At 48.1% G+C, this 70,592-nt stretch overlaps 2 protein-coding genes across 8 annotated transcripts; one reads left to right on the top strand and one right to left on the bottom strand.

Moving 5' to 3' along the window:
* The first annotated feature begins 22,068 nt into the window (after positions 1–22,068).
* Positions 22,069–37,116, top strand: ETV4 (ETS variant transcription factor 4). 7 transcript variants are annotated; one of them, XM_060136072.1, is made up of 13 exons: positions 22,069–22,229; positions 22,746–22,888; positions 23,065–23,158; positions 23,380–23,427; positions 30,577–30,630; positions 31,804–31,930; positions 32,422–32,565; positions 32,789–33,066; positions 34,899–34,973; positions 35,134–35,202; positions 35,359–35,531; positions 35,803–35,904; positions 36,227–37,116. In XM_060136072.1, exons 1-13 carry the CDS (start codon positions 22,184–22,186, stop codon positions 36,449–36,451), a joined length of 1,578 nt encoding a protein of 525 aa, XP_059992055.1. In that variant the 5' UTR covers positions 22,069–22,183; the 3' UTR covers positions 36,452–37,116. The 7 variants fall into 7 exon arrangements, with proteins under 7 accessions (XP_059992055.1, XP_059992054.1, XP_059992056.1 ...); XM_060136071.1 differs by having other exon boundaries at positions 32,404–32,565; XM_060136073.1 differs by having other exon boundaries at positions 22,078–22,229; positions 22,778–22,888; positions 32,404–32,565.
* A 1,092-nt stretch (positions 37,117–38,208) lies between these two features.
* Positions 38,209–67,429, bottom strand: DHX8 (DEAH-box helicase 8). Its single transcript, XM_060136035.1, has 23 exons — positions 67,213–67,429; positions 62,753–62,838; positions 62,179–62,251; positions 61,678–61,763; positions 60,882–60,991; positions 60,153–60,494; positions 59,629–59,773; positions 59,332–59,535; positions 58,552–58,639; positions 56,658–56,755; positions 55,552–55,699; positions 54,339–54,520; positions 52,967–53,161; positions 52,476–52,661; positions 52,140–52,350; positions 51,405–51,586; positions 49,035–49,175; positions 46,057–46,212; positions 43,543–43,680; positions 42,932–43,060; positions 42,557–42,753; positions 41,903–42,082; positions 38,209–41,054 (listed from the first exon to the last, which is right to left on the bottom strand). The coding sequence occupies exons 1-23, from the start codon at positions 67,358–67,360 to the stop codon at positions 40,835–40,837; spliced, it is 3,645 nt and encodes a 1,214-aa protein (XP_059992018.1). The 5' UTR covers positions 67,361–67,429; the 3' UTR covers positions 38,209–40,834.
* Positions 67,430–70,592: the final 3,163 nt, after the last annotated feature.

Below are 70,592 nucleotides of genomic sequence, written 5' to 3'. Positions count from 1 at the left end.
CGCCGTGTGCACGCCAGGAGAACACTTGACCTTATCGCGGAACGGTTTCTCGGGGACAGCTTGCGTTTCCTGGTGAACTCCAGAGGAGAGAAGCTTTGTTAATTGGCAGGGTGGCGGCAGCACATCCGACCCAGGGTGAGGCATCTGGTTCCACACACCCAGGTCAGAACAGCCGTTATAACTGAAGGAGCAGAGACCCCCAGCTCCTTTCCCTGTGGGCCAGAGAGGGATCGTCTCTAGGGCAGCCCCCCAGACAGACCCTCGAACCAGCCCCACCTGCCGACCATCTAGGAGGGAACACTGAATGGCCAAGCAGCACACAGCACTCATCACATCATGGGCTCCTCCATACCATTTGGGGAGACGCAGGGCCGAGCAAAGCACCGGAAGCTGAGTTGGGGCAGAGACAACTCCGGCCTCGAGAGGGTTAAAAACCCACTCTCTGTCTGTGGCTCCGTTCCAAAGGGTCTCCGTTAACACCGGAGGTCTCCTGATATCTCACTCTCTTTAATAGATTTTTCCCATCGACGTCTCAGTTTATTGACTATCATTTCCTTTTCTGCAGGGGAGCTATTTTCTGGGTCACTGATCCAACCAACTTAAAAGGGGTTGCATTGATTAGGTTTTATTGGTGGTGACTTGCACGGAGACTGAGCCGGCTTGCTCCTACCTGCTAAGGGCTCCTTTGTTTCCCCATCCCCACTGGTTCTGTTGACTTATGGGGGGAACAAAGTTGCAACACTTAGTTGCTGGGCTTTAAGGAGGATGGAGAACTTCGGGCTGTGCTGCTTCAAGCTCCCGGCAGCATGGGGGTTAAGGCCCTTAACACACACACACACACACACACACACACACACACACACACACACACACACATAGCAGAGCTTGACTAAAGATAGAGGCAAATCCAGAAACTCCTTCATTTTGTGAGCGTTTACTGAGACCCCACCGTGTGGGATCATCATAAAGAACGCCACCTTAGTAACACGGACAGGTTGCAAAACCCTTTTGAATATATTATCTCGCTTCATGCTCACATCTCTGAGAGATCAGTAGACTATGTAGTATCCCTACTTCAAGGAGGAACCAGCAGCTTCTAAAAGAACCTGCCCTAAATCACACAACTAGCTAGTGGCCAACTCAAAAATTGAAACCTTCCCTTGTCTGCCTCCAGGGTCTACATCCTCCTGTGCTGAGAGCCCAAGAGGGTACTAAGAGGGAGAAGGCAACATTAATATTTAATGTCAGTATATGATTATTTATGTCTGTGCAGTGCATGGGCCACTAATCAACACAGAGGGGAGTGCGGCAAGAGCAGAGCTGGAGAGGCTCCCGTAGTTCCACACCCTCAATTTCCAGGTGAGAAAACATGGGTCCCAAGGAAGTAAAATCTCGTGCCCACTTCAGACAATGAATTCTTTCATTCATTCGTTTTCCGTGCCAGGTGCTCGTACGTGTTCTCACTAGAGCTTCCGTGGCGAGCAAGCACCTGAGTGCAGAGAAGCAGCCAGTGCCTGCGGGGACACTCATCCATGGAGAGATAGCATCTGTCCAGGCAGCCTTTGATCCTTCTCTATTCTGGGTCACTGATCTAACCCTTTCCCCCACAAACCTTCCCACCCCAGCCTGTGACTGCGAGCAGAGCGGCCCAGTTCCGGCCAGGCTCCCAGGGCACCAAGTCTCCCGACTTGGTCTTGCCCCACATCGGAATGCCCCTCCAGTCCCACCTTTCACCCTCATCTTGTGCTGTTTTAGACTCAGGTAGACCTTGTCTGAAAGGACAGCCCCTACTACCCAGAACCCTTCTGAAAGCCAAGTGCCGTGTGCAAAACAAAAATTGACTGACACGGGACTTCCCTGGCGGTCCAGTGGTTAAGACTCTGCACTTCCAATGCAGGGAGCGCGGGTTTGATCCCTGGTCGGAGAACTAAGATCCCACATGCCATGTGACGAGGCCAAAAAAATATATAGAACTGACTGATACAATTCAACTCAGCGAGTGAGGGGCGGGGAGTGTGCCTTTGCCCAGCCATGTACGTGTCTGTGTGTTTGCATTTGAGACCTGTGGACTTCGTTCAGTTCCCCACCCCCCACTTGTGTGCCTATTCATTCATTCAGGAAGCTTCTATTCACCCAGCATCTCCTCTGAGGCAAGCATTGCCCTGGCATCCGGTGATTCAGAGATGAACAAGACAGGGTCTCTACTCAGGAGTAACTTGTGGCCCGATGTGGGAGAAAAACACATGTGCAAAGAATTACAGCTATGTGTGGTAAGCACCAGAGTCGAGATATTTGCAAGGGAGAGGAGATGGAAAAGCATCTCATAAAACACCACCTCTGAGCTGAGTTAGGGACAAATTAGGGTTCACCAAGTGGGCTGAGGGTGAAGGAGGATGTTCCAGGCAGTAGAGAGAAACATGCAGGGGCATGGCGTGCCCTTGGAACTAGAAAAGTCAAGTTCAAGGGAGGGAAAGGGAGTTAAGCAGGGGTGGAGTTATGGTCTGCAGCTGAAGGCAGGGACTAGGGGACGTCGGTCCGGAGGAGTCCTAAAGGGTGGTATTGGCGGGAGGACAAGAATGTTCTTCCTCAAACCTGGTCAACGACATCAGCTCTTTTTCACAGAAAGGCCCCAAAGACCAATCCTTTTGGTACAAATGTGAAGCTCCTTCCAACGGAGAGAAGTTCTCTTCCAGCTCTAGCTGGAATCACCATGTTTCAATCTTCTCCATCCCTCCCTCTCTCCTTCTGGCTCCTGTAATGCAAAATCTGTGTTTTGCTCCCTGTGAATGAGAGAATTTAATCATCTGAATTAAATAAATTAAATCAATTTCTTCTCCTAGGCAGGAAGCTCAGCACATCTCAGAGAGAATTCCAGCAAACCCTCCAGAAACAAACAGAGGGCCTGAGATCCACCCACATGAACAATGGCTAAAAGGGTCAGCCAGTTACCAGAAGCCGTTTTCTCTGCATAAACCTGCAGCATTACAAAATCTGTGCATTATCAAAAACACAGAACGGCTATCCACAGGAGGAATAGCAGCGGTATGGGCCAAGCACTCACACCAGGGAGATGAGTCCCAGAACCTCCACGTGCGACACACGCTACGTATGCGTGTACACACCCCTGCCCAGGTCCCACATCCAAACTCCAAAGGGAGAGGAAAACTTCTGGGGCCCATTTTTAAGTGGTGCTCACACACACATGTCTCACATACTCACACTCACAAGCACACCCACCCACACTTGCACGCACACTACACACTCTCACATATATACTCACACATTTTCTGTGCTCCAGGGAACCAAGACCAGCACCTTATATGTTAAGGTGAAAGGTGCGTATGGGCTGGTGAACTTCCGGTCTCATCAGTAGTGTCCTTCTCTGCCCCAGCAGAGCAAGAAGGCTTGGGTGACATCAGCAATGCCCTCCCGTTCCCGCAACTAGACTTATCGAAATTTCGCTGTTTTTCCCAAGATGCTTTTGGAGCTATTTTCTGAACAGTTTATTGGAGTAGAACATCTGCCCAGAAACGTGCCCAGGTCATAAGTATAGGTTCGATGGCTTTTCACAAAGATCATCCTCAGATCAAGAGGCAGAACATTTCCTGAACCCCAGAGGCCCCCACGTGCCTGCTGCCCAGGGTAACCACTCTCCTGGCTTCTAACAGCACAGATTAGCTTTGCCTGCTTTTGAACTTTATGTAAATGGAATCAGAAGTTCCCTTTGATGCCCCCTAATGGCATATCCACATCAACAAATTCATCACACTGACGCCATAGGACAAAAGAAGCCTAGGAAACAGGAGCGCAGAGTAGTGTTTGTCACTTCGTTTAGACTAAGGATGACCCAGGGCTTTGAAGGGTAAAAATGCACTCCATGGATGCAAGGCGTTCTCTGATTCAGCAGAAAAACTAGCCACCCAGACTGAAGCCAGACTTCTTGCTGCAAGTAGCGGGCCCTGGAAAAGGGGACATAGATACCACCAGACTCTTCCCTCTTTGAGCATTTTTCTAAGTGGGTTGAAACCACCACCCTGAATGGGGACTCAGGAGATCTGGGTCAGAGTCCCAGCTCTGCCACTAACTCCGCAGTGACCCTGGGAAGCCACTTTGCCTCTCCACATCTCTACTTTCTCACCGTACAGTGGGGGTAAGAACGGTAATAGCTAAACTTTCTTGAGCATTTGCTATGTGCCAAGCCCTGCTCCAGCTCACTCACTGCTCTAGTCCAGGGCTCAGTAAACTACCGCCCGTGGGCCAAATCCGCCCTCGCTCCCCACACCTGTTTGTGTACAGCCTGCAAGCTAAGAATCATTCTCACATTTTTAAATGGTTTGGGAAAAAAAGCAAAAGAATGATATTTTGTGACACATGAAAATCATGTGATACTTCAATTTAAGTGTCCATAAATAAAGTTTTATTTGAACACAGCCATGCACATTCATTTATATCTATGACTGCTTCTGGAGTAGCTGTGGCCAAGACCTTATGGGCTACAAAGCGGAAAGTATTTACTATCCGCCTTTTTACATAAAAAGTTTGCTGAGGGAATTCCCTGGCGGTCTAGTGGTTAGGACTCGGTGCTTTCACTACTCGGGCCCAGGTTCAATCCCTGGTCCGGGAACTAAGATCCCACAAGCCACATGGCCCCGAAAAAAAATAAATAAATAAAAAATGTTTGCTGAGCCCTGCTCCACACCCTCACCTTGGACCTTCTTTTTATCATCCATGTAACAGATAAGGAAGATGAGATCCAGAGAGGTTAAGAAACCTGCTGGGGGCTCAGCTGGGAGTGGGAGGTCTGGGCTAAGTGCAGATGGGCTGGCCCCAGTCAACCCACCCCAGGGATCTGCCCACCATATGAGGTCCTCTCAGGCAGTGGGCATGATGGTGTCACTTGGCAAACAGCAGAGACGGATAGAAACATGAGACAGGTGCCTCCCTGAGCCCCTGGCAGGCGTCGGTGACTGATTCTACACTCACCCCTCAGATCACAATGCCCCGACACCCCACACATCCCACATCCAGCCCAAAGACCTCCTGATTAATTAACTAGTGATTTTCTACAAACTTCTACCTCAGAGGCAGAGGGTTAAGTTAACCATACTCTCCATTCATGACCTATTTTCGTAATTGGTCTTTTCAGGACCCTATTCTTGGTTTCATTCATTCATTCATTCATTCTCTTTTATCCCCATTGCCTATGTCCAAATGATAGTGGCTATCTTTCTGTTTGCTGAGTTCTTGCAGGATGGGCAGTGTTGTTTCACGTGCATGCAGGGTTTTATTTACATAAATGGTATTGTGTCATAACTCCATGTTTCCTACTTTTTTCCCTGGGCAACATTTTTTGCTCTGTACTCCCTGTTGAGGGATAACATGTATACAGCAAAGCATGTGTGCTTAAGTCTAAAACTCAATTTTTTATCTATGAATACAACCTGTGTAATCACCACCTAGATCAAAAGATAACACATTTCCAGTACCCTAGAAAGCTTCCCCTATGCCTCTTCCCCGTTAATAAACTCTTCCCTTCCCCCTTCTGCTGCCAGGGGTAACCACTACTCCAGCTTCTGTCACCACCCAGTTAGTTAGCTTGTTAGTTAGTTCTTTTTTTTTTTTTGCAGTACGCGGGCCTCTCACTGCTGTGGCCTCTCCCGTTGCGGAGCACAGGCTCCGGACGCACAGGCTCAGCGGCCATGGCTCACGGGCCCAGCCACTCCACGGCATGTGGGATCTTCCCGGACCGGGGCACGAACCCGTGTCCCCTGCATCGGCAGGCGGACTCTCAACCACTGCGCCACCAGGGAAGCCCCATAGTTAGCTTGTTCTTGAACTTCATCTAAATTGAATCATACAGCGGGGCCTCTTTCACGTCTTTCATGTCTTGCTTCTTTTGTTCAACTTGTCTGGGAGCTCCCTCCCCGTGATGCAGGTAGCAGTCATGTGTTCTTTTTTACTCCTAAGTTTTCAAGATCTAGCCACGTGGTTCTGGGTGCATGCGGTCTGTTACTTGCTGCTGCTCCGTGGCACATCCAGCCCTTTTTACCTTTCCACTGTTCCAACAAAGGGCACACAGGGTGCCTCAGGGATCATCCTCACGGATGTCCCCTTATGGAGCGGTGTGAACATTTCGCTGGGATGAATACCTAGGAGCAAAATTGCTGGCACAGGGTCTGGGCAGGCTGAATGTGGCAAGTTCTACCAAAGCAGAAGGAGCCGGGAGAAGCAAGAGCTGCTCTGGTGATCCTCCCCTGACCCCATTCTCCCCTCCCCCATTCCTCTCCAGGAAAAGCTTTCAGCCCCTCCTCTGTGTCTTCTTGCAGGACCCAGCTAAGCATCTCGCTTCCTGAGTATTGCTGCCTCCGTAGCAGCCTGCACCATCCTGCTACATTATAACAAGACGCTAATCAATGAACTGCTAACTCTATTGCAATAAAGGAGGGAGCCTAACCTTATATAATTCTTTTTAATTGTTTTCTCACATTACAAGGGTTTTTTTTTTTTTTTGCTAAACTTATTCTGCCATAAGTTATGTCGTTTAATTTCTCAAAGTGCTAATAATTTAATTGCTTCCTTCCTGCACACAAAGTGCCTATACTGTTCTCCCTCCCCGGCACGGAGATTATAAAACGGAGTTAGTTGGCAGGAATACCTAAGAGGGGAGTCTTTTTGGTGGTAGGATTTGATGAGAAGCAGCTTTCTCAGAAGTTAGTGTGTGGGGCTGGGAACCTGGCTGCAGACGGGGCCCAGCCAAGCCTGCTGGCTAGCTAGCTCTGGGGAGTTTATGATAATCCTAAGGGAGGGGAGAAAGGGAAGGAGCTGAGATTAGAGGGGCAGCGTGAGGTGAGGGAGCACTGAGCACAGAGTGCGTCCCTGTCCCGGAAGGCTGTCAAGGAAGCTGTCCATCTACAGCAGGAGGGATTTAGATCAGACTCAGGGACAGTCCTGACAATCAGGACCCTTGAGATACTGGCTGGACCAGGGCAGGGTGCCGAGGTGACATCTGGTAGCAAGAACGAGCATTTATTGAATCCTTAAGGACAGTTTGACACCGTGCTCCCCTATATTGACGCATTCTATCATCACACCAGCTCCCTGGAGTAGGTACTCTTATTGCCTCTGATTTACTGATGAGGAAACCAAGGGAAAGAGAGATTCACTTGCTCAAGTCCTATAACTTATTGGTAGCAGAGAAAATGAGTAAGGCTCCCTGGCCTGTGCTTTCATCTGCCCTGCAGTAATGCCTCTGCCATCTGTCTGGGTTGGATGGCATTGCATCTTATGTGGCAAGAAGTGGGGGGTATAGGCCTTGGGACAGGATCACAGATGAGCTACTCCTGAGGGTCCCTCCCTCCTTCTGTCCAAGGTCTGATCGGTCAGAACTGCTTTAGCGCCCCTCCCCCTCCACAAGCCCCTTCTAAGAAACTCTAAGGTTGTGCCCAAGTCAGCTGGCGCATGCCTTGGGAAATGTCTTTCTGGGGTCTGGGGAGCTGGATAAAATAGAGAAAACAATCCAATTTATTGGGTCCAATTTCCATCAGAAATCTTTTTCATCCTCTCCCCTAACCCCAACTTCAGTTCAATCTTAGCAAGCATTTACCAAAATAAACTTTGTGCCAAAAAAAAAACATGTTCTTGGGGTTCCAGAGGCTCAGAAATGAGTCAGGCCCCTGCCCCTGCCCTGAGGAGCCCACCGTCTAGTAATGGCATTACGGGGCGGGGCATGGAGAGCACCTATGTGTCCTCAGTGTTTTCATGCAGAAGTCAGAAGGCTCCCTTTCACCAGAGGGAGCCTAGGGGTGAAGGTCAGTCCTGGAGTTCTGATTTCTTCAAGTCTGTCCCTAATGCCATTTCCTCCATGAAATCTTTCCTGCCACATTTGTTCTCCCAGGGAGCCCATTACTCTCCTTCAACTTTCTCAACTCAAGTTGCAGAGAACTCTTTTTTTTATTACTGGAGTAGAGTTGACTTACAATGTTGTGTTAGTTTCAGGTGTACAGCAAAGTGATTCAGTTATACATATACGTATATCTGTTCTTTTTCAGATTCTTTTCGCATATACAGACTATTGAGTAGAGTTCCCTGTGCTATACAATAGGTCCTTATTGATTATTTTATATAAAATAGTGTGTACAATGTTCATTGCAGCACTATTTACAATAGCCAGGACATGGAAGCAACCTAAATGTCCATCAACAGATGAATGGATAAAGAAGATGTGGCACATATACACAATGGAATATTACTCAGCCATAAAAAGGAACGAAATTGAGTTATTTGTACTAAGGTGGATGGACCTAGAGTCTGTCATGCAGAGTGAAGTAAGTCAAAAAAAGAAAAACAAATACCATATGCTAACGCATATATATGGAATCTAAAAAAAATGGTACTGATGAACCTAGTGACAGGGCAGGGATAAAGACTCAGACGTAGAGAACAGACTTGAGGACACGGTGGGGAAGGGGAAGCTGGGACGAAGTGAAAGAGTAGTATTGACATATATACACTACCAAATGTAAAATAGATAGCTAGTGGGAAGCAGCTTCATAGCACAGGGAGATCAGCTCGGTGCTTTGTGACCCCCTAGAAGAGTGGGATAGGGAGGGTGGGAGGGAGATGCAAGAGGGAGGGGATATGGGGATATATGTATATGTATAGCAGATTCACTTTGTTATAAAGCAGAAACTAACACAACATTGTAAAGCAATTATACTCCAATAAAGATGTAAAAAAAAATTTAAATAAAATAAAACTGTGTATATGTTAATCCCAACTTCCCAATTTATCCCTCCCCCCCACCTTTCCCCTTTGGTAATCATAAATTTGTTTTCTAAGTCTGTGAGCCTGTTTCTGTTTTGTAAATAAGTTCATTTGTATAATTTTTTTAGATTCCACATATAAATGATATATAATATGTCTTTGTCTGACTTACTTCACTTAGTATGATAATCTCTAGGTCCATCCATGTTGCTGCAAATGGCATTATTTCATTCTTTTTTATGGCTGAGTAATATTCCTCCTCAGTGAGGAGGGGGAACTTGCCTGAGGTCACCCAGCTGGGAAGGGGCAGAGCCAGCAGCCTATGGATCCAGTCTTGTCTGATTTCAGAAGCCAAAGTCCTAACCACAGCTTGAACTTGGGTGTTCCAAGGACAGAGAGACACATGCTCACTGGGAGGATCAGGGGGGACTTCTCGGAGGAGGTGGCATTGGAGCCGGCATTGAAGGGGGTAGGATTCAGGCATGGGGCCGGGGAGAGGGTATTCCAGGCTTCGGGGATATCAGGACCAGCAGCAGGAGGCTGGTAAGCATGAGGCTAAATTAGAAGATTCTAGGGGTGGTGGTGAAAGGGATTGTGGAAAGTGGGAAAACTAAAAACTCCTGAGATATTTGCCTTGGAATTTTCTCTTTGGAATCTTGGCTCTGCGGTCCCAGGCCTGATGTCCACAGCCGGCCCTCCACAGAGCTGAGTGAGAAATTCTAAGCCAGTGTGAGAGAAAGAGAGGCTCCACTTGGCCCTGACCTTGCCCAGGCCTGCACACACCAGTGGCCTTGAACTTGTTTCCCAGGGCTCAGGCTTGGTCTGGCCAGCAGGGATTCCCCTGAAGGGAGCCTGGGCTTGCTCCCCCGCTGAGATTCCAGATCCTGCCTGTGAATTTTCCGTGGGACCATCACCCCGGTACTGTGGGGAGGAAGAAAGAGGGAATTGGCTTCCTTTGCAAGCATGCAGTTTCTGGCTTCTCCTTACCAGGCTGGACCCACTGTCCCCTTCTGGGATAGAGTAGGGGAAATTTTACCTTGGAGAGCCTGGGAGACCCAACTGGGAGATTTAGCAGCCGACACCCCAAAAGAATGAGCCTCAGGCATCCAAGCTGTGTCCCTGGCACCTACATCAGTGCTCAATAAATATCTGTGAAGGAAGGAAGAAGGTAAGTGGGTAATGATGGAAGGGGTTTGTCCAGGGAGGTGTAGAACAGGCCTCCACCTTCCAGAAGCTTCCCATCTAGTCAGGGAGGTGGGTGGGAGCGGCAGTGAAATGTTATAATGAGAACATGTTTCATAACTCAAGTTTGAGGCACCAAAGGCAATATGGGGGAGGTATATGTCAACAGGAGGGTGGGGAAGCCTTTCCCAGAGGGGTGCTTCCCCAACCCCAGTTATAGTCTGAAGAGGCTCTGAGCTCCCGCTCAGCTCAGCGGTGGCTTTCCCTTGAGGTCCTTCTGAGCCGGGCCCCTCTCACCCAGTTTGGCATGTCAGGCCCTCATGTGGTCTCGGCTGCTCTCTGCTGAGGATGGAGATTCCAGAACCACACTGATATGAGTGTGTCTTCCCTGGGGCGGAAGGAGGGGGCCTGGGTGACTTGGCACCCCGCCCCCCAGGAGCTGTGAAGCTTACTTTCTCTGCTCAAACAGTGGGGGAGGCGGTGTGCTTTTTGCCCAAACCCAACTGCAGCAACTGCATGTGAAGGGAGAAACATGGCAGTCCCAAGCCACAGTCGTGGTGCCTTGTCCCATGGGGCCCCCTGGTAGGAGGGTATCTGCCCATGCCCTCCAAGTCACCCACTTTTCCGTGGCAAGGGTAATGGTGGTGGCTCTGGTCCACCCCTCTTCCCTGGTCCCCTCAGGGTCTCAAACTCTAGAGACCCTAGGCTCTGACCCTGCCTTGTCAGTCTCCGAGGGCAGGCAGCCGTGGCAGGGAAGGGGAACCACCAGAATAATCTCCGTGCAGCTTTACATGACTGAGTCTCACCCATCTCTACATTTTCATACCACAACCCGGGGATTCAGAGAGGTTAAGTGACTTGCCCAAGGTCACACAGCCAGGAGTGGCAGTTGAAACCCTCTGATTCTCTGTCTAGTGCTACTTCGTTGTGTCAGTGACCTCAAGAGACTGAGGAAAGGAGATACGAGGCTTAGTCCAGACATCCCCATTCTGAGGAGCAGGGCAAGGAGGCAGAGAGTCCCAATTGAGGATTCCTGGTTCCAGATAATAGAGATTGTAGCTAGAGCCAAAGAAGGGAAAGTGAAAAGGTGAGGGATGCTGGTGGCGAAGCTCCGATTTCTCCACATCTGGAGGCAGGACATCCTGGATAAGTGTTCACACTTTCGTTTGGTGACTGCTGCTTCAGGATGCCCTCTGCTGCCCGCTCTCTGGGGTGGAGTGGGGGTGGGGACAGGTGTCAGTTTATGTGGAATGCTGGGAGCCCTGCCTTCCAGAGGAAGCACCAGACTAATGCTACATCTTGGGTCCCAAACTTGGAGAAACAGCAGCATCTCTGGAGCTGAGGTGGGGGGAGGTAGGAGAACGTAACTGATTAATTAATGAATCCATTTTATTCATTTATTGAGCAACTGCTGCATGCCAGGCACTGTGCTGGGAGATGGGAATACATAGTAAGTGACAGCCAAAAAACAACAGCAAATCTTTCTTTTAGCCCTCACCATGTGCCAAGCCAACAGTTTTACATGTGTTACTCACTTATTCCATATCACACACATGTGGGGCTCAGAGAAGTTAAGTAACTTTTCCAAAGTCACAGAGCTAGAAAGTAGCAAGGGCGGGGGGAGCGGGCGCGCAGGGGCAGAATTCCCTGGTGGTCCAGTGGTTAGGACTCCACGCTTCTACCACAAGGGGAGAGAGCTGAGTATGCTCATGCCAACAACGCAGGAGACCAGGTCTCCCTCCAAGAGAGGTGTGCTCTGAGTGTCCTGCAGGATTTGACGGAGGGCCCTCTGCCTGGGAAAGTGGAGAGGAAGCATTTCATCTGGGCCTTGTGAGGTTTCATCCGTAGGGGAGGAAAAAAAGGGTTTCAGGTTGAAGAAGTAGCATTTGCAAAGGCACAGAAGCCCAAAAGAAAATATGTGTCGCAATTCGCAGAGACGAGGATGGATCTAGAGACTGTCATACAGAGTGAAGTAAGTCAGAAAGGGAAAAACAAATATCCTATGTTAACGCATATATGTGGAACCTAGAAAATGGTACAGATGAACCGGTTTGCAGGGCAGAAATAGAGACACAGATGTAGAGCACAAAGGTATGGACACCAAGGGGGGAAAGCGGGGATGGTGGTGGGATGAACTGGGAGATTGGGATTGACATATATGTACTAATATGTATAAAATGGATAACTAATAAGGACCTGCTGTGTACAAAAATAAATAAAATAAAATTCCAAAAAAAAAAAACCTGTTAAAAAAAGAAAGAGCGGCTTCCCTGGTGGTGCAGTGGTTGAGAGTCCGCCTGCCAATGCAGGGGACACGGGTTCGTGCCCCGGTCCGGGAAGATCCCGCATGCCATGGAGCGGCTGGGCCCATGAGCCATGGCCGCTGAGCCTGCGCGTCCGGAGCCTGTGCTCCGCAACGGGAGAGGCCACAGCGGTGAGAGGCCCGCGTACCGCAAAAAAAAAAAGACAATATGTGTCCCCGGGTTGATGAACTTGGGTATTAAGCGTGGGACTGGGGAGTGTGAACATTGTGGAGACCAGGTTTAGGAGCTGGGATTGCATCCTACAGACAATTGGGAGTCACAGGGCGGGGTGGAGTTGGGAGGACTCATTCTGGAGAAATTACTGCAGCCTTCTGACTTCTTGGAAATAAGAAGTGAAGCAGTGACTATTATAACTTGTGTTTGTACACACACACACACACACACACACACACACAAACACCCACAATCCCCCTTCCTCTGATCTCCTGCCTCTTAACTGGATCCCCATTTCTCTGCCAAAGGAGGCGGAACCCCTTGTCCTTGGAAGCATAGCATCCCAACAGCCACTGCAGACTAGACCCTGGGGACCTCAAAGCCTCTTCCCCTAGAATCCAAATGAAACTGGTCACCAATAACCAGTAGATGAGAAAGGTCACTGCCTGTAAACTGACACACCCAGATCCCGGCCAAGCAGCTGTGGAGGCTTCCCAGGACAGCAGCGTGGAGGAGATGGAGGGGAAATAGGGGAACATCAGCCCATGCACTGGGAGCTAGAGAGGCCTAAATGGAGCAGGCCATGAAGTGAGGGTGCACCGGGGGAAGGGGGCAGCCAGAGAGACCTTGCACAAACATTTACAGAGAGAGATTGAAAAGGGGCTTGTTCTTGTTAACTCGGCATTTTCTACCCATTATCCCTAGACCTGAGCCAAGGTAGATCTTATTGTCCCCATTGTACATATAAGGAAACTGAGGCTCCGAGAGATTAATTGACTCACCCAGATCACAGAGCCAGTCAGAGGCACAACCAGGATATTTGTCTCAAAACCCTTGCCAAGTAATCAGACACAGATTGTGCTTAGGGCAAAACAGAGGCACCGATTTTTTCTTTTTTCCTTTGCAATACTTTGGTATTGGTAATCATGATGAAAATCCAATCTTGTCTGGATTTCCTCTAATTTATTCTATGGTTTATGTTGTTTTTAATTGTATGGGAGGTGGCGGAGATGGGCAAAACCATCTTAACAGTACATATAACAACCTCTAGAAGTTCTAGTTCAGTTTATTGAACTCTTTGTTCTCTGGTGGGGCCAGGCTGTGTCAGGATGAAGTTTCTTTGACTCTTGGTACTTTCATGCCCCCGTGTTCACAAGTCTACGCCATTTGTATAAACAAAGGAGAGGAGATTCAGGTATGTGTGTGAGGTCTGCCATTGTTGTGTATATGTGTATTGTTTGTCTCACCAAGAAGGCACGAGAAATTGAACATGTCATCTCGGCTGCCTCTAGTAAGGTAAAATGGGTTGCCAGGGGAAAGGCTGTAAAATTTCACCAGAGAGCATTATACGACTTTTGAATTTTGTACCAAATGCATGTCTTACCTATTCAAATAAATGATGGTTTGCAACATTTACAACCTTGTTTTAAACAAAAACAACAGAAAATGTGAATTCAACAGCTTCTGTTTTCAGCTCTGCAGACACAACCCTGGGGGTTGTGACACAACCGGGACAAGAAAAACAAAGGTCTGGTTACTACCTTGAGGAGGCAGAGAGAATATTACAGAGAATCAAACACAATTTAAAATCACACCAAACGATCCTGAGAATAAGAATCCAGCCTGGGAAGCCAGGAAAGCCAGAGGGACAGAACTGGGTAGAGAAGTGGTCGGTACCAACTGGCGAGGTGGGGGCAGGGGCTCCAGAGGCCAAGCCCCTCCCAGCAGGAGTTTGCACAGTGGATGCGGGGAGACATTTAAAGAGAGAGGAGCACAGCCAGAAGATTCCTGCCCTTGAGATACACCAGTAGATTAAGAAAGAAGGTGGGGCCATGAAGAACCAACCCCTCACACATCACTGGAACTTCAGGGATCCCTTCCCCAATCAAGATTCAGTCTCTTTGTCTATAAAATGAAAGGTTTGGCCCAGAAAGATCTCCAGGTGCCTCGCAGCTCTAATATTCTCTGATTTGATGGCCTGCAGCCTCCTGCAAACATTCATAAAGTAGATTAGTTTTAGCGGTAGTAAAAACAAAACTGAAAATCAGATTTATCATTTTAATTAAATATACTTTACATTCTCAATTTCTAGGGAGCAAAATGCTTCCCCCTGCATTAGTTTTCCCTTTGTGGGAGACTTTCGTGTCTGATATGCAATTTAAGAAAATGCCGAACTACCCGCTAAGAAGATACACAATTAACAAGACCCTAACAGGTATTAACAGGCAAGTGGGTCTTGTAGGGGGAAAAAAAGAGCATGAAAAGGAAATGTCAGGGAGGGAAGGGTCAGGTGGGTCAGGATATCAGAGGACTGGGGATCAGGCTGCTAAGAACAATATGTTTTTGTCCCTACGGGTCTCTCAGAAGCGGCTGCCCCTGGAGCTGGGTGGAGCTTGAAGAGGGCATCAGGAGGTGGGAGTTTGGTCCACTCTCCCATCCCCCCCCACTCCCCACCCTTCGGTGACAGAAGGCCAGTTGCTCTCTGAACTTTAGAGTACTCAGCTACAAAATGGAGCTAAAAATACCTGCTTGGAAGAATGCTGGGAAAAGGTAATTAGATAACATATCTGAAAGGCTTAGGAATACAATAAAATGCAAAGCACGTAAGCACACGTGAAAATGCCATATTTTGGAAACTCAGATTGGGATCCAGAGTGCCTGGGCCCCATCTGGTGAGGTTCTGTGTCCTCTCCACATGCCTCCCCCTAACATCCTTCCGTTCTGCCATCCTCTCTCCACCCAGGGGCTTGGTCCCCACGGAGTGAAAAGAAAGCAACGCCTTCACCCAGGGCGAGCATCGTTTCCTGGGCTCTGGGTTCCATGGGCCCCAGATCGTAAATTAACAACTGTGGCTGTAAATTACCAGATAAATCTGGACTGGGGTCGCCAACAGGGATAGCTGAGAATCAACAGGAGAAGTAAATCTACAACAGCGCTTCCCCAGTTGCAGGGAAGCCCTTAAGATGCCTCAGGGGGAGTCAGAAGAGTTTCTGATTTGAAAAAAAGACCACTCAGAAATAAAACCAGGAATCCCCACCACCACCACTATTTCCTCCAAAAAGAGTCCAGGAGAAGTCAAGCTCCCTGGCTTCTGCCAGCTCTGGGTTCCCTGCCTCTGCCTTAGCCAGCTGGGGCGTTACTCGTGATGACAAGAGCAAATATAGACGCTCTCAGAGAACTGGGGAATGAACGGCATTTAATCTTTAAGGAGAGAAATTGCCTCCCCTTGGCAGTGCCCTGCCCATCAGGAGCTACGGCCCCTCATAATTCAAATCCGCACTTAATTAAAAAGGGGATCATCCTGGATTCTGCCCAACTGGCACCGATTCCACTCTCATCCTTCAGGCTGCTGACATTTGTCCATTTGTCTCTCTTTGACAGAAAGGGAAAAAATTCGAAAGGGAAAAAAAGGTCCTGTTCCATCCTACAGCTTTCAGGGAGGGCCTGTTCTTGAGCTGGGCTGCTTCGTCTAAAGGCCGAGGGTTGAAATCTAAACTAATAGGGGAAGAGACAGAGCAAGACAAGGAAGACTTGGCATTTGGGAGAGTCCTGAGAGGAAAAGCTGAAGTCATCAGCACCTTCTAAAAATAAAAGTGACTTTCCTCAGGGGCACACTTTGACCTCCCAGACTCTTCCCAGCGTTAGGCGCAAACTTTCCTCCCATGACAATATCCCAGATGAAAGGAGGACACATTTATTTAGCCCGTTTAAAAATATTGAAATGTTCCTCAGTGGGTGTCTGACCAGTTCTTATACGGTTCCCCAAAAGGTGACTCCCAAAGGAGGAGTCCTAAAATCAGCCCCTCCCAGGACGCGCAGGCTCAGTGGCCCAAGGAGGTCACTGTGTCTGTCCCTCTACTCCTGAGAATCTCACACCCAGATGAGGGTCTCTCGGGGAAAGCAGAACCTCCTGTCTCAGATGCCTGACTGTGGCCTCTCTCTGCTGTACGAGATCCCACAAGAGTCAGGCTGTGGTGATCACCTCCTCTTGTTTCTCCCAGGTTTCCTGAGTACATCCCACCCCTACAACACCCAAGGGAAAGAGAGGCCCGGTTTCCACCCATGGCCTCATTTTTAGGCCTTTTCTCCTGAGACAGCTCTCCTCTACCAGGGTGCCCTCCGGAGCTGCACAAGACATCTGCTTTACCCCTACATTTCCTCCAGCCGGACGACGTGCTCCCAGCCAAATGGCTGGAGGGAGGGCCCGCCCCGCCCCCTTTTCTGTGGGGCTCTCGAGAGGTCTCCCACTAAGTAGAAGGTGGAGAGAACAAGGGGAGCAATTGCTCCACCCCCTCCCAAGCAGAGTCTCCAAAAGTGCTCTTTCCAACCACTTTTAAGATCATATATATTGACAAGATGTTTGTAAAGACGTCTGGGATAAAAGACATTAGGGCGGTGGTTCTTAACCTGGGGAGATGGGGGATCATAGACCCATCTGTGATGGTTCCGATAAAAGCTCTGGACCCTTTCCTCAGCCATATGCATACACGTCTGCACACACCGACGCAGACAGTTGGTTTCAAGATATAGCCTTATCTGGGCTTCCCTGGTGGCACAGTGGTTGAGAGTCCGCCTGCCGATGCAGGGGACATGGGTTCGTGCCCCGGTCCGGGAAGATCCCACATGCCGTGGAGCAGCTGGGCCCGTGAGCCATGGCCACTGAGCCTGCGCGTCCGGAGCCTGTGCTCCGCAACGGGAGAGGCCACAGCAGTGAGAGGCAGTGTTACCCATGGACCCTGGGCTGAGAAGCCCTGCCGTTTAGAGGAAGCAGTGTGAAAGAGTGGGACTCTGAGACAAGGACGAAACGAAATCCAAGAGTGGCACTCTTTTCTTGGTGACCCACCGGCCCATGGCAAAGACCCCGTGTTCTCCCACCCCCACCAGAAAATAGGCCCTGACCCTATATTCTCTGGTTCATTCCCCCCTGGTGACAGCTCCAGTTTGGGAGACACTAAAGCGTCACAGGTTACCTCTTGACCCTGTTTATCCATCCATCTGGCCTTACTATTAAGCTGGGTTACCTTCTAAATACTGCCCTTTAAGCCTCTGAGACTCAGCTCTTCCAGACACTGAGGAAGCCAAGCGTCTGAAGGCATTTCTGTCTTCCCCGCATAGTCGCGCTGGGCAGGTCACCCAGCATCCACCGCTCCATTCTGAAAGGCCACCTAGGAGAGCCTGCTTCTCTGATGGCTCCTGGGCCCTTCAGGTCTAATCCAGGTGTCTCCCTCCTCATCCCAGTGCTTGGAACTTCCAGCTCTCAGACGAGTCCCAAGCTGCCTTTGTTGGACATTTGCATATCTAAAATCCACATTTACATTTTATAACTTAGACTCCTAGGAAACAAAGTCAGAGTCCAGCCCCAATATTCCAGAGAGAAGGAAGCATTAACCTGCACAGCCCCCAACCAGAGGTGTCAGGGGGTGTCAGGGAGTATGTCGTATGTGTCCTCCGTGAAGCTGTGTGTCCAGGAGGGGACTGTGAGCTTCCTTAATCTGGATGTGTCCATGTATACTCTCTGGCTCAAGCGTGTTCTCCATCCCTCCTGCTGTGTATTCGCTCAAATGTAGTCTTTGGGCCCATGAGTAGGTCTGGGGAGTCCTCAGTCTGTTGAGCAGATCCTTGGGGTAGACGTGTGTTTCCAAGGTCTCAGTTTCCTCGTCTGTAAAACGAAGATGACTCCCCACAGGACTGCTGTGAAGGCTGCGTGAGTAAATACAGGCCAAGTCTTTGCAGCAGGGCATGTCACATGGAAGTTCTCAGTAAATATTGGTTATTGTGATGTGATTGCCAACAGAAAAAAGCTCTGGACCCTCTCCTCAGTAAAACGTGATTTCCAGCCCCTCTATTCCTTCCTCTCCCCAACTACCTCAAGACCTCGAAGAAGCTCAAATGTTCCCCCTGGAGATGTCACTGCTCTTAAAACCGTGAAACCCAGATTGGGACTTGAACCCATGATCTTTTTTTTTTTCTTTTAATAAATTTATTTCTTCATTCATTCTTTCGTTCATTCATTTATTTATGGCTGCATTGGGTCTTCACTGCTGCACTGGCTTTCTCTAGTTGCGGCGAGCGGGGGCTTCTCTTGTTGCAGGAGGCTCTAGGCGCGCGGGCTTCAGTAGTTGTGGCACACAGGCTCAGTAGTTGTGGCTCACGGGCTCTAGAGCACAGGCTCAGTAGTTGTGGCGCATGGGTTTCATTGCTCCACGGCATGTGGGATCTTCCCGGACCAGGGCTCGAACCCATGTCCCCTGCATTAGCAGACGGATTCTTAACCACTGCGCCACCAGCGAAGTCCCGAACCCATGGTTTTTTTTTTTTTTAACATCTTTATTGGTGTCTAATTGCTTTACAATGGTGTGTTAGTTTCTGCTGTATAACCAAGTGAATCAACTATATGTATACCTATATCCCCATATCCCCTCCCTCTCACGTCTCCCTCCCACCCTCCCTGTTCCACCCCTCTAAGTGGTCACAAAGCACCCAGCTGATCTCCCTGTGTGATGCAGCTGCTTCCCACTAGCTATCTATTTTACATCTGGTAGTGTATATATGTCAGTGCTACTCTCTCACTCCGTCCCAGCTTACCCTTACCCCCTCTGTGTCCTCAAGTCTATTCTCTGCCTCTGCGTCCCCGCCCCTAGGTTCATCAGAACCTTTTTTTTTTTTTTTTAGATTCCATATATATGTGTTAGCATATGGTATTTGTTTTTCTCTTTCTCACTTACTTCACTCTGTATGACAGACTCTAGGTCCATCCACCTCACTACAAATATCTCAATTTCGTTTCTTTTCATGGCTGAGTAATATTCCACTGTATATTTGTGCCACATCTTCTTTATCCATTCATCTGTCGATGGACACTTAGGTTGCTTCCATGTCCTGGCTATTGTAAGTAGTGCTGCAATGAACATTGTAGTACATGACTCTTTTTGAATTATGAACCCACAGTATTTTCACTGAGATCACACACCTGGTCTCAGGACTTAATGAAGCTCACGTTCTTGATGTCTCATCACAGAAAGAATTCAGTGAGAGACAAAGTGATAGGTAAGAAGTGGATTTATTTAGAGAGAAATGCACTCCACAGACAGAAGGCGAGAGCGGCCTTGGGAGAAACACACTCCACAGACAGAGTTGTGGGCCATCTCAGAAGGCAAGAGTGGCCTCAAAATATGGCGCGGTTAGTTTTCATGGGCTGAGTAATTTCATAGGCTAATGAGTGGGAGGATTATTCCAACTATTTTGGGGAAGGGGTGGAGATTTCCAGGAATTGGGCCACCACCCACTTTTTGGTCTTTATGGTCAGCCTTGGAACTGTCATGGCGCCTGTGGGTGTGTCATTTAGCTCGCTGATGTGTTACAATGAGCGTATACTGAGGCTCAAGGTCCACTGGAAGTCAAATATTCTGCCATCTTGGACCTAGTTGGTTCTAACCAGCTTTCATCATAGCCTATGGCTATGTTGTTTTTTAAAGGCTGTGCCCTGCCCCCTCCCCTCCTGTTTCACTCTGAGCCTGGATGTTGAATCAGAGGCCAGGTGACAGCAGTGGCGACTCAGCCAGCCTGCTGAGCTACAGCCGGAGGAGGAGGGCCCCTCAGCCACGACCCTGGATGAGGAATGAAAAGGAAGCACTTACTCTCCAGGGAGCCAGGGGGCCTCCAGAAAAATGGAAGAACTCAGAACCAGAGGGGCACCCCAAAGAGAGCCCCAGACTGGAGTGCCCTCTCCAGGACCCACCAGAATCTTCTTCATTGTCATGGAAACTACATCAGAGCTGCCTTCCTGGAAGCTGCCTTTCCTCCTCCCCCACTTCTCTTGGCTCAGAGACACAAGCTCCTCCCTAAACTGGTCCCATCCAGCTTAAAGCTGAGATTTGCTTGGGCTTGTCTCTCCTTGCTTGGGGAGGGTTCCTTGCTAAGCTCAATTAGTTTGGTCTTTATTGTATCTACTCACTAAACAACTATTTCCTGGGACCCTCATAAGCTTGAAGTAAGCTGGGGAAGACTTAAAGAGGCAAATGAGATCTTTTCCAGACCCTGGAAAGCTCTCCATACAATCGGATGACCACGAGGCAGAAAAAGACTTGACAACAGAGATATAGGCAAGAATGTTGTAGGGTCTTTACGGAACTGATTCAGGATCTCTGGAAGGCTTCCTGGAGAAGAGAGGCAATAAGCATGAGTCTTAAATATTTCGGCAGAGAAGAGAGGGAAGTTTATTTTCATTTGCCCAGGATTATCTCCGGAAAGGAGCCCTAAACAGGTGCTAGAGGTTTGGTGTTCTAGCTCTGATCCTGACAACTGAAAGAGCTTGCATGTATCATTTCCTTCTCTGAAGCTCGACAGCCTCATCTGTAAAGTGGGGGTGTTAGATTAGATGAATTTTGAAAACAGGCCTGAGGTTTGGTCACTCTCTTGTGTGTATCACAAACAGGCAGGAAACAAATCAGGCTGTCCTCAAAGGAGGGCATAGACTGTAGACCCAGATTATCTCAGGAAAAAAAAAAAGACCTGGGGAATGTCATGCCCTGCGTGCCTCCATGGCTCCAGCCTAAGCAGCACAGCACACCAAGTGTCTATCTTGGTCACAGCTGCCTACCTGGCACCCAGCACTGCGTCTGGCACAATAAATATTTATTGAATGAATTGGTAAATGAATGAGGTGACAGACTATGAGTAGCTTTTGGCTAGAACTGACAGCAGTCCTGCCCCCAGATCATCAGATCCCTTGCGGCTTTTGCTCCCTCATACCTTGTGTTTGCTCTCAGGATAAGAAGAAAGATGGCGGAGAGAGAACTGCATTTTCAGAGGTCCATGCCGGGCCTCTAGTTTCTGCTGCAATCAATAGAAAGTGGGTCACAGAACAGCTCTGTAGAGAACAGACCCTTGAGAAAAAGTCTGGATTCCTTGCCAGCTTACATTTATTGATGGCCTACTGTGTATCAGTTGTTGTCACATAGCTTTAATTCATTTAATTGTGGCCTCAAAGGGCTGTACAGGAGAACATAGGGGATTGCGGGCTGCAAACCCCAGCGGCGCTGACGGAGTGACCTCCGCAAAGCCACTGCCCCTCTCTGAGTTTTCATTTTCAGTCTCTGTAAAATGGAAAAAATAGAACCCCTTCGCCAGCTTATGGGAGTGAAATGAGCACGTGGAAGCAGAGCGCTTCATAAATGCTCTTTATTATTGTTCCTCTGGGCATGGAAGTCCGCTCGCTTCCCCCCAGGGCGCACACATAGATATATTCACACTCCCACGTACATGCAGATGCACAGAGATGTGTGCAGACGCCAGCCGGAGGTGCTAGCCGAGCCTCAGGGCCACAGACGAGTCCCGCAGAGGAGCCGTAGGGTCCTCGACTGCCCCCGTTTTCTCTCAGCTATTTATGAATGAACTCCGGCGGCAAGGAGTTTATTTTTTGATGAATGGGAGCCCAAGCGGTGAATGAAGCCGGGAGCCAGCCCCTGCGTTCTGATTGGCCCCCGCGGCTGGGAAACTCCGCCCCTCCGGCTCGGCCGGGCGAGTCTCGGGATTGGCGGGCGAGCCGGGCCCTGGGGTTTCATTCACGAAAGTCAATGAAACAAAGGGAACGGGGTGGGGGGAGAGAGAGCCGAGGCCGAGGCGAAGGAAATGCACCAATCAGCACCCCCGGGCTCACAACTGTCGGCGGCGCCCGGAAAACAAGCCGGTGCGCTGGGGACCCGGGGCCGGGGCCGCCTCGCTCCGGCCTAGCCCCACGGCCCTCAGTGGGGTCCCGGGGTATGCTCGGGACCCCCCGCTGCTCCAGCACAGACGCCCGGGCCTCAGGTGAGGCTGCGGGAGGGAGAGGGAGGGAGAATGTCTGCGATTCCCCGCCTCGCCTCCAACACGCACCACACTCTCACAGCCGCCTCCGCAGATTCCAGGGCAAGGGGTGGGAGACGCTGGGATTCAGGGTTGGAGGGGGCGCCAGAGTTGTGGGTGTGCGAATGGTGCGCTCCTCGCCCGCTCCTCCGCGCGCCAGCGCACACGCGCGAGAGCGAACACACACACACACACACACACACACACACACACACACACATACACACACACACACACGTCTTATGTAACTGAGCCTGGGCAAAGCAGGGCTGCAGAAAGCAGCCGAAACGGCGAGCCCGGCTCCCAGGAGCAGGTGGGACCTCCTTTGGCGGGAGGGGAGTGGTGGCTACGCTAGGCTCGGCAGGCGGAAACCTCCCCATCGCCTAAGTGAGTCGGAGAAGTTTTGCCGTCGGACCCAGAGCCTCGCGACTGCCCCTCCCGGTCGCCCTTCCCCACCCCCACCTCGCTGCCTTCCCCCAGACGGTGTGCAAACGCAGCTCCCCCGCCCCCAGGTCTCTGCCCCCGCGCGGGGCCCGGGCCGTGTGGCCGGAGGGAGCGGCCGGATGGAGCGGAGGATGAAAGGCGAATACTTGGACCAGCAAGTGCCCTACACCTTCTGCAGCGTGAGCGCCGCGCCGGCCTCCACGCCCGCCCCCTCCCTGCACCCCGCCCCTACCCACCCAGCGGCCCCAACGGGGTCCAGGGCTGCCCGCCCCGGAGTCACCCCGGGACCCCAGCCCCGCCCCCCAGACCAGGCGGCCTCAGGGTGACTCGGGGGCATTCTTCCCCTTCTCCGCAGAAATCTCCCGGAAATGGGAGCTTGCGCGAAGCGCTGATGGTCCCGCAGGGGAAGCTCATGGGCCCGGGCTCCCTGCCGCCCCCCGACTCCGAAGGTAAAGAGACAGAGCGACAAACCGCTACCCTCCCCACCTCACACACCCCGAGGGCTGACCCTGGAGCCCCCGCCCTTTTCCCAAAACGACTCGCCCTCCAAGGGACTCTGGTCATTATCCGCCAGTACCCCCAAGGGGGAGGTCATCCGGCTCGCTAGGGCTCCCGCTCTCTCACGAGCACCTCCAGCTCACCTTCTCCAATTCCATTTTTCACCCCTCAGATCTATTCCAGGATCTAAGTCACTTCCAGGAGACGTGGCTTGCTGAAGGTGAGTGGTTTTGTGACCTTTACTATTATTGGGGTGGGGGATGCTCTCTACCCCTACTATTCCAGCCTAGCCCTCTCTCCTCACCCTCAAGGGCCTCTGCAAGGCCCCTTCCCCACGTCCCCTGCCTCTCCACTCTTTCCAGCTCCCAGCGTGGTTACTTATATTGATATTTATTTTCTCTGCCCTGAGCCAGGCTTGTGTAACTAGGCCTGCGGATGAATCAGACCATTGTGTGGGGTATTTGCCTATTTGAATGGAACTTGGCCCCAGGCCCGTTTTCCTGGTTGAAATTTTCATTTGCAAAGTTTGTTTGGCACCAGCCGCCAGGCCGAGGTGTAGGTTGGGGTGTTGCGGGAGTCGGGAGTTTAAGAAACTGGAGGAGGAGAAGTAGAGATTCATTTGTTACTTCCTTTCTGGAATTGCCAAAACATTCATTGTTACACCCTTGGTTTCTCTTCTTCCCAGCCCGCAGCGCCAAACAATTTACTGTTTGAGCCAAAAGAACTGCAAAAGTTTAAATAATTCTTTTTTGCCTCACTTTGGCAAAGCAGCCCAGGGCTTCTCCCTCAAACAGCCTTGATTGTAATTCTAATGGCAACTGATCCTCCCGCCTCCTTCCCTCTTGACTACCTCCCTCCCCAGGCAAATTGCCCCTCCAGTTTGCTGGGGGCGGGGGTGGGGTGCGCTCTGAGCTGGAGGGGTGGGGTCAATAGCGAGGCCTCCTCTGGGTAGCGAGGTGTGTTCCGGGGGAGGGGGTCTCCTGGTTGGATTCCTTGGTGTGTTTGGGTGGGGCCTGAGGGTGTCGCCGGTGGGGCTGCAGATTCCTATCTGTCTAAACACCTGCTTATGGTGTTTAGACAGTCTCTGAGAGGGAAGGGTTAACACCCCCATCTGAGGGTCCCTTCAGTGTAACACTGAAAACCAAGAAACTACAGCACTAGGAACCCCTTCTTGAGGGCTTTTCTCTTCTTTGGGATCTCCCCTTCCCTCCACCTTTGACGATTTTTTTAAACTCAAACCCAGCTCCTCTAGAGCCATCTTTAAAACCTTGGGGTAGAAGAGAAAGACCCCTGACTAGGTGAGACTAGATCTGTCTTGACGACTGTGGTGTCCCCAAAATATGTACGCTAACAGACTGACTGTTTAGCATAGAGCAAGCGCTCAAGGCATTTTGTGGAATTCGAGGCTGAACGGCCTCGTGGGTGCTGGAGGGATCTGGGGGTTCTGGGGGAGATTGTGCACGTCTTGTCTTCCCCGATTCTGCAAGCCCTGTGTGCCCAGCTGTGAGTTACATGCAGAGCTATGCCCAGTCCTCCCATCTTCCGCTCGAGGTTTCGGAGCTGGGCTGGAGCTGAAGGACGCAGCGGTGTCGGTTTCCACCGTCTCTCAAAGACTTCCTTTCCCAAAGCCTGATTTCTGTCTGGCTTGCCAGGCTCCTCGTCTGTCAGCTGAGGGTCCCCAGGCTCCCCAGGTGGGCAGCTCCCGGGGCTGTGATCTAGGGGTAGGCTCAGAGGGTGGCATTTTGGAAGCAGCTGGGTTTGGAATGGGAAGGGGAGGAAAACGTTCTCATCTGCTCTCAACCTTGGAAGCCCCACCCCTTGGCGGTGGGGTCTAGAAATTGTACTTGTGTCTATCTGCATGTGTCAGTGTGACAGCCAGTGTGTGTTCTTCCTGCTGCTGCCCTGGAAGTCCCTGTACATTTAAATTCAGTGGGTGGGGAGGTGGGGGTGGGGATCGCAAGACGGAGGTGGGGGGGGCCGCTGGGGTCTCCTTGGTTCCCTGTCCTTCCTTCTGAGGGAGCAGCTCAGGTTCCCAGCTGGCGATGGATGGCCAGGCGTGAGAGGGGGATGCTGAGGCCGATCGCTCCTTTTCGCTCTCTCTGCGGAGACAGATGCAGCTGCCGGGGCCCTGTCCCCCTGCACCATCCCAGCAGCGCCCCAGCCTCCTCTCCTGCCTCTTCCCACCAGGTCAGTGACCCCTGCAGCCCAGAGGGAGTTTTGGGGTGGCAGGGAGGGACTAGCTCCTTTGGAAACTTGCCAGTGGTGGGGCGCGTGGGACTGGAGGCCAGAGCCCATCCTCCCTCAGCTTGATTTCCCCCTAAAGCCCCAATGTGGAGAGACGCAGTGGGTCCTTGAAGTGTGGGTGAGGCTGTGAAGATTTCGGGGGACACCAGGCTGGATGCTGGCGGAGGCGGTTCTGGGTGCGGCGTCTGGTGTCCGTGCAACATTGAGGGGGAGGGGGAGGGGGGCTCTGTCGAGGCAGCTCAGACATCTTTGGGTTGGAGGTTTTCTAGATGGAGAGGGTGGGGGTGAAGTGAGACTAAGAAGGTGTGTCTGTTTTCGGGGTGCCTGGGATCTGCTCAGTTGCTGGAGAAATAATCAGGCTACTGCAGGGAAACCCAGGCTCAGACAGGCTGAGCCCAAGCTGTGTCTGGCTATGGTTAAAGATGTGCCACTTCTGGACGAGGGTTCCTTTCCGGGCTTGTCGGGAGCCCACAGGAACCCTCAGAGACAATGACGTTGGTCTCTTTGGCGGTAAGGAACATTGACTCTGGGTCATGTATGTCCTTTGTATGAGGCGGGGGTCCATAACAGGGTCGGTGGATTCCCAAAAGCTCTGTGGATAGGTGGCAGGGGTCCTTGCGCCCTCTGATATGTGTATAAAATTGTTGGGGGTACACCCTACACAAAGGAATGTGAATTTTTCTAGGAAGAGAATGATCCGTAGCTTTTATGAGATTCTCAAAGGGGTGGGTCTGTGCTCCCCTTGCCATAAGAATCATTGCTCCCAAATCTTCCTCCAAGGTCTTCAGCTCCCTTGCCCCTTGGTTTTCCCTCATTGTATTTTTAAGTCCAAAAAGAGAACCTGTGTGGGAAGGGTATGCAGAGAGGATGTGTTTCATCCGTGTGCTGGCGTGAAGTAAGAGGCATCAGGGTGTGTGAACCTGCGTGTGTGCACACTGGTGCTGCAGTCTGTCTGTGGGGCGATATGGGGTTAATCCCCTCTCCCAGTCTTTCCTAGCTACAATGCCTCCTTCTACATCTTTCTGTCTCCTCCCCTTCCAGAAGGCTCTTGGGGACAAATGTCCCCTCCATAGATAGAGAACTGGTTCCTTCCAGCACACTGCCAGGGTGGGGGCGGGGTAAGGGTGAGAGATGAGGCCAGTGGTGACACAATGGAGCAGAAGCTCCGGGGAATGGCCCCCCTTCCCCCTGGGGCTCCTTAAGAGACCCCTTCACCCTGTAATTGTACCCTAGGAGGGGGAGAAGGTGATGGGGCATGTATCATATAGGTGGGTGGTTTGCCTGGGGTGGGCTTAGCTACTTGGTGGCTTTCACCTCCCAGCTCTCCTGGAGCCCAGCTTGGGAGGCCCCTAAGCCCCTTCTCTTCTACTGACCCCCGCCCCCCATTGGAGGGATGTTCCCTAAAATTCTCTCTTTCTGGGTATCGTGCTGGCTTGGCACATTTCCCGTGCCCTCCTCAATCATCTGCCATGTCCCCAGGCAGGTGAACTCCACCTTAGTGCCAGGAGGGAGCTGGGGGCAGACCCTAGCACACTGGCTTGGCAGCCAGAGCTCAGCCAGCCCAACAAATACAGAGCGGCTGACACTCAAGACCAAACACGGTATTAGAAATTCGCCTGCTGTCCAGGAATGAGAGGCTCCACGTTACTGTTCCTATTCCCATCCTTGACAGTCTCTGTGCGACTGAAGCCCTGTCCTGCCCCTTTGGGAGAAGCCGGTGTTCCGGAGAGGGGCCGGGCAGGGACTGGGGTTCCCACCACAGCCCCTTCTTGCCTGGGCTGACTTCTCATGGCCCTGGGATGAAGATAGTGCCACCTCTTTTGAGGTGTGGTCAGTGTGCTGGGGCGGGGGGGCTCCTCTGGGACTGCTGGGGGGACTGGGGGTTCTGGTCAAACCTTCAGGCCTGAGGCAAGAGGAAAGACAAGATGACCCCAGGGCTCTCTAGCGTCACGTGACCTGGTCTGTGACGCCAGCAGGAGATGCCCCCCCCCCCCGTTACCTCCGTGGAAACCGGCAGTTAACGTAGCCCCAGAAGCAGACCTATGTGCGTCAGCCTCCCCCGTGTTCTGCACCTCCTCCACCCTTGGAACCCTCCTTGCCCAGGTGGCAGGGAGGGAAATATTGTCCATCTTGCTCTTATCACCCCCCTCCTGCCACTCTGGGGGTCTTGTCTGTGGGTGGGCCAGAGGGCACAGCAGGGATGGGCAGGAGGGAAATATTGTCCATGTTGCTCTTATCACCCCCCTCCTGCCACTCTGGGGGTCTTGCCTGTGGGTGGGCCAGAGGGCACAGCAGGGATGGGCAGGGAGGGAAATATTGTCCATGTTGCTCTTATCACCCCCCTCCTGCCACTCTGGGGGTCTTGCCTGTGGGCGGGCCAGAGGGCACAGCAGGGATGGGCTTGGGCCTTACACCCCTGGGCAGCTGAGCAGGTTTTGCACCCTTCCCTTTAACCAGTTTTCCAAACCTGCCTATTCTTAAGAGCTACTGGGGCATGCGTTAAAATACAGATGCCTGGCCCCCACCCCGGGCCTGTGGAATGTGACTGTCCAGAGGAGGGGACTGGGAATCCGTTGTTAACAATGCCCCGGGATTCTTGACTGGGCCCAGTTTGGGAATGGTTGCCTTTGTGCCCTAGTCGCGCTCCTGAAAAGATGTGCTGTGTGGTTTTTTGGTTGATTTGTTTTTGCCACGGGATTTCATGCCCTGGTGATCTATCTGATCACTTTAGGATGGTTCTATGCTTACTTTTCTTTCATAAATTCTTTAGCTGCTAGTGGTTCCTGATTCTTAAACCCCTCAGCCATTGGGTTCCCTCTGTCAGGAAGTCACCTACCTACAAACGTATATTTTATTTTATTTAATTTATTTTTTTATTGAAGTATCGTTGATGTACAATATTGTGTTAGTTTCAGGTGTGCAGCAAAGTGATTTGGTTATACATGTATATATGTGTATACGTATATTCTTTTTTTATTCCTTTCCATTATAGTTTATTACAAGATATTGAATATAGTTCCCTGTGCTATACCGTAAATCCTTGTTTATTTTATATATGGTAGTGTACATCTGTTAATCCCATGCTCTCAATTTATCCCTCCCCCCCACCCCGCATAAATGTGTATTTTAAAGCACTTGACACCTCTGATATTTAAAGTAAGTTGGTGAAGAATCCACTTGCCAAGCAATTGATCACAGCCTAAAGCATCCCTTGTGAGATGTGCTTTTCAGGGGACCTGCCTCTAATGTTACCTGGTGGTGGAGAGGGGGAGCCCTAAAGGGGAGGGAAGGGCTGATTGGTTAGGATCTCTTCAGTTCTTGCTCCCAGGCCCATGTTGCTGGCTCTCACCGGCCTGAGGACAAGGCGTCATTGTAGTTTATTCATATAGTTGACAAATAATGCATTGAGTGTCTCTTCTGAACGAGACCTTGTTTGAGGGGTGCTGGGGAGTCAGACAAATAAGACAGACAAAGCCCCTGCCCTCAGCAAGGTTAACTTTCTGGTAGAGGAGATGGACAATAAGTTACACATAAGTTACACGTGCGTAAATTAATAAGTTCAGGTAGTCATATGTGCTAGGGAAAAAATAAAACAGGGATGCGATCGAGAGCCAGGAGGGACCACTTTGGTTTGGGTGGTCAGAGAAAGCCTCTGAGATAGCAAAGTGAGCTAACACTTCAAAGGCCAGAAAAAAACAGGCAAAGATGTGGGGAAGAACGTTCAAGCTGGTCAAGTTTGAGGACCCAAAAGGAGACCAGAGCTCTGGAGAGTAACAGGCAAGGAGAGGCAGGTGAGAGAGGTAAGCAAGAGCCAGAAACTTGGGCGCCACAGAGGCCAAGGGCAAGAGTTTGGGGTTCATGCTTTAAGCAAGGGAGAGAAGTGATCGGATTTCTGTTGTAAAAAGATCCCTCTGACAGTTTTGGGGAGAGTAGATGTTGGGAGTTCTGATAACATGTCGCGGCTGAAATCCAAGGAAGAAATGATGGAGCCTTGGCCCAGGAGGGAAGCCATAGAGACTGGGGTGTGTCCTGTATAGACTAGGACGAGTGGCCATGATCTCCAGCCATCTCCTCGTATCCCACACCCTTACCAGCCATTCTCAACTCTCCGGTCATTTTATCTATGAGTTTTCCTATTGTCCAATCTGAGAGCAGTCTCCAGGGAACAAAAGACCCCTCTCCATGGGTTCCATTGCTTCATCTTCAAGCCAGTCTCTTCCCAGATTGATAGGAAGTCCCTCTCGGTGTCTACCCTTCCCCTTCCTGCTGTGATCTATTTATTCCTGAGAGAGGGGCAAAAAGTGGGCAAAGACTCTGGGGTCAGGAGAGGTGCTGAGCTGTAACCCACCTGAAGGAGTTAGTGAGCCCAGGATAAGAACTAGAAATCAAAGCCCGGATATCCAGTCTGGAGGCCATGGATGAGCTGTTGTTCTATTTTAGTTTTCCTGCCTAATCCCCAAACTCAACTCTACCCACGCTGGCGCCCTGGGGGTGCTCCTCAGAGCTCCAAGCTTGGGAACCCTTCTCTCTCTCCTAGTTGCACATCAGAGCGATAAGGCACCTGACCTGCCAGTGTCCCCAGCCTCCTCTCCCATTGTCATCCTCTTATCACCTCTCTTGAACCATTCTCTTTCTTCCCTTCCATCTCCTTTACCAGGCTCTAGATTTCTACCTTTCACCCGGGAGGTTCTATAAAAGGCAGATTCCTGGGTCCAGCCCAGATTCAGAATCTTCCCATGTGATTCTAAGTCCACAGAATCTCACTCCTTACAGTACCTGCCCACCCCAGATGTGGCTCTGCTGGGAGCTCTGAGGGAGCTTTGTAAACTGAGGCGCAGGGCTGTCTTCACTCATAAAAGTGGAGGGAAAAAAAGACGAAGCGTCTAGGACAAAACTCTGGAATCTGCTCAGACGGGTTCTGAGAACTTGCAGCCTTCCCTCCAGGGTGTTAATGGAACCCAGAGATGGAGGTCACTAGGACCTGGGGTGGAGTTGCCTTCAGTCCTAGGAAGGCTGTTTCCCTGCTTCGGGCTGGTGCTAATCTGCAGGGCTACAATAATGGTGTCTGCCAGGGGCTGCCATCCGGGGCCCCCACCCCAGACTCACCTCTGGCCTCTCTCTGCAGCTCAGGTACCGGACAGTGATGAGCAGTTTGTTCCTGATTTCCATTCAGAAAACTGTGAGTAGAGGGCCCTGGGTAGAGGGAATGGGGAGTAGGGGAGGGCAGGAAGTGAGTCATAGGGATAGAGAATCACAAAAGATCAACTTGTTCTGTCCTCTAGAAGAGGGTGAAGGGCAGGGCTCCCCATTCTTGGGTTTGGACCCAAAGACCAAGCAACAACTGGGAGATGAAGACCTTGCTTCAAATCGGGGCTTGCCCATCCTAGCTGTGTGACCTTGGAGCAGACATTTCATCTCTGTGATCCTCCATTTCCTTATTTCTGAAACGAGGGGCTTGGACCAGTGCAGCAGGGTCCAGTTCTACCATTCTAAGTTACTTTCATGCAACTGGGGGCGATTTTGCCCCCCAGGAGACATGTGGCAATGTTAGTTGACATTTTGGGTTGTCACACCTGAGGGTGGGGTGCTATTGGCATCTAGTGGGTAGAGGCCAGGGATGCCGCTAACATCCTACAATGCTCAGGATAGCCCGCATGACAAGGAATTATCTGGCCCAAATGTCACTAGTGCTACTGTTGAGAAACCCTGCTTTAATGTCAGATACTTTGCTCTCAACTATCTTCAATGAAATGAAAACAGGGCACAAATGATCGACAACAGAACCGTCGATTGCAGGTTTTGACTCTCACATTCACTGCCTCGGAACCAACTCTGCTGCTCAGCCTGGTGGCTGGAGTTGGCGAACCCAGCAGGGGCCACAGGAAAGGCCAATGTTCTTCTCAGATAATTAGGAGCATGAGTATGATGCTAGTCAGCTGACAGGCAAGTGGGCTAATATCCAGCCTTAACCAGAAAAAGAAAGATTCTTCATAGCCCCAAAGAAGAAAACATTTTTCTCCCTTGGAATTTTACAGGGCAGTCAGGAAAACCAGAGCCTTTCGTTGGAGGTGCTCACCCCTAGAAAGGTGTTTGGCGGGTGCGGGGATTGCGTTAAATGTTGAACTTCAGACAGTTTCTTTGGTTCCTATTGGACATTAGCCTGAGGTATAAAGCTACACATAATGTAAATAGCCAAACTGTTCTTAGAAGTGTCTGACAACGGAGATCCAGAGAAGGGGGAAGAGGCTTACTGGCACCCAGCTGCTCCTTAAAGAGCAGAAGGTGTCCGAAGCTCTTCCTGCCTCTCCTGTGACACTCTCTGGCCTTGCTCTGCCTCTCCCGACCCCCACAGTAGCTTTCCACAGCCCCACGACCAGGATCAAGAAGGAACCCCAGAGTCCCCGCACAGAGCGGGCCCCGCCCTGCAGCAGGAAGCCGTCCCTCTCCTACCATCATGGCGAGCAGTGCCTTTATTCCAGGTGAGCCCCAGCCCCGCCCTGGGGAAGGGTTGGATGGAGGGTGGGGGTGGGCACCTGTGAGCAATGGCAGCAGTTGAGATGCAGGTTAGACACAGAAAGGATTTCCGAGCTCCTGTAATGCAGTAATGTAGCTCAGGATTTCCTGAGTAGTTAGGATGAAAAATGCAGCAGCGGGTTCAAGGGATGTGTGTTAAGACCCAGGCAGAGTGTTTCCACTGGAGAAGCTGCTGTCTGACCCAGCCCAGCTGCTCTGGGCTGGGGAGAGGTGTTCTAAAGATTACACCCAGCTTCAGGATTAAGAAAGGAGAAGAAAAAGTTCATTTGGGGCTGAGTCTGGCTCATGCTGTTCCTTTCCCGGCACCCTCTACTCTTCTCCCATAATCCCTGTGACCTGACTTCCCAGGGAGTGAAGCGTTCAGAGATGCTCGCCCAGCTTCTCTGCCCCCTCACCCCTGTCTCCCCCTCACCTCCAGTGCCTATGACCCCCCTAGACAAATCGTCATCAAGTCCCCCGCCCCTGGTGCCCCCGGACAGTCGCCCCTGCAACCCTTTCCCCGGGCAGAACAGCGGAGTTTCCTGAGGTCTTCTGGCCCCTCCCAGCCCCACCCTGGCCATGGGTACCTCGGGGAGCATAGGTAAGGTGACAAGGAGAACCAGGTCTCACCAGTTTTTTCTCAATCCCTGAGTGTTCTTCGCTGCCCTTAAGAAACCTGGCATGGGGGGAGGTAGGGAGGAAGGGATATTGACATCCCCCCACCCCCCGCCCCGGAGCCCACTCTGGGAGCTCTGGGAGCAGCAGGCACAGGAGGGCTTCCTTTAATATTCTCTTTTCTTCCTTCTCCATCCAACCACATCCAGCTCTGTCTTCCAGCAGCCCCTGGATATCTGCCACTCCTTCACACCCTCTCAGGGAGGGGGCCGGGAACCTCTCCCAGCCCCCTACCAACACCAGCTGTCGGAGCCCTGCCCACCCTACCCCCAGCAGAGCTTCAAGCGGGAATACCTTGACCCCCTGTATGAACAGGCCGGCCAGCCCGGCCAGCCGGCAGTGGGCCAGGGTGGAATCAATGGGCACAGGTACCCAGGGGCGGGGGTAGTGATCAAACAGGAGCAGATGGACTTCTCCTACGACTCAGGTAAGAGATGTTCCCGGGAAGGAGATGGAGGGGTTTTGGTGGGATTGCTGGGTGGGGTGGCATGTGATCAGTTCCATTAAACCTAGAATGTCTCCCCACAAGTTTTTTTTACCTTCCCATCCATTTACCAGTTCATACATTCAACCCACCCACCTACCACTTCTTTTCATAGATTCAAAAGAACTGTCACTTTTCAATCAGCAAACTTATATTCAGATAAGAGATAAGTGACATGTGCAGGTCCTTGCCCTCAGGTAGCTTGTGACTTGATAGGAAAGTTAAGGCATTTCTTCCTATTTCTATGTAGCAGGTGCTTGGGGGTTTAATTACCTACTGAGATTTAAGTACAGTGCCAGGAGCATGAGTGTGTGCAGTTGGAGGACACAAAGATGAATAGGACGTGTCATTGGTCCCTGTCCCCACAGAAGCTTAAAAGTACAAAGGGATTTTAATGAGGAGAAACATGAACTTGAAACTAGCCAGGTTCACAGTTCCCAGTTGGAAGGCGGGGTTCACATGTGGTTTTCACATCCTGTTCCGAGCCTCCAGGTTGGAAGGACCCGCCATCCTGGCCAGACCGGAAGTAGGGACTGCTTTAAATTCTAGTTCCACCTGGCTGTTGCCAGGAGTGAGATGCACTCAGCTGCTGTGTTCAAAAACAGCTACAGCTCAAAACCCCATGCGCCCAGGAAAGGCCCAGAAAACCTTGTCTCCTGTTAACATTGCTACCAGCTCCAAATTTGAGTTTATCTGTAAACTTGCATTAGAAAAAATAAATTCAGAGATTAGGGTAGGCTCAGAGCTGGCCAGAGCTTTTGAATTTCTCCTTTCCTGGTGCCCAGTCTTTTCGGGGCAGGGGGGCGAGCCCCAAATCCTCCAGGCTGCCCCAGCAAGAACCAGAAGGGTGCACCCACCTCTCCTCAAGCCCGGGCCCTAAGCCTGAGCCGTGCCCGGCAGTGAGATGGAGGAAGGAGGAGGGAGACGCTCTTGCCGCCGACCTTCAAAGGATGTAGACCGGAGGAGATCGTGTTACATGCCCTTGAACTCCTGCCCCTCCCCCTTCAGCTTTCTCTGAATGGAGTCAGGAATTCCATTCACAAAATGGAGGCATGAATGAGCCCACCCTCCCGCCTCCTCCCGGAGGTGTCGGGTTTCACCATCTCATTCATAGGTGGGAGTGGTGGGGGTAGGGCGGGAAGGGGCTGGCACTTGAAGGGCTGGCTTTGCACCGGGGCCGCCTCCAGGTGGGGTGGGGAGGTGTCAATTCCGTGGAATGGAATGAAATAGAGTGGACTGTCTGCTGTCAGACCTGAAAACACAGCCCCGTGTGCCCACTGCCTCTTCCACAAATAGATGCATGCGTGTTCTCTCTCTCCCCCCGCCCCACCCCCACTCCTTTCCTCCCTCTCTCTCTCCCTCCCTCCCTCGCACCCGCACTGGGCTGGAACCTGCCCTGCTGACCGGACGTCAGCCCATTCCAAGGGAATCTTAGGCTGGGACACTGAACCCTTTCCCCGGAGGTTCATCTCTACCCTCCTCCTCCCCATAAACTCACAGGAAACAGCTGCTCCCTGGAATCCTGGGCCTTGTGGAGCAGCTTTGCCCAGCCCCAGCTGCTGCCATCCAGGCCCTCTGGCCCCGCCCTCAAGTTGAGGGCTTCCGGCTTCTCACTCCCTCTGGGGGGAACTTCCCCTAGGATTTGGTGGTAGGCAGGCCTCTTGGAAAAGAACCGGAAGGCAGGCTGGCAGAAGTTCTTGAATGTGTGCAGGACTGCCGCCCCTACCCCAGCTACCTATAACATTGCCCTTTTTTCTTTCTTCCCCCCCCCCCAGACGTCCCTGGGTATGCTTCAATGTATCTTCACGCAGAGGGTTTCTCCGGGCCCTCTCCAGGTGACGGGACCATGGGTAAGGCAGCCTCCTACCTCCCCTGCCAAGCCCTCCAAGTTTGGAGGAGGGAGTCGTGCCTTGGGGGAGGGGCTCCTGGCCAGGAGTCCCTCTGGACTCTCTGGGGTCTCGTATCAGTGAACCCCCAGATCTGAGTGATCCCTGCAACTTCCTCCTCAAGGCTATGGCTATGAGAAACCTCTGCGACCATTCCCAGATGATGTCTGCGTCGTCCCTGAGAAATTTGAAGGTCAGAGAAGTGACCTTTCATGCCCTCTGTGTCCCCCAGGAATCACATCACATTTCATGAGAAAGGGCCTGGAGAGACCCCTGGGGAGAGGGGACCGGGTTGCTTGGGGGACCAGAGGGCACAAGCCCTCCACCGCCTGTTTCCTGTGTTCCCCAGGAGACATCAAGCAGGAAGGGGTGGGAGCCTTCAGAGAGGGGCCGCCCTACCAGCGCCGGGGTGCCTTGCAGCTGTGGCAGTTTCTGGTGGCCCTGCTGGATGACCCGACAAATGCCCACTTCATTGCCTGGACCGGCCGGGGGATGGAGTTCAAACTAATTGAGCCTGAGGAGGTGGGCCTCTCAGATGTCCCCACCCCTCCTCCCAACGACTTTGGGGCCTGGAGACGAGAGGACCTGGGAACTGGTGGCATGTGCCTTCACCAGCACCGTTGCTTTATTTAACCTGAATTCCTGCCAAACCAGGGTCTGTGGGCTGGGGCTTAGCTGCAGGGCCAGCTGAGCATTTGCACCAAGAATCTCAAGTACTCTTTCTGACCTGCGCCCCATTATTTCCTCCGCTGAGCTGCCATCGCCATCCCCAAACTCTGTCTCCTGTCCCCAGGTCGCCAGGCTCTGGGGCATCCAGAAGAACCGGCCAGCCATGAATTACGACAAACTGAGCCGCTCACTCCGATACTACTACGAGAAAGGCATCATGCAGAAGGTCGGGCTTAGGGGTCTAAGGACAAGGGGGCGGGGGGCAGTGGAGGTGGGAAGGTGATGGGGGCAGGAGAGCATTCTCGCAAGCTTGAAGGAGCAGACAGTGAACCAGTCAGAGAAGTCAAACTGTGGACAATCCCAAGATTTCCCTCTCCCCAAACAGTGATACATAAAAATAGTAATGGAAAAGCCTAAAGCGTGGAGAGGTTGAGATTAGAGAACAGGAGCTTCTTAGAAGAACCAGCTGGAGGAGAAATGTGCCCCGGGCATCTGTAGGAGGGCTGCTCTCCCCACCCCAACACTGACCCAGACCTCTCTTCCCACAGGTGGCTGGCGAGCGTTACGTGTATAAGTTTGTGTGCGAGCCCGAGGCCCTCTTCTCTCTGGCCTTCCCGGACAATCAGCGTCCAACTCTCAAGGCTGAGTTTGACCGGCCCGTCAGTGAGGAGGACACAGTCCCTTTGTCCCACTTGGACGAGAGCCCCGCCTACCTCCCAGAGCTGGCTGGCCCCGCCCAGCCCTTTGGCCCCAAGGGTGGCTACTCTTACTAGCCCCTAGCAGCTGCTCCCCTGCTGCCGGGGGTGCTGCCCTGTGTACATAGAGCTGAATTTGGTGTCAGGGAAACTCCCACTCTGAAACCCACAGATGTCTTTGGAGCAGATCCCCTCTGCCCATCAGTCACTCCAGCCCAGACTCTGAGCTGCTCCCTAGAGTTGATGGGAAGGGAAAGTGGAGACACTGCGAGTGTGAAGGTGGTGTCTAGGAAACTCCTCCGGGGACTCCACCTCTGGCCTCTTCCTAGGTCCTGCTTAGAGGCCAAGCCCCACTCCCTCTCCCCCATCACAGAGAATAAGAGTTTGTTCTGTTCTGGGGGACAGAGAAGGAGCTTCCCCACTTCCTCCTGGCGGAGAGGGAGACGTTGAGCTCCCCTGATCTCCCATGCTGGGGAGACGGCACGCTGCATCCTGCACTCTGCTCCAGGCTGTGGCCCTGGAGGGTCCTACTTGGCAGTTCTTGGTGCTCTTTGTTCCTAGAGTCAGGGAAGCTGGAGTGAGGAACCTGGGATGGGGGAGGGCTTGCGAGGTGGAGGAGGGATGGCTGGGCTCTGCTCCCAGGACCCTCTGCCTCTCCTCTGCCTTTTCCTAGGCCCAGGCCTGGGATTTCACCTCCATCTCCACTACATCTGCCAGACCCTAATAAAGGCCCCTGCGTCTCCTGTGAGTTCTCCTTTGTCCTCTTTGCTGCCATGGGAGAAGGACCTGGGGCTGGAAAGAGCTCTGGCCTTAGGGGCACGTGACCTGAGTTTGGGGCCTGGCCCTGACACTTAACTTCCCTTATGGGTTTAGGAAAAAACAATTGACCTCTGACTTTTTCCTCTGGAAAATGGGCTCAGTGATACCTGCTCTTTCCCCCTCCCAGGATTATCGTGTGAGGACTGTCTGAAATAATGGACAAAGGGTACTTTGTAATCTGGCCTAGTGCCCGCTGGCCACCTGCAGCCATCTTCCTGTCCAGGATGAGGGAAGTGGGAGCCTAGCAGAGCTCTGAGGGCCTCCTGGGGCTTCTTCAGGCAGTTTGGCCTGTGGTTTCTGTGATCACAGTTGCTCCCATGACCATGCTACCCATGTGTACCCCAACTGTGTGTCCCCTCCCGCCGTGGCTCCAGGTTGCTGTTTTTGCTGAAGGTGAGGACAGAGTTTGTGTGGCGAGGATCTGGAGAGCAGCGAGAGAAGCAAGGCACCCAGGCAGGAGGGTGCAGGGAGGCTGGAGCAGCCCCGAGCCCTGGGTCCTGGCTAGTGGAGGAAGAACAGGCCAGACCTTCGCAGGAAAAGGGAAGGAGAAACAGCATGGATTCTCCTTGCCCAAATTTGGGGGAAACCAGAACCCTGGGCCGAGTTTTTGGGGTTCAGGGAAAGGCCAGGCTGCAAAAGTGACACCTAGAGAAGCAGTGTAACAGTAGATATGACAACGGGGTGGCTGTGCGTAAGGGAAGGGCAGGATGGGCAGTTCTAGACCCAGCCCCTGTGTAAGCAGCTTCCTAGGAGCCAGGCTCAGGTGAAAACGGGTGCTCTCCATCCAGGTACATCAGAACTGCAGGGAACCACAGCTGCGCTGAGGCAGGGCCGGCCCAACCCCGTTAATGCTTCACCCTCAGCCCCTGCCCAGTGCTTATGCCAAGATGGCAGAAAGGGATGCCACTCGAACCCTACCCACAAATAAAAAGCAATGTTATTTTTTTCCCCAGAAACAGAAAACAATGCTGATTTTCATAATTTAGAGCAAGAGACAGAAAATTTTAAGAAACAAGTTTTTAAAAATATATGATTTAATTGTACATGAAAGCCAGGGTATCATGGTGGGAAGAGGTGTAAAGTCAAGTGGAAACCCTGAGGTCCCCAGTAGGCGCACATGAGGAGAGACAGGAATTTAGGTGAGAAGCAGTGTCCTGGAAAGGTCTCCACAGGCTGAGACACGTGACCTCTGCGCTCTGAAATGCGCGTTAACGAGACACTCCTCACAACTCTTGTTCAAATCCTTACACTTGGAGGGCACTGCTCCGAGTGGAGACAGCTACCAGATCACAACCACGACCACTGGAGAGAATTCTCTGTCTGAAGGAGAGACAGCCAAAACCAAATCGTGCTCCAGAATGGATGAAGGTGAACCCTGGACCAAGGCACGTGACCCAGCAGGAGAGCTGACATGTGGCCCGTGGGGATGGTCCCCCGACACACAGACAAGTACAAGACTCGGCACATGTGCAGGGGCAGGAGACTCCTGAGCTAGGCTCCCACAGGGGTGGGGTAAACAGCATACTCTTAACAACCGAGAAGACTCCAGCTCCCTGCGTGAGACCCACATCCTCTCCTGGGCTGTCACTCAATCTCGGGAAATACTGGTTCAAGGAAGAGAAACAGGGGCCCCACTGTGTAGGAGCAGCAGGCGAGTCCTTCCCAATCTGGCTGGGAGCCCCCTTCTCCCTCTGGGCAGGCTCAGCAATACTGCCTACATGCTGTTTCCTGGTGGACAGTCAGAAGGTCAGACCCCAGCCATGTTGTCACAGCAGAGACATGACCCCAGCTCTTCGGGGAGATGTTCAAGGAACACCCACAGAGCTGGGGTCCTTCTTTTTGCTCACCTAACCCAGAAAGATGACCAGCCTGCTGTCTCTCACCCTTGGCCTGTTAAACATCCCCTTTTCAACTTCAGCTTAAAACCCAAACCTCCTTCCTTGGGGGCGACGACTTCAGAGGTGCGAATGCCGTCAGTGCTGGTCACCCAGCTGGGACAGGTGGGCTGCCAAGCCCAGAGTTTGTTCCTAAACTGGAGAGACCTGGGCTGGAATTAAGACTGGCGAGCTGGGTACTCAGCCCCTGCTTCCACTTCACTTTCCTCGGTCCATCCCTGCACTACCTCTCCCTATAATACCTTAAAGGTTAGCACGTAAAGATCCCCTGCCCTTAACTGCTGGCCTGGGCTTCCTGAGAGGCACACTCAGAATCGTAGGAGCTCACTCAGCTCGGTAAAGGGGCGGGGACCTACAGTCAGCAGATTCTGCTGGGTTGTTTCTGAATTGTGTCTTCAGGGTGGCTGGTTTGCTGCTCAATGACAGCCCACAGTCCTTTATATCCTGATATGTCATATGGTCTCTTTCAGTGTCCAGCGTACCACTGTATAGTAGTTCTAGTATTTACATCATTACTTACTGGTGTGAGGAGGTAGGAAGCAGTGCGGACCATAACACAGGATGTCCCCAATCCCCCGGGGGCATCTCTACAAGACCAACTTCCCAGAAGTTCCACAGCCTGGCCCAGCAGCATCTGCCTGATGTTCTCCCAAGTCCAAGCCCAGAGGCTTCTCAGGAAATGTGAGGAGGGCACTTGGAGGTGGCCATTCCCCAGCAAATGCTAGGAGAAAACCACCAAGCACGAGGCCAGGAGCACAGACCCTAGGCAGCACAAATCAGGCTCTGAGAGGTGCTCTGCTGATTTTCAGTTTGGGGGGGAGGAAGGGAGGCTTTGACCAAAAAAACCCTTTGTCAGACCTCAGGAGGATAAAAATAAAACCAAAATAAACTGAAGGTTGTGTCACTACTTACATGTTTCAAAAGGAAATAGGACACGCTGCATGTTGTGAGCATGGCAGGCGGGAAAGGGAGCCAGGGAGAGCCTTCTGTATTCAATATGCGGCATCTGCAACCACTCAGGCGCCCAAAGTGGAGCGCCCGTGCAGTGGATGTGGTTAATCACGGGGCGGTCCACGCAGAGCCGGACCAGCGCCGGTGCTGAGAGATAAGACTGGAGGTCCGGCTGTGCGTCACCTCCCAGCCCAAAGAGGCCCCAGGCTCTGGTTTCAGGGGACTCTCCACTGAAGCCACAGATACTAACCCTCCCCACCCTCAGCCCAGGCCAACACTAACCTTTCAGCTAGAAGAAACAGCCACAGAAAACCAATTTTGTTTCCTTAAGAAAATAAATATTTGCAGGAGGTTAAGCAAAAGTACAGGGGCTGGACAGGGGCAGGAAGCGGGGCCAACACTTTCAGCGAGCTCTGTGGCTCCCTCCTCCGGAGTACCAGCTAGGGCATCAGGGCCCTCACTGAGTCCAGGTACCAGATGCTCATGACTCCCCTTTCCCATCCGAGGGCTGCGGAAGTTTCCCCTGTCTTGGAGATGACGCACTGTACTCCCATGTTGGCTGTGAGCCCTGGCTGAGTGCCTTGGGGTGGTGGGGCTTGGAGGCTCTGATCAAACCAGGCGTAAATCCCTGTTTCTATTTTACCACCAGGGAAGAAATGAGAGACAAGTTTAGGAAATGCCCAGTTAAGACAGTCAGTCACTGGACAGCTGTATCCTCAGGATCAGCTTTTCATCAATAAGAGCGAGGCCAAGCCCTGGCCCACTGCTGCAGAAGAGACAAACAGACTCTTGCCTCTCAGCGCCGCCGGAAGGCTCGGGATATTCTCCAGGCGTTGGGTTCCTCATAGCGGTTGTACAAGGGTTCAAGTCGTTGCTGCTTCTTCTGCTTGCTTAGCTTGGTCGGGTCAGAGACCTTGAAGAAGGCTGGAGCAAACTCCACGAGCCACCGGGGGTCAATGGTGGTGACCTCACGCATGTACTCCTTCGTGGTCAGCACCAGCTCGTGGTACACCACCCTGAGCGGGGTACAGAGAGAGGGCTCAAGCCTCCGATACAGGCCTGGCTCCACGGCACCCTGGTCCCTGGTGGGCCTCAGCTGAGCTTGCATTTGACCCTCCTACCTTTCCTGCCTGACCCCTGAGGAGACTGCAGTCTCTGTTTATGATAGCCACACCCCAATACTGAGGAGCCTGCACACCTCTAACCACAGAGAACTGCCAGTTCCAACGATTTAAATGACACAGAGCCAATCACATCCCTTCTCTGGACCTCGGATTCCTGCTCTGTGAAATGGGTGGTTTTCTGGGCTGTATCCATAGACCTCTAGGGCCCTGAAGAGGACCTCAGAGGCTGCCACAAGGGGATGGGGAAAGCCAAGCAGGCAAGGCTCTACATCTCCAGCCCTCTTCTACCACCATGGTGGCACCGTGGTTTATAATTGGTTTTATGTTAGGGTGGGTAAGATTCCAATTTTTTTTTAAATACTACTTGAAAAAAAATTTTTTTTTTAACCACCTCACTAGATAATCTCTAAGATCCTTCCTAGCTCTTACCCCCATGATTTTCTCTAAAAAGGGCCTCGGGACTTCCCTGGTGGTCCAGCGGTTAAGACTCTGCGCTTCCACTGCAGGGGGTGCGGGTTCAATCCCTGGTCAGGGAACTAAGATCCCACGTGCCGCACAGTGCGGCCAAAAAAATAAAACTAAAAATAAATAAATAATAAATAAAAAGGGCCTGATATTGTGTCTAATTCAGGCTCCTGCTTCTCTAGAAATATGAGCAATATTAGAATAGGAAGTGCTGGGGGTGGGTGAGGATACAAACACAAAAGGCCAACAGATCCACAAGCTCTCTGCCCACCTACCATTCGGGCTGCCTGTTGAAGAGAGCACTGGAAGGATGGATGTAGACCACCTGCTGGTCGATCAGTGTCCGGTAACCCTCCTGTGGGTCTTTCTTGGCAGCGTTCCGGAAGAATCCACTGCAGATGGCCTTCTGCACTCGGACTGTGGACTTACCACAGGAGACCACATCCAGCTTGTGTCTAGCAGGAGAATAAATCAAGAGAGGACAAAGGTGTGAGACTATTCTGCTTTCAGAGGTTCTATCTTCTGGAATGATGGTACCCAACACATCCTTCTTGGGGTCCCCAGAGTTGGCACCAGGACCCTGCTTCCAGTCCTTCCAGGGGCAGCTCTACACAGCGGGCAAGATGGATGCCATAAGAGCCAGACACTTTGCTTAGGTTGTAATTCAACCCAATAATGTTGCAGACGCTTGTAAACAAAGAGCATTGTCAACAAATAATATATCATCTCCCTCTTAGGAACTTTCTGAAGTGATTCTCAGCCACGTCCTTACCTGGGGAGGAGTACAACAAAGACGGAAAAGCTGGAGGAAAAGAGTTATGTGAGGAGCAAGAGGACAGGTGCCTACAGCTTCACAGGTTCGTACAGAGACAAACAGACACGGCATTCAAGGAGGTTCAACTTGAACATGAGAAGTCACCGGGTGTTACCTGTCCATTATGCCCAACATCTGCTTGCGAATGTCCTGGGCCCGGCGCAGAGAACGAGCCTGGATAAAGTTCTCATAGCACCATGGGTTGGAGAACTTATTGTTCTTCCAGGAGTTGTACACGGCCAGCAGGGTGAGGTGGTCCCCTTCGGTCTGGTGGAATTTGGCCTTCTTCTGATCTGCAAGGGCTTGTTTATCCTGCAAGCAGTGTGGAGAGGATCATTTTCCACCCCACAGCTACTAACTGAACATCCAGCAGTGCTGGGGAGCCCTCTGCGGCCCCATCAAGTGTCCACATTAAGCACTGTGGTGGCAACAGGCTGATTTCACCCAACTTCACCTGACCCCTATCTGAATGTGGGCCTGAACTCCCTACCTTGGGCCTGTAGAAGACGTTCTGCACAGACAGCATGGACACAATGGTCAGCATTTCCTCACTGCAGCCTAGATGCACAGACATGATCAGCATTTTGCACAGCATTGGCTCCAGGGGGAACTCTGCCATCTAGAGGGAGAAGAAGAAACTACAATTGCATCCCTGGGGAAGACCCATCTGGGGTTGCTAGTGTAAAAACACTGGTCAGAGTGGGTAACAGACCACAGGAGGTTTACCTAAGCACTATGGTGCGGGATGCCTGGCTCTATCAGAAGACTTTTTTATTTTTAATTTCCCAAATAAACCCAACAAAATGTATGTGACCAAGAATATAACTACCATTGGGATAGGTGGGAATTTTGCAGACATCTTTTCAAATTAAGGCTAGACTCAATAATATATCATGAGGTAAGATTAACTGAATAGAATTTCTTTTTCTGTAAAGAAGAGTTTTAAGTGACAGCGGAAAATCCAGGTTAAAAACAGGCATGTAGAATTCTACTCAAAGCTTATCCAGGGCCTCAGAGTTTAATCTTTTAAACAGAACAGAGTATGGAAGGTTAGCCAGGGAACCTTCCCCAAAGCACCAGAAGTTAGGTTCTGTCCCCTACCCTGCGGCCCAGGCGAGTAAGTAGGCCCTCGTCGTCCAGGGCCCCCAATGTGTATAGCTGCTCCATGGCTGTGATCAAGGTTTCCATTGGCGGGGCATCCATAAAGTCAAAGGACAGCAGGTCATTGATGCCCATGGCCTAGAACAGAAGAGAAGAATGTGTGTGATGGGAAGGTCAGCCTCACCAGTGTTAACATGGAGGGAGACTACTTGTCACCTTCTCTCTTATATCTTCGACTGCAATTAGGAAGCCACTAGCAGGATCAGCAGGAATCTCCAGGAATGCGCCACACAAAACTCAAGACTGATAGAAAGCATATACTTTCTCGGGAAACTTTAAAAAACACTCTCTCAGAATGACAGTATGTACAGCTTAACGACAAAAAGATAAAAATTTTAAAATGGGCAAAGGTAGACATTTCTCCAAAGAAGATATAAAAATGGCCAACAAGCACATGAAAAGATGCTCAATATAACTAGTAATTAGGGAAATGCAAATCAAAACCACAATGAGATACCACTTCATACCCACTAGGATGGCTATAGCTATAATTTAAGAAAGAAAAAAAAAAGAAAGAAAATAACAAGTGTTGGCAAGATATGGAGAAATAGGAATCCTCATATGTTGCTGGTGGGAATGTAAAATGGTGCAGCTGCTGAGGAAAACAATTTGGTGATTCACCAATAACTTAAACAGAGAATTACGAAACGATCCAGGAACTCCACTTCTAGATATATACCCAAAAGAACTGAAAGCAGGGACTCAGACAAATACTTGTACGTTAAGTTCACAGCAGCATTATTCACAATAGCTAAAAGGTAGAAACCAGCCAAATGTCCATCAATAGATGAATGGATAAACGAAACACTGTATATACATACAATGGAATATTATTCACCTTTAAAAATGAAATTTTAACACATGCTACAACATGATGAACCTTGAAAACATCATACTAAGTAAAATAAGCCAGATCAAAAGGACAAATATTTTATGATTCCATTTATCTGAGGTACCTAGAATAGGCAGATTCATGGACACAGACAGTAGAATAATGGTTACCAGGGGCAGAAGGGAGGGGAAAAGGGATAGTTTAGTTAAATGGGTACAGAGTTTCGATGTGGGATGATCAAAAAGTTCTGGAAATGGACAGTGGTGATGGCTGTGTGGCTGCACAACACTGTGAATGTACTTAATGCCACTGAACTGGACATTTTAAAAAGATTACAGTGATAACGTATTGTGTATTTTATCGTAATTAAAAAAAAAAAAGACAACAACCAGCTTGCCCTGTCTCTTGCATACATAATTTCTCCTGTGCACCTAGGAAGTGCCTTGTACCATGTTAGGTGGCAGGGATATAAAGGTGACTAAGACATGGTCCCTGCTCTCAGAGTTCACAATGGTGAGACACGTGGACACAAAACCACCTGCAATCTGCCTGGCACAGAGCGCGTGTTCGATACATTTGTTATGAAATTTGATGACTAAGAGAAACGAGTGAATGATGCCCTATCCAAGTGTGTATGAAGGGAGATGTGGCAGGACCTAAGCTTTCTGTTTCTTTCCCATAAAGTGATGGTGACCATAAACACAGCGGGTGTTCAATAAATTCTTATTGTATAAGAACTACAAGGAATTATGTTAGCAATCAGTAAGCACTGTGCCCAGTGCCCTTACCTGCATTATCTCCTTTATGTTCACAGGAGAGACTATTAACAGCCCCCGCTTTTGAGAGAATAGAGGGCAGAAGGCCGAGCAGATAAATTTGCCAAGGACACACAGCTCAGAGGAGAAGTTTGAGCCACAGATGCCTCTCTGTTCTCACTCCAGAGACTGGAGCAGGTTTTTTTTTCTGAAGCTCTGTTTTAGCCTCTCTTACAGGGAATGAATAATAAATGACAACAGAGCACTCTGCATCAGCGAAGTGCTAGGGCTCCAGCGCAGCATCAGTGTCGGGGGGTGGGGGGCGGGGGTCCCATCATCTAGGAAATTACTCATGCAGCTCCTCCTGCCAAAAGACAAGGAAGGTCCTCACAGGGGACTGAGAGAGGAAGAGCAATGATTCAGAATGAAAACCGAGTCCCCAGGGGGCCAGGCTGAAATCTGTACTAACAGTTCCCCTTTTTGGATTGGCGGTTTTGCTTCTGTTCTAAAAGAACAGAATTGGATCTGAAAGTTAAAGGGTTGAGGGAAGTGAGTTTGTCCACAGTTTGGCACTGATTCGATTTTTCCTAATATCCTGTTTGAAAATGCTCCCAGCTAAAACCTTTTATAACCAAATACCCTGCTGGTTACGATGGCAAGAAAAAATTGTCACAGCACACATGCCAATTTAGCCCCAGCCCCGCAGTAGAGAGGCTGTTATCACAGCCGTTTGCATTCCACTCAAAGGGACTGGTTCCATGAGGTTACTGAAGTATTTAACAAGGTTCATAAAACTGAGATTCATTTACTAAGGCCATAGGATTGGACTGTTCTACCAAAGCATTCTAACAAGACAGTGATTTCTACCTTGAGTGAGAGCACTGTGCTTGCTAAGTTGGTTCTCTGGATTTCCGGCACGTTGGTGGTCAGCATTTCATCTCGGTAGGCGCGTTCTGTGTACAGCCTGTAACACTTTCCTGGGCCTGTTCTCCCAGCTCTGCCAGCGCGTTGCTTTGCCTGAGCCTAGAGGAGTGGGCATATAAAAGTAACATATCTGTTAAACATTGCTTAACAGCTTTACCCAGGAAATCTGTTAAAAGAGGGGCACTCAGCAACAGGCAAAACCTAAAATGGGGTTTATTTCACTTCCTTTAGGGTCATTTCCAAGACTACCTACCAACGCTCTTATCATCCCCTCTCCAACACTCAGCATTTCAGGAAAGTTTGTTCAAGTGAGGCCAAATACAAGCAAGTGAATAGAAGAAATATGGTAAAGATCACAGAAATATACCTTCAAAATAGTGTGGCAGGGGCTTCCTTGGTGGCGCAGTGGTTAAGAATCCACCTGCCAATGCAGGGGACACGGGTTCGATCCCTAGTCTGGGAAGATCCCACATGCCGTGGAGCAACTAAGCCCGAGCACCACAACTACTGAGCCCATGCGCCTAGAGCCTGTGCTCTGCAACAAGAGAAGCCACTGCAATGAGAAGCACATGCACCACAACGAAGAGTAGCCCCCGCTCGCTGCAACTAGAGAAAGCCCTCGCGCAGCAATGAAGACCCAACACAGGCAAAAAATAAAATAAAATTAAAAATATTTAAAAAAACACAAAATAGTGTGGCACATCAAATGAGAAAGCATAAAACAAAATGACAAAACCCACCCTCCACAGTGATGACCAAATGTAAGTGAACTGAGTAAATATAATGTTAATCATACCAGTGAATGAGTCTGCAGCTGTTTTAAAAATTCGGTTTGAGATGCTCAATGACAGGAGGAAATGTTCACTCACAGAGGTGAAAAAGCAAGTTGCCAAACAATGTAATACTAATTTTATTTGTTTTTTAATCTTAATGCAAATATACAAACTACCAGAAGTAAAAAACTAGGGAAAAAATACCTTAAAATGTTAACTGTGTCTAATTCTAATGGTAGGCTTGTAGATGAGTTCTATTTTCTTTATCAAATATCCAACAATGAACATATATCACCTTAATAATCAGGAAAATTAAATACTTAATTAAAAACCGCATACTTACTACACTACTAGAATTGCAACCTGAAACAAACATGAAAAAAGATGGGCAAGAAAAACATCAAAATGATGACAGTGATTGGTGGTAGTAGGACTATGGGTAACTCCCAAAATAATGTAATGTGATTTCGCCCTGGGAGAAGGGCGCTAATTTTTGAAATTAAAAAAAAAAATGTAGGTTAGCCCTAGGTTGCTAGGAAACAGTGAATAGCAATCTGAAGAGGGCTGTTTTCTGACAAAACCATCTGTCTTATAAATAGTATCAGGACTTAGAAATTCCTATGCCAGCTCCAAACCAAAGGATGGAGTATGAAAGGTCACTACCCACTCAAAGGCAGGCAGCAATCACACACCGTGGCAGACTCCACAGCATTCTACAGGTGTCTCTCCAAATCAGGGAGAGCAGATAATAATAAATAATTTCTCCATCACTGCGAGTTGCACGTATCACCCCCAGGAGAACTGTACAGAGTACACATGCTGGGGTCAGACTGCCCTGGTTTAAATCCTGGCTCCACCAGCTGTGTAACAGGCAAGTCACATAACCCCTCTGGTTGTCAGTCTCATTTGTGAAATGAGGATAATAATAACATCTACAACAAAGGATCAACTGAGAATACAATGAGTTCATGTATGTGAAAGTAGCTGGGACAGTGCCTGGCACTTAGGAAGTACCCTGCAAGTCTTAGCTATTATTACGGAAGTTTCAAAATGAAAACAGCCTTATGGTATTATAAATGATGAAAGTAATACATACCTCTTACAGAATATTAAGACAATATATATAAAATAGATAACTAATAAGAACCTGCTGTATAGCACAGGGAACTCTTCTTCACTTTGCTGTACAGTAGAAACTAACACAACATTGTAAAACAACTATACCCCTATAAAAAAATTTTTTTAAAAAAAGGACAATATATAAGAGTACAGGGAAGAAAATGTGCTTTACCCATCAGCACAGTAACCAGCAGCACCACCAAGAAATAACCCTGGCTAACATTTCGCCAACATGCTTTCAGTCGCAGGCACGTTTACATACACTGTGCACAAGCACACACATTTTTAAACAAAAACTGGATTATACTACTCATGCTATTTTGTAGCTCACTTTTTTCAAACGATATACCAGAGTTATATGCTTATGCCATTAAATATAGACACACACCACCATGTTAATGTCACATAACATTCTATGGAATGAATTTACCATATTTTATTAAACTACTTCCCTTTTGGAGCTCATTTAGAATTTTTCCAGGTTCCCTCCAATATAAACAATGCTTCAGTGAACATCCTTTTCCGTTACCTTTGGATATGTGTTCAATCATTTCTAACTTTCAGATATACTTCTAGAAGCGGAACTGTTAGGTTAAAGAAATGAACTTTTACATTTCGGAAACATTGTGGCCAAACTGCCTTCAAAAGGGATGATCAGGCTATTCATCTTTAAATATAATTTAGGTAGGAAATTATTCCATAATTACCGAAGAAACATATTATCATCTCATGAATTATTACTATCTCAGATATCTGTGGCTAATAAGTCCAATACTTTAACATATATGTTCTTACCACTTATATTAGATCATCTAGGGTGCTAGGATTCAATTTCTTTTTTTTTTTAAGTTCCAGTTTTATGGGGCTTTTTAATGTTGACACACAATTCTGGAGATTAAAAACAAACAACACAAAATCTCCCTTATCTCAAGAAAGCAGCCAGCATCTTAAAACAATAAAATTCAAAATACAAAACCATAAAAAATTTCAGAAAAGCCCTAACCAGGATTTTCAGAAAAGCTGCCATACCTGAGAAATAGGAGTTACCACGAGCTGGTCGATCCCGGTCTTAGAATTGTAAACTTTCTGCTTCACGAATCCAGGGTCCACCACATAGTAAATGCCGTCAATAGTCAGTGATGTCTCCGCAATGTTGGTGGCAATCACGACCTGCAGGCAAGAAGGACACAGCTGGATTGAGCCGCCCAGGCTCAGCCCAGAGGTGTGAGAGGAGACTTCTGAACTCAGACACCTTCCCAAAGGGATTGTGTGGCTCTCCCTCTCTCTAGATGATTAGAGAGCACTTAACCTCAGTTTGGCCTCAAATGGGCAGAAGGGGAGGTGCCTTCATCTTAAGGGCTAGGTTGGGGAGGGAGTGGTACCTGAGGGAAGTGGAGTAGGAAAAAGCAGTGGCCAATCAAAGCCAATTTCATTTGGTGCAAATGGTTACATATCTCATTTTCTAGATCCAATGTTGATTACTACAATTTTAATTTTCTAGCAGGCTGGGAAGGCAGAGATTTCCTGGCATCACATGTGCCAGTGCAAAATGAGGTTTTTCTTCCCCCACGGGGACGTCTGGACTACAAAATGGGCTGTTTGTGTATGTGGAACAAGAGGGAGATTTTTTTTCTGATCATGAAATGAACTATAAGGCGGCAGAGGAATTTCAGTTTGTGTGTATGCAGCAGTATATGTGATCTAGAAGATTATTGGTCTCAGCTTGGCACTGCCACTGTTCTTCCACCCAGAGGTTCAGATAATAAAACACAAATGCTCAGAAAAATCATTGTTAGGAGGCACCAAAACATCTCACCCCATGCCAGCATCTTACCGGCCCTGAAACGCTTCTACCTGCCAGAGAGCTGCAGAAGCCCTCCCGGAGAGAAGTGTCATCACCAGGAACAGAACAGAGGAGGAATCACTGTCTTCCCACCAAACCTGCTCCTCCTCGTTTCCCTCCTCAGCACCATCTTCCATCCAGCTGCCCAAGCCAGAAACTGGTAGCCATTCCTGACTTCTCCCCTCTGCCCTTCCCTAAACCTCCAGGCATCCACTATGTCTTGACCATTCTAACTCTTTAATGTTATTCAAATCCTTCTATCTTCCAGATGGTTACTAGATTCATTGTGGTGGTCATTTCATAATATATGCAAATGTCAAATCACTTCGTAGTGCCCCTGAAACTAACATAATGTTGTACATGAACTACATTTCAATTAAAAAAGAAAATCCATCTGTCTTCCATTCCTAGGTATATACTCAAGAGAAATGAAAACACATGTCCACACTAAAACTTGTAAACAAATGTTCATACCAGCATTATTCGTAATAGCTAAAATGTGGAAACAATCCAAATGTCCATCAACTGATGAATGAATAAACAAAATGTGGTACACTCTGTTCTACAACAGAATATTATTCAGCAATAAAAAGAAATGAAGTGTTTATACATGCTACAAGTAAAAGAAGCTAGTCCGCAAGGACCACACGTTATGTGATTCCATTTATATGAAATGATGAAATGTCCAGAATAGGAGAATCCAGAGACAGAAAGTGGATGAGTGGTTCCCAGGGGCTGAGCAGAGGGTGGATGGGGGGTGATTGCTAAAGCGTGCAGGGTTTCTTTGAGGGGTGATGAAATTGTTCTAAAAATTAACAGTAGTGATAAATGGTGATTGATTAATGATTAATAATGGTAATTAATGGCTGCACAATCCTGTGAATATACTAAAAAAATTCTGTGACCATACTAAAGTGTACTGAATTGTATGCTTTAAAGGGACAATTGTATGGTATGTAAATTATATCTCAGTAAAACTATTATTTTAAAATCCATCTGTCCCCTTTCCCACTGCCTCAATACACACACTCACAGTCAATTCCAGCTGCTGGAACTACACAGCTCCCTGACATGGCCACACTCTCTCACCCCTCGGCTATCACAGCCTGTTCTGTCTACTCAGAATGCATGTTCTCCTGCCTTTCTCGTCTAGATGAACATCCACGTGTTCTTCAGGACTAGCTTAGATCCTCACTTCCTGTAAGAACACTGGGTTGGGTGCTCCCCCACTGGGCATCCAGCACACCAGCAGCATGTTCACACTATATGTTAAAGGCCTGTCTACCGGTGGATGTCCCACAGCAGATAGAAGCCTGTCCTCAGACTGCAGCCCTGGTGTCTACCCCAAAGCCTGGTAGATGCTCAAAAAAATATCTGTCGAATGAAGGAAAAGAGAGGAAGAAGAGCAAGATCACATATAAGACCCTCATTCCTTAACAAACTGGTTGGACCACTTTCTAAAACATAATAAACAAGACTCACATACACCTTAAGCAATCCCCGTTAGGGGCAGCTGCATACAGCACATGGTTTCAGAGCACAAGAGCCTGTGTTACCTTTCTGCTGCCAGGTGGAGCTGGGTCGAAGATTCGGGTCTGCATCTCACTGGGAAGAGCAGAGTACACTGGAAGGATAATCAACTCTGGAACATCGGGTCCCAGGGATTTCATTCTTTCATACAGGATCTCACAAGCAGTATCGATCTCTTCCTGACCAGTCAGGAAGACCAGGATATCACCTAAGAGGAGAACAGAAGCATTGACTTTCTGTGTGTGTGCCCTATACAAAGGCCACAGTGACATTCACCAAACTCCAAACGATGGAAAACACACTCATATTCTGACCTCTAACAAATCAAGAGGTTTTCATCTATCCATGTTTATTCATTTGTTTGTTTTTGGTTTTTTTAATTTTTTAAAATTTGTGTCTATATTTAAATAGATGCATTTAAACCCTACACACCATTATTTATATTTTCATCACCACCATTTCAAACATGTAAGCCTGAGACTTACAGACAGACCAATACTTAAAAGGCATTTTTTAAACATCTAAACTACAGGATGGTTTTTTTGGTTTTTTTGGTTTTTTTGTTTGTTTTGGCCGTATCACGAGGCTTCCAGGATCTGAGTTCCCCGACTAAGGATTGAACCCGGGCCCCCGGCAGTGGAAGCGTGGAGTCCTAACCACTGGACTGCCAGGGAAGTCCCTAAAAGGCATTTTTTAAAAGATGAGCAAAAATACCTACATTAGGACTTGGTCTAAGAGGAAAAAATGCTCTTTCCCCCTACCTGGTGGCTCTGTTAAGTGGATCTGCATGACAGTGATCAAGCTGGCATCCAGATAATCGGTTTCAGGTTCCTTTGTATACAATATTTCTACTGGGTATGTTCGACCTGGGATGGTGAAGATGGGAGCCTCATAGAAGTACTGAGAAAACTTCACCGCATCCAAGGTGGCTGAGGTGACAATCAGCTTCATGTCCTGCCGTTTCTGAACCGTCTAAAGGGAAATGCAATGTAGCTGACGAAAAAGGATTGCCCAAAGAGGCACAGGTACTCAAATCCAATTCCCAGAATTCAGTTCCCAACAGGTAGAATAAAGGTTACCAAAGAGCACCTAGTTACCTTTTTCAACAATCCAAAGAGCACATCAGTGTGAATTGTTCTCTCATGCGCCTCGTCCAACATGATGATTGCATACTGAGTGAGGTCGGGGTCAATCAGGCACTCTCGGAGCAACATCCCGTCCGTCATGTACTTGATAACTGTTTCGGGGCTGGTGCAGTCCTCAAATCGAATGGTGTAGCCCACCTAAAGCAGAACAGAAGCTGAAAACTTTAAGACACAAACCTCTCCTTTTTGCAATCTCCAGGCAAGATTTTAGCCCAGGCTATTACCCATAATCTTAACAGACAGAATTTGACCAAGATGTACAATGATTCCCTCAAAGTAAAATCTGCCTTGGACTTGATCCTGAACAGATCAGTGATGACCATGAGAACCCTCTCTCTCAGGAGAAACCTGAAAAAGGTAGAATTGCTCCCATCTTAGAGACAGAGATCTGGGCCTTTACACTTTCTTCAGGCATTTTCAGCATAGCTTCGCCAACCACTTACCTCTTGGCCTAAGCAACAACCAAACTCCTCTGACACTCTTTTGGCCACTGACATGGCCGCAACTCTTCTGGGCTGCGTACACCCAATCTTGCCCCTGGAAGTGTAGCCCGCCTCTGCCAGGTACTGGGTGATCTGCGTTGTCTTCCCAGACCCTGTCTCTCCAATGACAATCAGAATCTGATTGTCATGGACAGCCTGAGGACAGCCAAACATAAACACGGTCATTAAAATCTGCCGCACATTTTGGAGTAAAGCAACTGATTATGCTCTAACACTAAAGGAGGAGAAGGGGAAACAGTAGTATACACACGGAAGATGACAATCGGAGCTTAAATTATTTTTAATGACGCATAGAAACAAATGCTAACAGTGATTTTCTATGAGCAATGCTCTTTCTTATTTTAATCGCATGTATGACAAATTAAAAACTTTAAACTTTATGAGAATTCTCTTTTTAACTGACTCAAATTTTTTTAAATTTATTGGTTTCCTTAAGTTCATAAAAACACAAAGATGATGCTAAAAGCATAACTATCCAGATAGACCTAATATTTTATATACGTACATGTATTTTTTAAGTGTTACACAAACATGGTTAAAGAATTCAGTAGTAAATAAAAAAGTTAAATACAATGTTCCTTTCTACTGCCATTCCCAAATCTATAAAGTCACTTTACCCCCTAAAGTCACCTGATTTCTACACTGTTTATAACAGCAAAGGACATCCATCAACCTATACATGTCTATTAACACAGGACTAGTTAAATAAGCCAGAGCACATCCACATAACAAAGCACCTTAAAAAAAAAGGGAACAATGCTGAGCTATATCACTAAGGAGAAAAAGCTAAACACAGAGCAGTACATATAATACGCTGTCATTTAGAAACACATACAGCTCATATAAAACATATAATATCTGTGTTTTCGTATATATTTGTACTTCATTGTATATGTATAAGATGTCATTGAAAGGATTCCCTGGAAACTAGTGAACTCAGTTGCCTCAGGAAGGTTTAGTGGTCTTAAATCAGATCTCCAGAAAATGGAAATAAGTATCTGAAGCAAAGATTTGCCTCAATGTCAAGTCAAGCATCCCGATTATGCTTATTGTCCAGAGCTATTTGTCTGTGCAACACAATACTCTGTCCACTTGCTCTAGGGATCCCTAGTTCAAACAGATTTATTTCCTCATAGGAAAAAAAAAAATGTGTAGACTAACATATACATATTTTTTAAGTACTTGGAAATGCTTTTTTCCTATCACCTTCGGAAAAGCCACTTCAAATGTGCTAATTTCAATTAAAACATGTCATCCTCTTTTTAGAAAACACCCTGACTTCCCCACCAACACATCATAAAGGGCTTCTCACCTGGACCAGCTGCTCCTTCAGTTTGTAGATGGGCAGGCTCTCTCTCTGTTCAATGATTGACATCTGGGTCTTTTTTCCATAAGAAGCTTTGTTGCCCCCAAAGGCATGCTTCTTCCACTCGGGAATGTCATTGGGCATCATCCCAATACCCCTCATGTTGGCAGCAATCTGCCTGCCTTCCGCTGCAAAGGAAAACAGGCGACTTAGTATCATCCTCATGCTACCTCGCTGCCCTCTCCCCCCACACTCAACAAATCACATTTCTCCAGTACATCCCTCCTCTCTGCTATCTCTGTCTTGAAGCCACCATCTCTCTCCTCTGAACTATTATAAAAGCCTCCTAATTCACCACATGTGTCTACTCTTGCCCCATCCAATCCATTTTGTAGGGCACCCTCAATAATCCTTTGGAAATGCAACTCTGATCTTGCCACTTCCCTGAGTAGAACTTTGCACCATTTCCCCGTGAACTTTAGGATTGAGCCCTAATTCCTAATGCCATCTCCAAATTCCTGGCAGCCACAACTCACCCCCCACCTCTCTGCCCATCATTCTCTCTATTCCAGCTACACAGTTCTTTCCCACATCACAGCCTCAGCACAGGCTATTCCTCAGCCTGGAACATATTCCCCAATCCCCACGCCAGCCCCTTTGACAGACTAAGTCCTATTTATCCTTCGGGTCTCCACCTTCCCAGGGAAATGACCCACCACAGCCAACTATACTACCTGTACTTCTTATCTATGTAGCACTCATCGTGATTTCGTCAGTAATTTGGTAGTATTTGGTTAATATCCATTTTCCCCACTAAAATGTGAGCCTCAGAGAGCAGGGATCCTGTCTGCTTCCTTCACAGTTGTATACCCAGGTACCTAACACAAACAGTAAGTATTTGTTATGACTGTATCCAGCAGTCAGTTAATATTTACTACACAAAGATTTATATGAAAAGAGAAGTTTCAAAGCTGTATTATCTTTGGAATAAAAGTTTTTAAGTTACTCAGAAGAAAACAGCCAGTCTAATGATTTGACCACGGTTACGAAAACATTTAAAAAACAAACCAAAAACGTGCTCTAACTGAAGGGAAAAACTAAATCACCAAAGCCAAGGCTAAATCTTTAGTTATGTACTGGCAGTGCCTTCTCCCTGTGTATGTGAAAGTTCAGATTTTTTTTTTTTTGAAAAGTCCATAGTCCCCTCCCAGAGTCCTACCATCAGGCAGAGGATCAACCCAATGTTTGTTGAGTCCCATGGGAATAGAATCCATCTCCGCTTCCCGCTGGGCCTGCTTGAGTTCCCGCCTTTCTTTGGCGAGGGCACTCTGCATCATTGCTGCTTGGGAGAGGGAACCATCCGGGTTCTAGTGCAACAGAGGACAAAGCAACATCAGAATGGGATCTCAGCATGCATTAAATATCCAGGAAATAAAATTCAGATGTTAAGCCACTCAAATCTAAAAAGAGGCCCACCCAGAAGAAAGTTCATATTAACACACCAGACTGCATGAAAGAAATGGATAAACTGTACTATATTCAGAGAAAATGAACAAGGACAATGATAAATCACTGAAGAAATTAGGGATTTGGGGCTTGAAGATGGGAACCCCAAGAGAATGGACATGTAAGAAATGGATAAGAATTCTTCTGTATGGTCCTGAGAACTAAAATTGAGACCAGTGAGATGCCTCAATAAAACATATTCAGGTCTACCTAAAGAAGAACTATTGATCAGATCCATCTGGGGATGGAATGGGTCTCCTCAAGGGCTGGTGAATTCACCAACATTGTCAAGCAGACATGAGAAGACCACGTGGGAGGAACACTGAAGAAGGATACATGGGCGGATTACAAGCATCAGCTGGGCTGGGAGATCTTTAAGATACCCTTTTCCAAACCTAAAATTTTATAATTATTCAGTGAATTCTTCTCCTCACACTGCACGTCACAAGCTTTCTACTGGGGGGCCCAATTGCTCAAGTGAACCCTTCAAAATTGCCCTTGAATCTGCAAGGTAATGACTAAAGCCCTAAAGCCTGGGCAAACGCAGTGATGGTAGATCCAGCACTCATATTTACCTCTGCTTCCTCCCAAAACACACTAAAATGAGAGTATAAGAATTTAAAAGGCAAAAACAACAAAGCCAAGTCAATCTTCCTCTAAAACAAAAATATTCTGGACCCCGACCAGCAGTCACTACTACCTCCCGTAGCCTGAATCCTGCTTACTCAGATCTAGTAACCTGCTCTGAAAAACTGAATTGCCGCTTTAGGAAAAGAAGTTCACTTGACACGTCCAGGTTAGAGTCTCAGTGTTTCTCACCTTGACAATTTTGATGGGGCTCATGTCCATGCTTTGCTTGGTGTGCCCTCTCAGGAATGGAGGCTCTTCCTCAACCAGTTCAATCTCAAGGTCCTCATCTAAAAGTCCCCCAAAAGAAGAATCAGCCAAAAAAAAAGAGAGAAATGACTGATCGTTTTCACCAAAACAATACATTTCCACAAGCATCAGCAATCTTTATCAAAGATATCTCCCAAGGTCAAAACTGTAATGCAGGTGTCTGTTTCCCCCTCCACCAGCCATTTCTAGGGCATCTGTGCCCCAGCCCAAGAACTGATCAGAGCTTTCTTCAAAAGAAGTTAAGCCTGTGGAAAAACGCTGTCTGACACTCTAAATGGCACTAAGGCATTTGCCATCCAACTTCATATGGAATAACTCCTAACCCACAATAGATTATGGAAAAAAATTTTAGTTGGACAAATGGACAATACCAAATGCTGACAAGGATGTGGAGAAACTCACTTACACTTATGGTAGAAGTGTAAATTGGTACAAAAACTTTAGAAAACAATGTGGACTCCCTGGTAAAGTTGAATACACACATTTCCTACCACCCAGAAATTCTCCTCCTACATGTTTAGGAAAAAGAGACGGTCTTGCATATGTGAATTAAGAGACAAACACAGGAACTTCATAACAGAACTATTCATAAAGGTAAACAAAAAAACCGAGAAGACAGCCTATATGCCCATCAAAAAGTAAAATGAGTAAATAATGGTAAATTTATATACAGAAAAACTCTACAGCAATGAAAACGAGTGAAAAATAACTATAGAAATCAACATAGAGGGACTTCCCTGGTGGCACAGTGGTTAAGAATCCACCAGCCAATGCAGGGGACACAGGTTCAAGCCCTGGTCCAGGAAGATCCCACATGCCACGGAGCAACTAAGCCTGTGTGCCACAACTACTGAGCCTATGCTCGAGAACCCGTGAGTCACAACTACTGAGCCCGCATGCCACAACTACTGAAGCCCACGTGCCTAGAGCCCATGCTCCACAACAAGAGAAGCCACCGCAATGAGAAGCCTGCGCACTGCAACGAAGAGTAGCCCCCACTTGCCACAACTAGAGAAAGCCCGTGCGCAGCAACAAAGACCCAACACAGCCAAAAATAAATAAATAAATTTTAAAAAAATCAACATAGATAAATATGGAAAGAATGATGGTGACTCAAAAAAAAAAAAAAGAAGTTCAAAAACAGACAAACTGAACAATACAATGTTTAGGGATAGATATATAGTAGATAGTAAAACGCTAAAGGAAAATAGGAAATAATTAACGCAAAATTTAGAATGGTGGTTGCCCAAAGGAGGAAGGAGGAAGATCTAATCAGAGAGTGGCATGTATGGGTTTCAAAGGTATTGGTAGGTAAAGTTCTACTTAACTAGGTGGTAGGTACACAGATGATCATTTGTTATTGTTATATAAACTATATAACTATATACGCAGATGTTCATTTGTTATTGTTATATAAACTATATACACTTTATTAAGGAATTTAGTTCACCATTTTAAAAAACTGCCTATGGGCTAAGTCAAAAATTATTCCAGGGCAACTCAGAGGTAATCTAGGCGGATCCAGGGTTTACAGAACAATTACTAAAAATTCACTCCGCAAATACAATTATGACTTTTTATATCCTAAAAACTGATTATAAGCAACAAGTGTAACAATATATACACATTTATCAGAAAAATGAAGTTTTTTGCTTCCATCGTAAGGAGACCCTTTTCCTTTGAGAGATGAGTGGTGAGACCCAAGGAACAAATGAGTTTAAGCACTGGGTTAAACTACAAATAAACCCTATCCACGGCTCAACTTGCCAACTGTCCTCCCAACCCATCATCCTGCTCCATCTAAGTGGCTGGTCACCTTCTTCATCATCCACTTTAGGGAGAATGCCAGTCTCTTCATCAAAGTCTGGAAACTCTTCTTTGGAAAGGACATTGGCAGCAATCATCTAGCCAAAGGATAAAAGGAAGCATTTGTCACCTGCTAGATCAAAACTCTTCTTTGGTAGGAGAGTTAATACAGAGATTTCATGTAGGAAACCAAGGTTTTTTCCTCTGCTGATCCAGGACTGCAGGGCCTTGAACACCATATATCCCATCCCTAGGGGGGCACGACAACATGCCCCCAAAAGCACAGCTCAACGGTCTCATCCCCAGGGTGTTATCTGCTCCCTCCCTTGACTCCACAGCATTCTGCACACCCCTTATTATGTAACATGTAAGTCTTCCCAGTTATTTGTTTCAATCTATCTCCTCCCCTGGAGGAGAGATCCTCAAGGGTAGGAACCATGATAGGTCCTCATAGCCCTAGCATCTGCACAGTGGCCTGGCCAACAGCGTTTTTATGTTTACTGACTAATGATGAAAACAAGAATGAACATTTATATAACACATAACACAGGAAGGCACTAACCTAAGAGCTTCACTTCTACTAACTCGTTTAATCCCCACAATGTCACCACTGGCCCTGTTTTACAGATGGGGGCATGGAGGCACAAAAAGGTAGTGTAACCTGGCTCAGGATCACAAGCTAGCAAGTGGCCTAAAGTCACCCAAGCCATCATGCTCCAGGGCCCGCACTCCTAAACACCATGCTACCTGCTGAATGACTACGTGACCGTTAAGAGCAAATGGCCCCAACCTGCTTGATCTCCCACTTCTCCGGGTCAGAAATGCGGGTAAGGCGCTTGCGCTCCAGCGAGTCGTCCTCTACTTCAGGGGCACTGACGAGGGAGAGGTGGGTGGGTCTATCCGGATTCCTCATAGAGGTCTCCTCGTTGGTCTCCCCAACAAGATTCCGTCGTCGATTTGGGTTTAGATCTTCTCCAGTCTCTTGATCCACATCCTAAGGCACAAAAACAAGGGACATAGCCTACCTGCTGTCCTCTTATGTTTCCCTGGCCATCAGTTGTGGAAACCGGCTGGATATCTCACCTACCTTCATGCTCAAGCTGGTCTTGGTCCCAGTGAAGGACAGCACTTTGACCTTGACCCTCTGGCCTTTGCTCACCACATCAGCCACATTGGCCACACGGCCTTCCCGGCGGAGCTCAGAGATGTGCACCAGGCCTTCCCACCGCTTCCTGAGGGAGAGTCACACACGTCTAGAACATGCCTAAAATACTTTTTCCCCAACCGATTTCCACGCTTGTTGGAAATGAACAAAGGGAAGTGGTCTTAAACTCAAGAGGAAAGTTGCAAGAAGGTGGCCAAACAATAAAATAGGATTACCACCCTCCCAGAGAAAAAGTTGGGGGCCAGGGGGCAACAAATTCTCATCTGTCTCAACCAGCAAAAGGGCAGATCTCCCGAAGGCAGAGGAAGGAATAAATGGCTCTATGACATTTCAAATAAAAAGTCAACTTCTAACAATCTGATACAGTAATTTTTTAGAATGTGAAAATCCCGTGATAAAAGAAATTCTGTCCTTCAGTGCTGTGAAAGCAGAGTACCAGCCATTACCTTAGCCCCTCCAGCTGCACAAAGCATCCAAACTGCATGATGCTGGTAACTTTGCCATTGTAAACGTCCCCGATGGCGGGCTCTTCTGGGGGAGGGCGGTCCACGTGCTTATCCCGCCATCTGTCCAGATTCCTCTCCCCATACTTGTCTCGGTCTTTCCGGTCTCTGGGGGGACTCTGACTTCTGCTCCTGGACCGATATCTAGACTTCCCCTTATTCCTCTCCCGGGTCCGGGAACGTGATCGAGAGCGGGACCGGTGTCTCCGCTTATGGTCTCTATTGCGGTCTCGGTCTCGCTCGCGGTCTCGCTCTCGGCTCCGCTTCTTCTTCTTTGTCTTGTCCCTAACAAATCAACAAATACCTGTCTGAGAAAGAAACCAGCCCAATTCCATCTTTGCCTTCCCAAGCACCCAGCACAGTGCCATGTACATGGCAGGTACCCACTAAATGCTGAACTGAACCAGAGTTTCAATAACTATGACATCCCTGCAGGCCAATAAAGGAGGCCACAAACATATTCATCCTCTTTCAACCTGGATTTCTATCTTCTGAACACCTCAGCATTTGCTGCATAAACATTCTCGACAGGGAGCAATGAAAATAGATGCAACAGTATGGTACGTGGCCAGTCTAGATTCTGTAAACTTGCCCAAAATTTTGCTTGGCTGGTCCAGAATTCAACTATCACCATATCCTAAACTTCCAAAGGACAGGACGCTAGGGACAAACCGGTGCTCAGCATCTCTGTGCTTCTCCTGGCCTGCTGCGCTGGGCATCAAGGCCTCCAGTTCTTTCAGGACATCCACAGCGACTTTCACATCATCCTCATCCAGCATGGTCTACAAGGGCAGAGGCAGCCAAGTTAGGAGAAGAGGGGACAAGAAAAGTCACTCAAGAATCTGTACTTCAGGTACATCTACAAATCTAACACCCCCTACATTTCTGACCACTTATGTAAAGAAGCAGAGAGGACAGAGATTTCCAACACAATTTGAGAGAGAGGAAGAAGGTATGAGCAAAGGTTCCTGGAAATCATTTCTACACTTGGCAAATCCCCCTTGTCCTTAATACAAGCCTATGGAAGGCAATTAGATATCACCCCTCCCGTGAAAGCATGAAAATGATGATTATAAACAGAAAACAGATGTCAAATTTTTTTCTAAAATTAGAAAAATTAAATGTCAGAAAAATTAAATGACATCTAAAATTAGATGTCAAAATCTAATTTCGCACATCAGGCATCTGTTCCAGAACCTTAAGTTGTTTCATACTTGTTCCAGATCCCCAATCACTGCTTTCCATAATTCCCAATCTCATTTCCCTAAAATATGGTTCTCTGAACCCTTTAACACTATTCTATACAACAGTATGTGCTCAGGGAGTGACCACTTTCACTTTGAAAAATATGTTACAGTGTAGACAAACTTAAAATTAATAACTAATGAGACAAAGAAAAGGGGTGAGGAGGGGGGAAAATGCAGTTACAGCAGACACCCTCATCCTCATGCTCTCATGATAACAGTACCCGAACTGAAGGGTTGTCTGGTTGGCAAAGGACTGGAAAGAGTTCCTTCAGCTTTTCTTTTTCAGTTTTGGGTTTAACAACTGGATCTTGTTTCATTAAAGCGCAGAAGGGGTTAAAAAAAAAAAAGATATATTTAATACTCTTAGTGGTTAACAAAAGAACTTCAACATTAGATTTGCATCAAACTAAAAACAGAACATTTTTCTACATATTACTCACATACATTACTATAACGTAATTCAATTTTCAAAAAACAAAAAAAACAACAACACTGATTACAAAACCCTTAACAAACTATCGTGGCGTGGCAGTGGGGAGTATGATTCAGCATTCATTTGATTGGTTATGTCTTATCATTTTAATTTTGTCTTAAGTCACTTGAAAATTTTACTAGAACATTTACTTGCTCAGCAGCTGCTGCAAGGGAAATAAATACAATTTACAGGACGCTTACAATCTAAACTATTCTGGAGATGAAGCTTGGCTAGGAGCTCTACTCACCTTTGCTTGTGGAAGGCTTCGCTGGAGGCCGCATGGTTTGTATGAGACGCAGCAAGTTACTAATAAGAGAATCCTTTGAAAAGAAACAACAAAAATTGTCAGCTCCTGGATCAGTGCTTAAAAACACTAAGAAAAGGGGTGTCCTTTAGAAAAGGGTGGTTATGCACCTGAATTTAGCTAACTGGGACAAATGAAGCATACAGTGTCAACCTAATATGGCACGAACCTAGTAACATAGCCTCAGAGAAAGATAATATTTAGGACTCTTTGGGGGGAAGTAATTTAGTTCCCATCAACCATTTTATTTCCCATGGTTTAGAACTACCTCTCAAACCTAGACTCTTGCTTTTCACTTCCTGATTCACAGAACAAGAATGTAAACACCCATAAGGACTTAATAATGGAAATCCTGCCCCATTTTCCTAGAAAGGTGTCACAGGTAATTCGGTTACATTACCACTGCTTAGTGGCATGAAAACATCACACTTAATGGCTTACTTGATTGGCATGTACTATCAAAATTTAAATCCAACAGTGACATTGAAACAAAAGAGGGTTCTCTACATACACATACCGTGAATTCTGCACCATTTTTGACCAGTGAAGACTTAAAAGTATCAAAGGTGGTATTTTTCTCAGCAAGACTGATCACAAATTCAGCTGCAAATGAGAAAAGGGATTACAACAAGACGAATGGAGACTTGAGCAAGAAATCAGTTTCAAGTATGTTAAAAATAAAACCAGGGCTTCCCTGGTGGCGCAGTGGTTGGGGGTCCGCCTGCCAATGCAGGGGACGCGGGTTCGTGCCCCGGTCCAGGAGGATCCCACGTGCCACGGAGTGGCTGGGCCTGTGGGCCACAGCCACTGGGCCTGCGTGTTCGGAGCCTGTGCTCCGTTGCGGGAGAGGCCACAGCGGTGGGAGGCCCGCGCACGGCAAAAAATAAATAAATAAACAAATAAATAAAACCAGTTGGGTTATCCAACAGTCATAAAAACCGACGACCACCATTCAGTAAGGGTAAAGAAAGAATTTAGACTACCAAGATTAGCCAAAAAAAGATTTAGCAAAAAAAAAAAAAAAAAAAAAACAAGAAATGGCACATCAGGCCCTTGAGTGTATTTAAGGGAGGAAGACCTCCTTGTCCCAGATCACTGTACTCTCTTCATGAAACTGCTAGATATGTACTCCACCATATAGATTCTAGAGGCAACCACGTCCAAGAGCATGAGCCCATGTGCATGTGTACATGCACGCACACATGGACACAAGCACAAATAGGATGCTTTCTACAGTTTCTGAAAGGACACACCTGATCTATATATGAGGGCCAGGCAGCTGCTGGATGGTACAACATCAGAGTCAGTGAAAGACTCACTTGCCCCTCTCCCACAGATTTTTCTCTACAAACTGGCTTCGTGTTGAAATTTCTAATATTAGAACTATTTATTTATTTATTTTATTTGCGGTACGCAGGCCTCTCACTGTTGTGGCCTCTCCCGTTGCGAAGCACAGGCTCCGGACGCGCAGGCTCAGTGGCCATGGCTCATGAGCCAGCCACTCCGCGGCATGTGGGATCTTCCCGGACCGGGGCACGAACCCGTGTCCCCTGCATCGGGGACTGCACCACCAGGAAAGCCCTAGACTATTTATTAATTACGAGACTTTCAGGAGAAAAGTGCATTATGATAGGCTGAGATAATAAGCCTCACACTGTAAGTTCCACATGAAAATTTTAATGATTTCATTTGGATTTCTTTTTTTTTTTTTTTTTTTGCCGCACCACTCCGCTTACGGGATCTTAGTTCCCCAACCAGGGATTGAACCCGTATCCTCCGCAGTGAAAGCATGGAGTCCTAACCACTGGACCGCCAGCAAATTCCCTTCATTTGGATGTTAATCCTTAAAAAATAATAATAACATGGAAGATCTGGATAGCTAACTTATAAACTAGTAACACCATACCATTTCCATGCTGAAATTTGCCTTTACCTTTTTTATGACATTAAGTGAAAGCCAGATGCCATCAGCTTTTTTTAAGTAACAAGTTAATAACAACATCAGGGGTTAAGACTTTTCAAACATCTACTACATGCCAGGCACTACGCTAAGTGTTTCACATGGGTTATCCCCATGGTTCTCACAACGACCCTCACAGGTAGGTACCATTATCGTCCCTGTTTTACACATGAGGAGACTGAGGCTTCGAGACAGTGAATTACCCAATAATAATTGGTGGAGCCGGGGCTGGAATCCAGAAATCTGATTTCAGAGCCCAAATTCTTTAGAGAAATGTGGAGGGAGAACTAAGTCACATGGTGCTAGTCATACAATGCTCAAAAGAGCCAAGCCTAAAGCAGCCAGCAGCATATTCATACTGCAGCTGTCATTAATGAGGATTTTGTTTTTTAATTTTCAGAATTATATGAGGACATCATTAAATTAACTGAAGTACCAAAAACTGGATCAGTAATTAAAAACAAGCTCATTGTTGAAAACAGGAAAAACAATGAGACTGATTTAAATGATAATACATCAAGGTCAAAATCAAAAGAATCAAGTCAACAAATAAAACACAAAAGAAGTAAATATATACCTTTTTGTTATTAAAACCAACTCTGGCAATTTAGTTTCATCAAAACAATATTGTTTATCACACTTTTCCAATATTAGTATTTTTAATGTTACTGTTTTTGTAATTCTGTGTTTAACAGTGTGATACTGTGATTTATAAGAAGAAATACATATTTGGTCTCCATTCCTGGTATGGAGCTCCTAAAACCCTTGGAATTTCCTAAGTGCAGAGAGTAAGTTATCTTTTTTTTATGTTCCTGAGATAACCTTAGGAAAGCCCCTAGGTAACTAGGATGAGGGCTAGTTGCCAGGGAAACCAATCAGGAGATTAGAGGGCTGGAACTTTCAGCCCCAACCTGATCTCTGGGGAGGGGAGAGGGGCTGGAGATTGAGTTCAGTCATCAATGGCCAATGATTTAATCAACTGTGCCTATACAGTGAGGCCTCTATAAACACCCAAAAGGACAGGGTTTGGACAGCTTCCAGGATGGTGAACAACATGGAGATTCGGGAAGTGTGGGGCACTCAGAGAGCATGGAAGCTCCTCTCTCCTTGCCACATACCTTCTATTTAGCTGTTCCTGAGTTATATCTTTTTATAACAAACCAGTTAGGGACTTCCCTGGTGGTACAGTGGATAAGAATCTGCCTGCCAATGCAGGGGACACAGGTTCGATCCCTGGCCCGGGAAGATCCCACATACTGTGGAGCAACTAAACCCGTGCGCCACAACTACTGAGCCTGCGCTCTGAAGCCTGCGAGCCACAATTACTGAGCCCTTGTGCCACAACTACTGAAGCCCATGTGCTCTAGAGCCCATGCTCTACAACAAGAGAAGCCACTGCAGTGAGAAGCCCGCGCACCACAACCAAGAGTAGCCCCCGCTCGCCACAACTAGAGAAAGCCCAGGAGCAGCAACAAAAGACCCAACGCAGCCATAAATGAATAAATAAATATAATAAACCAGTTAGTAAAACGTTTCTCTGAGTTCTGTGAGCCACTCCAGTAAATTAATCAAACCCAAGGAGGGCGTCGGTGGAACCTCAGATCTATTGCACCTGACAACTTGGACTTGCAAGTGGCCCTCGAAGGTGGGGGCGAGGCAGTTTTGGTCTCAATAACTTTTTGTTTCCTCTAAAAGAGGCTAAGGCATTAGTACACTGTAGTTCAAAAGAGAGAGAGAGAGAAACAATGTAAGCACACTGACCAAGGGAATCTACCTTGCTCTCTACTGTATTCTTAAGCCCCTAGCTCAACAAAGGTTTGCTGAATGAAGGAACATATTACCCAGAGAGATAGCAAACTGACGAGAATATCACCTCATTATTATCTAAAAGAGAAGACTGAGGAAAAATGACACAGGATAGGTACATCTTGATGGGAGGCAAGAGAAAAGTGAACTAAAATATACAGGTGCTATATACTAACCCTGTGAAGAACACAGTATCATACCTATTTCACAGATGAGAAACACAGCTTCACAGAAATTACATCTAACCCAAGATCACACATCTAACTTCCCTGACCCCTCTTTGTCATGCATGTGTCCCTTCCCTTCCATCCCTCCAATTGATGACTTCATCTTCGTTTAGAAAACAGAACAGTCACATTGGAACTCTCTCCCTCATCTCCCTACCACCAGTCCCTAAATCCATCTGCATCTACAACCATATTCTGTCCTCCTTCCTTTTAAAATGGATGAAGCATCCCTGTACCTGTCAAAAAATCCCTCCACTCATGCTCTCGACCCCATCCATCCCTCTGCTTTCATAAGGACTCCACCTGCCTGTGGCCTTAAGCTGTAGGACCCCAGTCTTTTCCATTTTCTCAGTTTGGGTTCTCCCTGTATACAGTTTGTCCCAAGACGTCTCATGTTTGACAGACACTAAACATTGGTGCTTGAGAGATAGTATAAGCATGAATGGTTATGAGCACAGTTAAAGCCACAGACTACAAAAGACCTGGATTCAGACCAGGCTCGCTCACATTTGATATGTGATCTTGAGGGGTGTTACTTAATTACTTGGAGCCTTGTTTTCTTAAACTATAAACAGATACTATCTCACAGAGTGGTATGAAAACCAAATAAGATAATGTAAGTAAAACGCTGAGCATAATATCTGGCATGTAATGAGAACCCAATAAGTGTCTGCCATGAACATCATCATCATCATCATGGGGCTCTACGTTGTTGCTGTTAACGCTGTTTGATGGTCTGTGGCTGAAAAAAAAAAACCAAAGCGATGGCCGCTCCAGGTTTCACCGACAGCTCTGGGAAATGGTTTCTAACAGCTCGGCCCGGAGGGCTCTCAAGAGGAGGCCACTGCCGCAGGTTGCCTGGGCCAAGTCTCTGACAAAGAGATAGACTCACACGGACCCACACACTCGGTCCATCAATCCCCTTTCTCCTTCCCCTTCCCTCAAGCCCAAACCCAGATGGCGCAGAGACCTCCGCGGACTCACCCAGATCCTTGTCGTTGATCCCCAAGTGATTGTCCAGCTCAGTGCAAACCTTCGACACTAAAGACAGATACTCGAGTTTGGCTAGTTCTTCCGCGGGGCCCAGCTCTGTTCCCGGTACGGCTGCCGCCGTAGCCACGGCCACCGCCATGGCTACGATTTGCCCCGCGCCCCTCACTGCCAGCCTTCGGAGCTACTGTACCCGCCGGGCCCCCTCACTGCCGGCCTTCCGAGTTACTCCCGCCCCGCCCCAGCTTCCTCTTCCGGGTCAGGGCACTTCGATTTTGTTTACGGTAAATTGGTATCTCCAGGAGCTTCTCTTGGCGTTATCGGATGGACCATAGAGATCAGACAGGAAGTGCTTAAGGAAGGGACGGCTGAGTGGATTACTCTGCACACAGGGAGGCGCCCTCTACAGGCCAACGAGGTTCTTGGCCCGCTCTCAGGCTCGGAAACGTTCATTCTCCACGCGCTTCCGCCCTACGTCGGCAGAGGGCGACCGGGGCCTGCGCAAGGGGATCTGAGGAAAGGCGGTCGCGACCTCCCCCCCCATCGAACTCCCCTCCACCCCAACGAACCGCGCTTTAGAAGCCTTGAAAAAGGTACCCGAATTCAAATATGGAAAAGGCAAGATTCGCTTTACAGCCGATCCCTATATTCCTGGGGCTTTGCTTCCGCTTGGGTCATGACTATCTCAAGCGATTCTGTAACAAACCAGCAGGCGATGGAGTCTAGTTCTGTCATTAACTCATTTTACAGACGAAGAAACTGATACTTCCACTATCTAGGTGAGTGACCTTGGGCCAATTAATCTCTTGGGGCTTAGTTTTCTCATCTGTAAACTGGGATGATGTTGCTCTAACTAGGTTTAGGTGATGATCAAATGAGATAACTGTACAAGGAGCCTGACTCGTAGTAAACACACTACAAATGGCAGTTGCTATAATCCCAAAGCTGAGACAATGGTCACCGTAAAGTCTGTCAAGCGTAGATCTCCTCAGTCTGAGACCCCAGAGAGCCACCTGGCTCAGCTCTTGTGAAAACCACTTCTCAACCCCCGATTTTCTGGATGCTCATACCCTCAGTCCTCTCAGAACTTGTTCCCCCAAATATCAGCTGTGCTGTGAACCCAAAGTCGATAAGCTCAGGTCTCCCAGCTTCTGCTTCAGGCCCCCTTTTCCTATGTGACAGACGTGAGGATTTTCCCACACTACACTGCTCTGCGTGATGAATGAGGAAACAGAGGCACCCCCAAGTGAGTGGCTGTCTGATCAAAAGGGATGAAATCAGACCCTTTTGCTTCTGGCTTCAGGCTACATTACACTGCTGCACCTTTGAACTCTGTTCCTCCAACATCTCACCGTGGACTAAAGAATAGCAGAGGGAGAAAACCCCAGAGCAGTAGCTCTCACTGCTTCCAAGAGCTCCATGTTTCCACGTTCCTAAGGAATTAGTACTGTACCCTCTGCATTCCTCCCACTCCCCCTTTCTCTTCCTCCTTTCCCCCATGAATGGGATGGAAAATCCTGCCCTTGATTCAGTGAGCTCAACTTGCCAGCCTGGAGTTACGATACCTGGGGCTTATTCCATTGAATTCTTTTCTTTGTGCTTCTTTGCCTTTCAAAATATATATAAATTAATGCTCTGCTTTCCTCCAATATTTAACTGGATGGGGAAAAAACGTGGAGTTTGTTTTGTTTTAAAAGCTCTGTGGGAAAAAGCACTATAGAACTATAACATGTAGTATTGGTAGCAGTACCATAAGAACTCTTTGAATTATTTGGGAATTATTGAACACACATCTCAATAGTAAATATTAACAGCAAAACTGACTACATTTTATTTGCATATGCCATTAAGTACACGTTTTCAGAAGTCAAAGTTTTTTTATTCAATACACATATATTCTGTAATACCAAGGGATTTTTTTTTTTTTTGAAGCCAGAGGAAAACAACAAATGCATAGATACTGATAAATTGACAGCCCAAACACAGATGCATGTGGAATGCTCCTCTCTCTCCCCATGAAAGACATTGGACCAAATGCAGTTCAAAAGTGAGTTCATGGCGGGGAGGGATAAATTGGGAGATTGGGATTGACATATACACACTACTATAAAATTGATAACTAGTAAGGACCCACTGTATAGCACAGGGAACTCTACTCAATACTTTTTAATGGCCTATATGAGAAAAGAATCTAAAAAAGAGCAGATATATGTATATGTATAATTGATTCTCTTTGCTGTACACCTGAAACTAACACAACATTGTAAATCAACTATACTCCAATAAAAAATTTTTTTAAAAAGTGAGTTCATTCTTACAAGGATATATTTAGAGCACAGGAAATATAGCCAATATTTTATAATAACTATAAATGGAGTATAAGCACTAAAAATTGTGAATCACTATGTTGTACACCTGAAACATATAATAATGTACATCAACTATACCTCAATAAAAAATAAAATTAAAATAAGTTTTTAAAGTGAATTCATTCTGGGAATTCCCTGGCAGTCCAGTTGTTAGGATTCAGCACTTTCACTGCCGAGAGCCTGGGTTCAATCCCTGGTCGGAGAACAAGGATCCGACAAGTGGAGCGGCACAGCCAAAAAAAAAAAAAAAAAGTGAATTCATTCTCATTGTCCTTTGGATATGTTTTTAAATATTAAACCAGATGTAATTAATTGCCTGTTATTATTATATTGCTTTCCTTGGACAGCCTCCATGTGGCCCCTTTAATACAGCTGTTGATAGTTCCCATTAAATAATCTACCTTCACAAAACAATATTTAAAATATCGAGGGACTTCCCTGGTGGTCCAGTGGTTAAGACTCCAAGCTTCCACTGCAGGGGGTACAGGTTCCATCCCTGGTCGGGGAACTAAGATACTACATGCCATGTGGTGTGGCCAAAATAAATAAATAAATAAATAAAATAAAAGACTGAAACAAATAGCTTATGCTTAATCACTACCACCACCCATGATGGATAAGAAATAATTTCCCACTGCCCTCCTGTAATAACAAGGGCTTTGCTTTTATGCCTGTTCCTAGATTGATGTATGTGTTCAACCCTACCCACAATTCCCACATTATTTCTGTTTTGTCCCAGAGACTGGTCCCAGCTTCTGGCATTGGGGTAAGAACTTGGGGCTTGGGGGAAAGTAGGAAGCAGAGAAGAAAGTCTTGAACCTCTTGGCAGCCCTAGATTGGATGGATGGAAAGCAGAAATAATCTACGTGTGTGTAGCTGAAAAATGGCATCCTCAGGGAAGTTGGTGAGAAAAACCACAGGACTTCCTGTCACCAAAACAAAATGGTAGGCCTTCCCTGGTGGCACAGTGGTTAAGAATCTGCCTGCCAATGCAGGGGACACGGG

Source organism: Lagenorhynchus albirostris, chromosome 20 (genome assembly GCF_949774975.1).
Source record: "Lagenorhynchus albirostris chromosome 20, mLagAlb1.1, whole genome shotgun sequence".
NCBI classification, from domain to species: Eukaryota; Metazoa; Chordata; class Mammalia; order Artiodactyla; family Delphinidae; genus Lagenorhynchus; species Lagenorhynchus albirostris.
Note: the sequence above shows the minus strand (reverse complement) of the source record. Positions and strands in the feature narration are given on the sequence as shown.

What these genes read in the sequence shown, in the direction of transcription:
- ETV4 (XM_060136071.1), top strand. Translation starts at nt 22,184, where the DNA reads ATGCTCGGGACCCCCCGCTGCTCCAGCACAGACGCCCGGGCCTCAG. An exon ending in GCCGCCCCCCGACTCCGAAG is followed by an intron (nt 23,159 to 23,379) that starts GTAAAGAGACAG and finishes TTCACCCCTCAG; the next exon opens with ATCTATTCCAGGATCTAAGT. An exon ending in GAGCAGTGCCTTTATTCCAG is followed by an intron (nt 31,931 to 32,403) that starts GTGAGCCCCAGC and finishes CCTCACCTCCAG; the next exon opens with TGCCTATGACCCCCCTAGAC.
- DHX8 (XM_060136035.1), bottom strand. Translation starts at nt 67,360, where the DNA reads ATGGCGGTGGCCGTGGCTACGGCGGCAGCCGTACCGGGAACAGAGCTG. An exon ending in CAGACAACCCTTCAGTTCGG is followed by an intron (nt 60,992 to 61,677) that starts GTACTGTTATCA and finishes CTGCCCTTGTAG; the next exon opens with ACCATGCTGGATGAGGATGA. An exon ending in ATGTTGGGCATAATGGACAG is followed by an intron (nt 42,083 to 42,556) that starts GTAACACCCGGT and finishes TTCTCCTGCTAG; the next exon opens with ACACAAGCTGGATGTGGTCT.